The sequence below is a fragment of the Mus caroli genome, unplaced genomic scaffold (genome assembly GCF_978045245.1).
Source record: "Mus caroli unplaced genomic scaffold, Mus_caroli_1 scaffold_9, whole genome shotgun sequence".
Lineage (NCBI taxonomy): Eukaryota > Metazoa > Chordata > Mammalia > Rodentia > Muridae > Mus > Mus caroli.
In genome coordinates, this window is record NW_028227264.1 from 87,753,093 (window position 1) to 87,824,562 (window position 71,470).

General features: G+C 44.9%; 1 protein-coding gene across 3 annotated transcripts; it reads right to left on the reverse strand.

Annotated features, from left to right (window-relative positions):
* Positions 1-17,158: 17,158 nt before the first annotated feature.
* Dram1 (DNA damage regulated autophagy modulator 1) lies at positions 17,159-60,057 on the reverse strand. 3 transcript variants are annotated; one of them, XR_003837828.2, is made up of 8 exons: positions 52,429-52,749; positions 40,156-40,223; positions 36,270-36,412; positions 32,322-32,499; positions 23,958-24,016; positions 20,140-20,232; positions 19,405-19,607; positions 17,159-17,175 (listed from the first exon to the last, which is right to left on the reverse strand). XR_003837828.2 is itself a non-coding variant. In XM_029482949.2 (7 exons), the coding sequence occupies exons 1-7, from the start codon at positions 59,948-59,950 to the stop codon at positions 19,563-19,565; spliced, it is 609 nt and encodes a 202-aa protein (XP_029338809.1). In that variant the 5' UTR covers positions 59,951-60,057; the 3' UTR covers positions 17,641-19,562. The 3 variants fall into 3 exon arrangements, 2 of the variants coding, with proteins under 2 accessions (XP_029338809.1, XP_021029835.1); XM_029482949.2 differs by lacking the exons at positions 17,159-17,175; positions 52,429-52,749 and adding an exon at positions 59,928-60,057 and having other exon boundaries at positions 17,641-19,607; XM_021174176.3 differs by lacking the exon at positions 17,159-17,175 and having other exon boundaries at positions 17,641-19,607.
* Between the last annotated feature and the right edge of the window lie 11,413 nt (positions 60,058-71,470).

The window sequence follows — 71,470 nt, forward strand, 5'->3', positions numbered from 1 at the left end:
GAGACACAGTTCTGGTGGGTACTGGTTAGTTCATATTGTTGATCCAAAGATTTATTTATTGTATATGTATGAGTACACTGTAGTTGTCTTTAGACATATCAAATCCCATTACAGATGGTTGTGAGCCACCATGTGGTTGTTGGGAATTGAACTCAGGACCTCTGGGAGGGCAGTCGGGGCTCTTAACCACTGAGCCATCTCTCCAGTCCTCAACCCTTTCATATCAGCTATCCTGCATATCATATATTTGCATTATGCTTTGTAACAGTAGCATAATTACAGTTATGAAGTAGCAATGAGAATAATTTTATGGTTGGGGTCACCACAGCATGAGGAACTGTATTAAAGGATCACAGCATTGGGAAAGTGAGAGCCACTACTTTAATAAGGTAATACCCACAGAATGGCTAGCACAAGGCTAGCATATGAGGAAACTCAGTAACTATTTATTTACTTCAGTTATTGTTGTTGTTGTTGTTGTTGTTGTTGTTGAGATAATTCAGGCATGGCACCTGCCCTCAAGGACCTGATAGTCCCATGAGAGACAGATGACAAGGACACTTACATAGCAACATGAAGGAATGGGTCAGAGAGAGCAATGCCTCTTGCCCACACCAGCCTGCTCTTAGTGACTAGCTCAAGTGCCATTTAAATTTCATTCTTGTGGCTGCAGAGATGGCTCAGTGGTTAGGAGCACTGGCTTGCTCAATTCCCAGCAACCACATGGTGGCTCACAACCACCTGTAATAGGATCTGATACCCTCTACTGGCACACAAGTGTGCATGCAGATAGAGTGCTCATATACATAAAATAAATTAATTAAATAAATATTAAAAAGTAAACTGCATTCTTTTCTCAAATTTTATCAGCATATACTAGTAGCACATAATGGGTTTCGTCATAACATCTCATAATGCACATGACATAATCCACTCATATTCTTCCCCCATCACCTTCCTTCACCCCACTTCTGTTCCACTTATACCCTTTTCATCTTCTCCATCATCTTTCACTTTCTTTCTGCTTTCTCTTCCTTCTTCCATTATGCATTGGCTAGTTTTATGTCAAGTTGATATAAGCTGGAGTCGTCTAAGAGGGGGGAACCTCAACTGAACAATTACCTCCATCATACTGGACTCTAGGCAAGGCTGTAGAGCATGTTCTTAATTAGAGATTATGGGGGAGTGGGAGGAGCCATCCTTGGGCTGGTGGTCCTGGGTCTATAAGAAAGCAGGCTGAGCAAGCCATGGGAAGCAAGCCAGTAAGCAGCACCATTCCATGGTCTCTGCATCAGCTCCTGCCTCCAGGTTGCTGCCCTGCTGGAGTTCCTGTCCTGACTTCCTCCAATGATGAACAAATGATGCGAAGTGTAAGGCAAATAATCCCTTTCCCTGCCAACTTGCTTTTCAGTCATAGTGCTTCACTGCAGCAATAGAAACCCTAAGTAAAACACTTTCTTTCCATCTTTCCCTCCTTTCTTTCTTTTACCTGACAAGGTCCCCTGTGTAGCCCAAGCTGGCCTTGAACTCTTGAACTTCCTGCTTCAGCCTCTCAGATGGTACACACACCATGGTGCCTAGCATGATTTAAATCCTTATACCTATAATTCCAGCACTTGGGAGGCCAAAACAAAATGGTCACCAATTCAAGGCCACCCTAAATTGCAAATCAAGGCCTTGCCTAAAAACAAACAAACGCATGCAGTGGTGCACTCTTCAATCCCTACATTCAAGACACAGAAGCCAGCAGATCTCTGCCAGTTCCAGACTAGCAAGCCACAGCTACTTAGAGACACCCTGTACCAAAAACAAAGCAAAACACCCCATCCCCAACCCTCACGGATGTAGCTCAGTGGTAGAGAATTTATCTGGAATACATACAGCTTTAGATTCAATCCCCCAGCAAAACAGAGAGTCAGCAAAAGAACAAAGCTTTGCCAGTGGTAAAGAGAAAGAATGGCAAATATATAAATAAATGCATGCCAGTGACATTTGTCACGGGAGAGTGGGGTAGAGTTATGTGGTTATGTGGTATGTGTTTGCCGGTCTTAGAACAGTGATTAAATGATTAGATCAATAGATTCTGAAGGAGGGCAAACAGATGCTCCTGGAGGGTGAGCTGGTTTGAAGTAAAGCAGAAGACAATAACATAAAAGGATAAAATTTTGTGAGTAAAAGGATAAGACCCAACACAGCCTGTTCAGCCATAGCAGATCTAGAGGAGTTGATGCTAAAGATCTCCTTTTTAACTATGGTAACCAGAGAGACTACACGGCTCACCCACCATCAAATAGGCTACCTGTGGCTCTAATAAGCTCCTTCATATACATTGGGCCACAGGTCTAGAGCTGAGGGAAAATAATGCAGTTGCCAATCTGTCTCTAGCCACATCTTCTCTGCCACAAAGCTAGGGAAAAGTCTTTGTCGCAGCCCTTGTTCTCAAAGAAAATCCCTCCATGTTAAGTGCATATGCTATAGCCTCCTGTGTCCTTTGAAAAGTACTTATGAATGTTTCTCATCATCATTACAACCCTTGGAATCTAAGCTTCCCAATAAATACACATGCAGGAAAAAAAAAACTCACTGAAAATGAAAAATTAAGAAGCATCTCAGCAGAAACTGCAGTATTTCGGCCTGGGGTGCTTCTCTTCGGCATCCAACACTACACTCGCTTCAGGAGGATATTTTACAAAGGTAACTTGTTAAAAACACAAATAATAAGCATGGGAAGTTTTGAAGTTTTCCCGTTGCAGAACTTCCTAACCAATGGTAATGAGACCTTATCCCCCTCCCCCATTTGATTTCATGTGAGTGTCTCCCACATAGCAGGCCCCTCTGTGCTAAGACTTAGTTGGTTCCAAGAGGTGAGGATCCAAATCAAACTCGTCTAAGCTGAAGAGAGGGGGTAGAAAAGGATGTTTAACATTTTAGTCCCCCCTCTCCTAGAGGTTTCTCCTCTCCGACCCCTATTTTTGTGTCCCCCACGTAAACTGCTGAATTGTCCCGTGACTCTCCAGATTGGACTGACTCATGCTACTTCAAAGAGGTCTTTGCTGGGACATTTTGTCTTGGAAGCAGAGAAAATGTTTAGTCTCTTTGTGGGGGACTAGTAAATTTAGGAGCTGTTGGCCCCTATGTCTTTCACCACGTGGAGTGGAAAAATTGGATCTCTAGCAGGAGCAGAGATCAAGGGAGCCAAAGAAACAAGCAAAGAAAGAGAGCGCTCTGATGGTCTTCACCCCTCACTACCCGGTTATAGTTGTTTCAAGCCCCAGGTGCACTCCTATCCATGGGATTTGTGGTCACTCAAACACTGTGTCGTTTAGAGGTGAAGTGACTTCCATGGGTCTCCAGCTGGTAACTCCAGGATGTGTTAGAAACTTCAAGAAAAAGAGAGTTGCTAGGGTGACCTTGGAAAGTGATCTCCATGACTGGTTCCAGCCTGAGCTTTCTGCTTCCTGATCTAGCAAGATATCTTCATGCATCCACACAGGTCCCCATCAAGATGGTTAGGTACCACTGAAACCAGGTCTCAAAATAAACCCTTGCTCCTGGAAATTATTTCCATTTATGATTCTCTTCCAACAGTGAGAAAAGCAAACCACGCAGCAGTTCAACTGAGCTTTCAAGCGACAATTCTATTATTTTAGTGAACATCTACTCTCTGGCTCAATGTGTGCAATAGGTGAGGGTCAGCACTAGGTTTTAGGAATGTGTAAGCAAACTTTGGGTGCTTTTCTGTAAATAATGTGTTTCTGGGGGCAGGGGGTGGCTACGCATTCCGAGATACAAAGAAATATAAAACATGCTTGGCCTGGGACCTGTAGTAATTCATCCCTACAACTAGAGAAGAAAACTGTCCACGTAGCAAGCTGTCTTCCAGGATGGAGCAGAAGCTTCCAGGCTAGAGGGGCCAGCGGGGTCACTCAGGAAGAGCATCTTGGAGACATCCATGGTTTTGTGGGGTCTTTAGAGGGTAAGGGAGCTTTGTTTACGAGTGCATGTGTTTAGCATCCAGTATTTTCACAACATCACACCAAGTAAGACCATCTGCATCTGGAGCCATGCCTGGCCACAGCCTGCAGCCAGCAGCCTGGTCCTTGTTCAGAGACAGGACTGCCACCCACAGCTCTTCTGATAGTCTTGTTTTCAGTTGTTATGGCCCGTTGGATCAAAGCTGCTAAGTTTGAGGCAAGTTCAAAATCATTTCCTTCAAGGATTAACTCATCTTTCTGGGCTTGGGGAGATACACAAGCAACATCTGGTAGAGCCTTCAGAGGGCTTTTTCGCCCAAGGAGTTTCAGATTTCAATATGTGAGCCATCCCGCTGAATAACACCAACGGGAAACGGCTCTGGGCGGCTTTATCTCGTAATGAGAGCCCCACAGAGCACACCCCTCACGGCCGTGTTTTGCACACGACTGTAATAAATGGGTGCAAACCATAACAGGTTCCTTATCACTCTGTTTCTTGCCAGAGCAACTGAATTCCAGCTCTTATGAGTTTTCTCTGGGGCCAGTCCATAGCCCATCCTAGGACTATGACCCTCCCTGCGTGCTGACCAGCCCTTTGCTCACATTTTAATGTAGCCTCGGGGAATCTGTTGGACGGTTCCTATCGTCAGACTCCATCTACCACCTCCCTGTCTGCTTACATCTGCTTAGGACCATCTCCTTGCCTCTTGTTAATCCCTGGCTAGTTTTCTCCATGCACTGCATGTGATATTCCCAGCTCCTTCCCCTGACTCTCACGGTCTAGTCCAGCCATCCCTGGAGTTCTCCACCAGAGCAAGGTAGTACATGTTCTTAAAGATGGGACACTACAAAGCTGAGTCGGGTATTGTAGCAGGGATGCTCCGAATAGACAGAAAGATATGATGCTATGCCTGGAACTGGAGAGAGAGGGCTCAACGGTTAACAGTACATAGTGCTCTCTCAGAGGACCCAAGTTCTATTCCCACCACCCACATCAAACTCACAACCTCCTATAACCCCCATTTCCACAGGGATCCCAGGCGCCTGCACTTGCTATATATACCCGCCCAGAGACACATAATTGCAAATAAAATAAATTATTTTTTTTTAAAAAATCATGTCTGGGTCTTGGGAGATGGCTCAGTGGGTAAAGGGTTTGCTACACAGCATGGAAATCTAAGTTCTATCCCCAACACCTGCATCTAAAATATTTAGTTGTGGCAGGGCAGAGACTGGGAGATCCCTGGGATGTACTGGCCACTCCAGTCTAACTGGGTCATTAATCTTTAGGTTCAATGAGAGATTGAACCTCTCTCAATAAAATAAAATAAAATAAAATAAAATAAAATAAAATACGCCCAATGTAAACATCTGACATGCACACATACACATCCATGGATATACATGGACACACATGTGAACATATACACATAGGCAGACACACCCTCAAAATCAGGTCCTTCGCACACCTGAGCCTGCTCTTTTTAAAGAATAAATATAAAGATCTGGATATCAATGGTCATGGAAGTCTCTCCTTCTAAATGAGGTGGGGGGGAGAGAAAGGGGATTAAAACCCCAAGAGTCGTGTGGTGAATTCCAAGGAGACACTTGTAAGGGACGGTCAACCGTGTCTAAAGCATCGAGGTCTGACGACACAGAAGCCACTGGCACCAGGAAGGCTGCTGGCAAATGGCTTCTCCCCCGATTTCAGTTGTAGCTCTGGAAAAGGTTGTTAGGAAGAGGGCAGGAAGTTCAGACCACAAACAAACGGACAGCAGTTTGACCGGTGGTGGAGGAAAGCGGAGAGCTGTTTCCTTGCCACTCTATTGGAGAGTCCGGGCCTGGGGCTCAGGACTCAGGTCCCGCTGTGCCTTCCAGGTGATTCTGGCTCGCCCAGCTGGAACGGTGGGACTCTGCCATCACCATGTCTGCAGCCCAGGTCCCGTAATTCCACGGGAGCTGGCCTGGGCTTTGTCAGAGCTCTCCTGATGATTCTAATGTGCAACCATGGCTGAAAAACACTGCTGGAAGAGAAGAGACAGTTGCCGGGGTGGAGACGGGGAGGAGTGGGAGGATTTGTCTGTGACAGGAGCTCCAGCCAGGCCAGGCCCGGTGCTAAGGCTTGGCTCTGCAAGTGTCCGTGATAATGCGAACCGCAAGACACGCTCCTAGATGCTCAGGCTCCGTGAATGACTATGTCAAGGGGTTGTAAGGGCAGGGCTGTGATGCAGATGTCAACATACGTCCCTGCTTGCAGAGAGGAACACTGGGGCATGAAGGCAGCGAAGTAGATTGAGCTGGGACTTGAAAAATGAGGTTTTGTTTGGTTTGTTTGTTTGTTTGTTTGTTTTGGAGGTTGGTTGGGCTTTTTTGGTTTGGTTTGGTTTGATTTTTTTTTTTTTTTTGGTTTGGTTTAATTTGGTTTGGTTTTGGTCTCTCAAGATAGGGTTGGTTCTCTGTGTAGTTTTTAAATTTCCTGGAACTCTCTCTGTAAACCATGCTGGCCTCAAAACTCATAGAGATCTACCTGCCTCTGCCTCCCAAGTGCTGGGATTACAGGTGTGTGCCACCATCGCCTGACCAAAAATGAGGTCTTCTCCGACAGAATGGTATATTTTAAAGGAAAATGTAACAAAATCTTTTTACCTTTTTTTTTTTTTTTTTTTTAGAAAGATCCACTTAGGGCTGGTGAGATGGCTCAGTGGGTAAGAGCACCCGACTGCTCTTCCGAAGGTCCAGAGTTCAAATCCCAGCAACCACATGGTGGCTCACAACCATCTGTAAAGAGATCTGACTCCCTCTTCTGGAGTGTGTGAAGACAGCTACAGTGTACTTACATATAATAAATAAATCTTTAAAAAAAAAAAAAAAGAAAGAAAGATCCACTTACATCCCAGGCTGGCCTTGACCTCACTAGGCAGTGAGGATAACCGTGACCTTCTGGTCCTTCAGCCTCTACCTTCCAAGTGCGGGACCCTCACACTCGGTTGTATATGGTGCCTGCGACTGAACGGTGGCATCGAGCGTGCTAAGGAAGCTTTCTGCTAACCAGGCCACACCCCCAGCTCTGTAACTGTTTTTAGTGTATGGTCTGATCGTATTCAGAACACCATACAGCCACCATTACTGCCCATCTCCAGAAACGTCCCATTTTTACCAAGCAGTAACTCTCATCCATTCAGTGGTGATCTCCACCTCCCCATCCCCACCCCTGGTGACTTCCGTTCTGCTCTTTGTCTCTGTGAGTCAAGTACACGTTCTTCATCACTACTGCACCGTGGGTTCCAGAAGAGGTGAGAGTACTGAATTTGATTTGAGGGATTTATTTCCTCGAACTCATGGTATCTCTAAGTTAGCCACACCTTCCATTCCCAAAGGGTTTGTTACCTTACTCCCAAGCAGGTTCTCTCTTGCTCCTGTGCCTCTGCACTTCCCAAACCTTTTGGGAGTTGTAACTTTCTCCCTGGACCCCCGTTCACTTAGCAAACTTGCCCAGTCCGCCCCAGTCACTAGCCAAGCAGAACCGTCCTCAGAGATCTAAAATCAGATACTTCAACCAGTGTGTCCTCATGGACCAAGGTTTCAAACAGAAAAACAGCAACTGGATTTGCTTGTGAAAATGCAGGTGTAGATCCAGTGAGTCGGGTGCAGAGGCCTGAAATTTCTTTCGAGTGCTCAGGTGATGGAGATGATGGTGATAATAATGATGGTGATGGTGGTGAGATGATGGAGATGATGGTGATAATAGCAATGGTGAGGAGGAGGAAGAGCAGGAGGAAGAGGAGATGATGGAGATGAGGGTGAGGATGGTGATGAGGGTGATGGTGATGAGGAGGAGAGTAGGAGGAGATGATGGAGATGAGGGAGAGAATGAGGGGAGGATGATGAGGGTGATGATGATGATGATGCAGCAAAGTGTCATTGAAGCCTATGGTTGAACTCCTTCACCATGATACAGTTTACTAGTGTCCAGTCGGCTGATTCTCACTACTCCCTGATAAACATCTGGAGAACAGAACTCCATCTCTTTGTTCTGTTCCCAGACTCGAGAGTTGTGGCTGGTTCAGAGTGGCATTTAATGATTGCTGAGTGAATGGACAAATGAATGAGCTCAGAGGCTGGAAGAAGGATTACCGGGGATCTGCACAAAGGGCTTCATAAAGCTGTTCTTGGATACTTGACATCTGTCAACTTACAGGCAGCCACCGAAGGATTTTTTAAGTAAACACCCCGAATGCTAAATGTGTGCCCGTGTGTGCGATGTGTAAGACGCGCAGAAAAGGATTTCAACTGGAGATGACAGCAACTTGGGTCGCCAGTCAAATACTAGAAAGGCATGAGCTAAAGCCTTGAGGCCTGAGGAGGAAATGCAGGGTAGCCAGGCCTGGTGGCACACGCCTGCAATCCCCACCCTTGCGCAGCAGAGGCAAGAGCGTTCCAAGTTCGAGGCCAGCCTAAGCTACATAGAAAGAACTCCTCTCAAAACAAAGACAGACCAAATGGATGGGCTAACCACGACTCTCCAACAGCTTCGGACCATTTGTTCTGAGTATATTTAGTAGCACCATCTCCTTCATTCCCCAAAGTGCCCGCGTTAAATGATATTTACATGTCCGTCGTGTACGTGGAAGATAAAGTTAGCAGATCCTGGGGATATGGGGAAGTGTAGGAGAGTCTGGAATGATTCTCAACCTTTCCTTTCTTTCTTTCTCCCTTTCTTTCTTTCTTTCTTTCTTTCTTTCTTTCTTTCTTTCTTTCTTTCTTTCTTTCTTTCAAAGACTTGTTTATCTATTTAATATCTGTAGCTATCTTCAGACACACCAGAAGAGGGCATCAGCTCCTATTACAGATGGTTATGAGCCACCATGTGGTTGCTAGGAATTGAACTCAGGTCCTCTGGAAGAGTAGTCAGTGCTCTTAACCGCTGAGCCATCTCACCAGCCCCAGTTCTCAGTTTTCTACCCTGAGTAATCTGCTGGGCGCCAATATCATTGACTAAACCACACTGTCCAGGAAATGAAGGCCATTGCTTCTCTTTGAATGTATGTAAGCTGGAGAGTTATTGCACAGTGTTAAGTGCTTTGCAGTGTGGAGCATGGCAAGGAATTGTTTGGGAAGGAGACACACAGATCGCTGCTGTTTGGAACATAGGTTGGAAGGCATTACACAGTGAGAATATCTTCTGGGAAGCTCAGGGTTGAATTCATCCCAGAGATTTTATTACGGTGGAAAGCTGCCTTGTTGGCTCTCAAGACTGACTGAAGGAGGGGTGTCAAAAGCGTAATTCATCCTGGTTCCCATTTTATTCTCCTCCCTCCATGTCACCAGTGTGACTGCTGCTGGTGGTGTTCCATGCCTTCTGAGTGTCTTCGAAATGAACTGGACCAGCTAACCACGGCCATTTACACAGTCCGTGTTAACTGCTTACCACATTAAGGCCTGACTATTTGAGTTGGAAGAATGTATACCCTGGTTTGATGGTTCTAAGCCAAAACTCAGGGACACAAAAATGCCCTCCCTCATTTATAAGCCTCGTGACCCAAGTTCATTACTAATCCCCATCCATCCTTGCCAGCACAGCACTTTCCACTGTCCCTGCAATGTGTCAGCAACTAGGTAATGATTTAATAACATCAGGAGACGGCCTTGTGCTTCCTTGCTTGGCAGGTGATAAGGGATTTTCCTGATTTCAATTTCAAGGTGGCTCTGACTTAAAGGTTCTGAATGCAGTCAAATGGAAGAGCAAATCTACCTGCTGTGGCTGCTGAGGGAATGTTAAAACAATACTTGACTTTTCAAGTAGTAAGAAGACATGAAAGACAACTAAGTTCTCTGTTCATCTTGGTGCATGTATTAAGATTCTGTTAGCAACCTGTCCAAGGGCTGACCAGTTCTAAACATACCACTGTGCATCTTGAATCAGATGACTGGGGTGGTACCCGGAACTAGCTTCGCTAGATTACCCCAATTGAAGTATTATGGGAAAAGGTAAAAAGGCCTTTAATAGCCTAATAATATTAGAGTCATTGGTTCTATTATCCTGGTAAACAAGGTAGAGTAAGAGAACTGAAGTCCAAGAGTCTATGTCCTACTGAGCCGAGAGAAGACTAGAGTGTGTGTCAGGAATCAGGTGACAAACCTGGATGTTCGAAAATAAATGCTGAGTTAAACAGCCCAATTCTGTCGAGGTTTAGGCTGTTGCTATGTACTGTATTGGCCCCAAGATCTGGTTGCACCCGATGAGGAGATCCTCAGAGACAAGAAGATCTTCAGGTACCCCACATAATGCTATGTAACCTTGTCCCCCAAGCTATCCCTAATTAGAAAATAAAGATGCTTACAGCCTGTAGCTGGGCAGAAGAGAGGTAGGTAGGACTTCGGTTTCCCGGCTTGAGGTCTGAGGAGAAACCACAAGCAGAGAGGAGAGGAGAAGGAAGAATTCACCATGGGGTAGGTAGATCGTGAGCACATGGCCATGAGGAACGGCCCAGGAGGAACTTAGCGAGTGATGTCTTGGGGTTACTGACAGGGAAGCAGACAAACTAGCACAGAGGGCTGATATCTGCCCAGCTCTAGTACTTCAAGGCTTATTATAAATAGAAAGGTTTTGTGTCTTTTAACAAAATAATCGAAGGTGGGGTAAAACCCTCAATTAAGAATTACTACTACACAATTCCAAACTGAGCAAAGGACTTGACTAGACATTTTTCCAGAAATAATGCTCAGAAGGTCAGCATAGCACAAGAAAAGTTATGCTTAGTGCCTCTAATCACTCAGGGAATTTGAAATGAGAAAGATGAGATCCCCAGCCCACACCTGTTATGATGCCTCTACCAAAATCCACAGGGAAAGGCAAATCACTGTAGAGCACATAAAGAGAGACTGCAAATGTGTGCCCTGCTGCTGGGAACTGAAAACGATACAGCCATAGTGAAGAAAACTGTATGGAGGCTCCTACAAAAGTAGTAACTGGGAAAGAGAGGAGAGACAGACAGATAGACACAGACAGGCAGGCAGTCAGGCAGGCTGGCAGACAGACAGGCAGGCAGGCAGGCAGGCAGACAGGCAGGCAGGCAGGCAGGCAGATAAACAGACAGGGGGTAGATAAAAACCAAGCCTGGCAGTTCATACTTGCAACCCCAATACTTGGGAAGCTGAAGCAGAAGGATTACAGTGAGTTCCAGGCCAGCTTAGTCTGCAAAGTGAGACCCCGTTTCAAAAAGCCAAGGGAGGTAAAAATGAAGCATGAGTTACAAGCTAACATAACAATTCCACTTGTGAGTATATCCCAAAAGAACTGACGGCAGGGACTCAACGGCTGTCTGTACACCTGTGTTGACAGCTGCATTATACATGATAGCCAAAATGTGGAAGCAGCCAGCATCCTGTGGCTGATGACTGCGCAAGTCAGATTGTACAGCGAGGTATTGTCTGGCCATATTGATACTGTCACATAGCACAAGGCAGAAGAACCTGGAAGTCAAGAAGCCAAGTGAAACAAGCCAGCCACAACCAAAAGGTGAGGACTACCTGACTCCAAGTAAAATAGTAGTCTCTGGGACCTAAAGTAACTGAAGGATGGAGAATTCTTGAATGGCCTCATGTGTGTGTGTGTGTGTGTGTGTGTGTGTGTGTGTGTGTGTTTGTCTGTGTGTGTGTGTGTGTGTGTGTGTGTCTATTAGCTGAACCTAGTGGTATATACATGTAACCCCAGTAATTGGGAAGAAGAGGATCAGAAATTCAAGGCTGACCTCAGCTACATAGTGAGTTTGGTGCCAGTCTGATTTATATAAGACCCCATTTGAGAATTTCTTTGAGGGTGCTAGCCCAGGAATGGAATAAGCACTCTTCGCTTTTGGGAGACCATGGCTTTTCCCTTAGGAATTCTAAAAGAACACACTTCTTTCCAAACACAGACAGCTCTCAACCCAGCCTGCTGTGCTGCCCAGAAGCAGGAAGTGGAGACTCTCGAGGCGCCTCCAGGGCCTGGGAAACACAGAAAGCCCCAACTCCATCCATCAAACTCCTTGATTAGCTCAGAGTGCTTCCCAAAGTCGAGGGGCTCTGGAGAACTGCTATAACCCCTGCAGACAACAGGCCTACCATTCAAGCTCTCTGCTTCCTTTCTCCATAGTCTAAGATACCCACAAGCCAGCCAGGAGATCTACCCTGTTAAAACAGCAAACAGTGAGACATTTCACCTGTTTTCCCAGATTTCTATCTCTCATTAATAGAACTAGGAGGATGGCTCAGGGGTTAAGAGCACTGGCTGCTCTTGAAGAGGACCTACCTGAGTTTGGTTCCTAGAACATGGTGGCTCACAACTATCTTTAATTCTAGTAGCAGGGGACCTGACACTCCCTTCTGACTCTATGGGCAACAGGCAAGCTCATGATAGACAGACACACACACTCACACACACACACGCACACACACACATGCATGCATTCACACACAGAGACACACACAGATACACACGCGGAAAGACACACATAGACACACACACACAAACAAACAAGCAAAACATTCACACACATAAAATGACATTGTTAAAAGGAATATCTTAGCGATCTTATTTATTATATAATCCCAGGAAAACTGACAAACCGATTCAGACCCCAGTCAGTTTTAAGATTCTCAGTAGTAGTGTTCCCTAATTCTCTCCCCCTGGTACCTCCTGAGTTCCCCTGTTCCTTGGGTCATTTTGCACCAAGCCCAGGACCAGGAGGTTCACAAAAGCTATTGGCTCCCCTTGGGTCTCTGTTGTCAGTCTTTTGTCCAGAAGGAAGAAAGGGTAGGTTTTAAGTGATTGTTGATGTCTACCAAAGTGCAAGTCTCAACAAGAGTAATGATGGGTGTCCCTGATGCCAGCACCAGAGGACAACAAGGCCAACCTGGGCGATTGTGATGGTTCATGTTGTCAACTTGGCTGGACTAAGATTAGTGTTTCCCCCAGACAGATGCTGGAGGCTCTGAGCTAATGGACAGATGATGCCGTGGATGGATTTATGGTGTGATGACATCACTGAAAGGAGGTGCAGGGTAGGGGAGGTAGTAGTGGGTCACTGAGCACATGGCTAGGGCTATAGCTCAATCTCTCTCTCTCTCTCTCTCTCTCTCTCTCTCTCTCTCTCTATCTATCTATCTATCTATCTATCTCACACACACACACACACACGTGTGTGTGCTTGCTCGCTCTTGCTCGCTCTTGCTCGCTCTTTCTTTCAATCTTGCTCTCTCACTCTTGCTTGCTCTCTCCTTCTCTCCCTCTCTTGCTCTCCCCTTCCACTAGTCCCCCTTTCTGTCTGCTTACCCATGCATGATGAGCAAGGACCCCACCTTGCTCCTGCCATCAGGATGTGGTGACACTTCTGAGCAGAATAAACTCTTCCCTCAGAGGCCCCATCAGGCATCTTGATGCTATCGATAAAATTGACAATGATATCTTGATTTTAAAAGGAGCACAATGAGAGAGAGAGAGAGAGAGAGAGAGAGAGAGAGAGAGAGAGAGAGAGAGAGAGAGAGAGAGAAACTCACATCTCCCAGCCTCAGTTCGGCCACTCGGATCAGTCCACACTTGTCCTTTATCTCCCCACACGTGTCCTTTCCTACATCCTCTGAGAGGATTTATTCAAGTGAATCTACAAATGTTTTGTGGAGGCTGTGATTAAGAGAGCAAAGATAGGAGTGGGGATGTGTACACATATGTCTTTAACATCATACTACCATTCTGGGGTGCTGGGGTCAAGTTTAGAAACTTGCACATAGTAAGCAAGTGCTCTATACTGCGCTACAGTCCCCAGCTCACGTCTCTGTAGTTCAGGCTGGCTCAGCTTAGCTGTGTAACTCAGGCTGACTTCAAACGGCAGATCCTCCTGCCTCATCCTGCCTGGTGCTTCTAGGCAGGCATGCTCTGCAGTGCTCTACTCCTGGGATATAATATTTTCTCGGTTGGTTTTGTCATACAGATATTAACTATTCCAACAGAATTATTAAATCTTTATTTTACGTGAGTGACATTGACAGGATTGAGAGTCACCTTCAGAACCATTCTGGGTACATCTGGGAGGAAGTTTGTTGATGCTGATTGTGATTGTGTTCCATGGGTTCAGACCTCAGACATTATAAGGGCAAAGCCAGCTATGCACAGTGCTCCTTCTTCTTCCTTCTTCTTCCTCTTCTTCTTCTTCTTCTTCTTCTTCTTCTTCTTCTTCTTCTTCTTCTTCTTCTTCTTCTTCTTCTTCTTCTCTTCTTCTTTTCTTCTTTTCTTCTCTTCTTCTTCTCTTCTTCTTTTCTTCTTCTCTTCTTCTTCTTTTTCTTCTTCTTCTTCTTCTTCTTCTTCTTCTTCTTCTTCTTCTTCTTCTTCTTCTTCTTCTTCTTCTTCTTCTTCTTCTTCTTCTCCTCCTCCTCCTCCTCCTCCTCCTCCTCCTCCTCTCTCTCTCTCTCTCTCTCTCTCTCTCTCTCTCTCTCTCTCTCTCACTCTCTCTCTCTCTGCTTCTTTACTGCAGATGCTGTGTGACTAGCTGCCACAGGCTCCAATCACCATAAATTCACTGCCACAACCTCCCCTCAAACTGTGAGCCGAAAGCAACCCTTCCTTTTTATGAAGTTGCTTCTGTCAATATTCTGCCCCCACAATATGTAAAGTAACTAATGCTGGGGTGGGGACCCTTTAACCACAAGATTTTCTGTTTGGAGAATCCAATCTCCCTCGCTATTTGCTTACATTAGCCATCTGAAGTACCTAAGGCATAATTACTTATCTATAGGTTAGAAGTACTGCTATGCTATTCTGATTTGTTTTAACAGGGTCTCATTACATACCCAGCCTAGAACTCACTATCACACGAGCAGGCTAACCACAAACGCATGGTCCCCCTAACTCAGCCTCCCAAGGACTAGGATTACTGTAACCGTCATTCCTGTTTTGTTTTGTTTTTTAATTAAGTTCCAGCCTTCCTCCTCCCCTTGTCTTTTTCCTAATATTTACGAGTGCTTGATATTCACCCTCTCCCCACCCCCTCATGATCCACCCCTCCCCCACTCATCCAATTATTATTATTTACCCATCAAGCCCAACTTACACAGCATATATTCTTGGGTGTGTGGCCTTCCAGTGAGGTTGCTTGACTCACCAGGGGAGCCACTCTTAAAGAAAAATGACTCTCCTTCTCCCTGCACAGATCAATTGCCAATAGCTCCCCAGCTATGGGTGGGATTTCACATCTGCTTCCCCTCCTTTCCTTCTCTGGGCTGAGACTTAATTCTGAAGTCTTACCTTTAGGGAAAGGGGTAAAGTGAATAGATGGAGACATTGCAGAGTAAGTTGGCTTCCCAGGGCATACATAGATGCTATTGCGAGGCTTACACTGGTAATAGATTATTGATACAAAACGTTTAAGAGCAAATGGTTCAAAGAACTAGGAGTATACACGACCAAATCCCACCTACCTTGAAATTTTTTTTCTGACCATATAGGGAGCAACAGAAGATCACAGAACTGTCATTGGCAGGACCCCAGCTTACAGCTACAATGTCAGAACTGTATCTTGAACTGGGTATAAATGGCTCACATCTGTAACCTCAGCGTTTGGAAGAAATAGGATTGCTGCAAGTTCAAGGCTAGAAAGTTAGGTTCAGGCCAGCCTGGGTTCCAGAATTAGATCCTATTTCCTTAATGGATCTTTCCTATCAGAGAGCAGCAATCCACTTCTAATGAAAAAGTACAGAGGTGGGACCTGCTCCGGGTTGGAGGAGCACACCAAATGCTTGCTGAGAGGGAGTGCCTATGTCACAGGCTTCCCAAGGCACCTCTGGGCAAGCACCCTGGCCTCAGCCTCATAGAGTGCCAGTATCTGCTTCCAGCCTTTGCAAGCATCGACCTTGGAGGTCGCTGCCATCTCCAATACAAGCTTGGGGCTCTGTTGCCCTTCGTTTTAGAACATGAATCTGCTGGGGGTGACCAAGGGGAGCCAGCAGCTTCCCCTCCGGGGCCCCAGTGCGGTTGCTCTCTTGTGCAACCGACATGAGGCAGATGCATGACATTCTGGACTTGAGAATGTGGGGTATTCAGAGCCAGACCAAGCGTATGTGTGTGGGTAGACAGCTGGCTTTACCAGCTTGCCAGAATTAGGGAGAGGGAGGGGACGGGAGACCACTTATCTCCCTCCCACCCCACCCCCCTCATTCCAAGCTTAAACACCAGACCAGTATGTCTCCAAGCAAGACAGAAAAGAAGAGGGGAGGGGGGAGAACACGGGACAACGCCACATGTAAGGGATGTTAGGAAACCCAAACACAGTTCGGCACTGATGTACTTAATTTGGTTTATAAAATGCAATTTGCAATTTCTGTGGAATCCTCTGTTAGTGTTAAAAGGGAAAACAAAGGGGGTCAGTTGAATAGGATCGGGAAAACAGAGTCGGGGCTGGAAGCTGTCGCCATCATCTGACTGGAGTCTGTCACCATCAGGCTGGAGACTGCTCGCAGGTCGCTGGACAGCTCTGTTAGTTTCCTCATCTGAAAAACGTGATCACTGCCTAGTCAACTTTACAGAGGTTGGATAGAAACGTAGGAGCCTCAGCTTACATGTTAACAAAAGGCATATGTGTTACTGAAATGACTTAATTTTGATCTGAAAGATTACTACTGAGTATAGCTTGGTTTGCTCTCAAAACAACTTGGGCCTTCGTTTACCTGTCCACAGCCTGCTTGTTACAACCTTTCTTCAGAGGAGACCTTTACCCAGCATCAACCCACCGATTTTGGATGATGCTGACTGAGCCTTCTTTTAGACATGTAACCAATCAGAGCAGACCCGACAGCCACATGACCTGAGCCAACCAATCAGGGAGCGAAGTTTCAAGCCTGACCATTTTGGTGGAACTACTGTTTATTAGAAGTTGTTATTCTCTCTCCTCTCTGGAACAGGCTGCGGACTTAAGAGTTCTAGAAGCCTCCTCACTCCTCCAGAGGAAAGGCTGCCTAAAAACAGTAATCAGGAAGAAAACAGGGCAGCAGATGAAGTCTCCGTAGCACCCTTTGGTCCTGCAGTCCCTAACATCAGTTCTGCACTGGAGATCTGATGCTCTGGTCGTTGGGCAGCCTGTACCCCCAGGAGTCTTGACTGATACAAAGTTCTGAAACAGTCTGAAAATCCACAAAGATGAGCCGATCCTGCCCACATACAACACTGCGGGAACTAAGAAAAGACAAGGATTAAGCCACATCTTTATTTGTATGCGTCTATCTCTGTGTATCTGGGGTGTACACATGTGTGTGCATGCAAAAGCCAGAGGGTATCAGGTGTCGGCTTCTTATGAGACTGTCTTATTTCCCGGGGACAGGACCTCTCCCTGAACCCAATGCTCTCTTGTTTTTCTGCAAGGCTGCCTGACCAGCTGGTCACAGGGATCCTCCCGACTCCCGGTCCCCTCTCAGCACTGGGGTAGCAGGGTCCATTGACACATTCGGCTTTTATATGAGTGCTAGAGAGCCAAACTCAAGCCTTTACGCTTGAGCAGTGAGCGCTCTCAACCACTGAGTCATCTCCCCAGGTCAAGCCATACCCTTACAACAAACATCCCGCAATCCAGAACCAGCCCAGATAACTATACTTCACAACAGCCCCCAGGTGACGGCTTATAATGCAACCGAGACAAATTACTAAAATAAAGAAATATTTTATTTTACTTTCTCAGGTACGAAGTCCAAGGAAATACATATTTGTAGAAATTAAAAATAACACCAAAAAAGGGAATCTGCAGAGTGTGACTTCGGGTGATTTGGGGGCCTTCTCGGTTTGCCAAGACAGGTTTAGCCCATGTAACAATTTCTGTGCTATCTGTCCAGGAGAGAGTTGTCACACAATCATGAAGCTCACACAGCTGGAACAGGTGTGTTCACAAAGCAAAACAGACAACATTACTAATTGGCACAGACTAGCTGTTGACCTTAGAATACCCGTGAACTAGAGTAAATAAACCCCTTAGCACCTCAAACATCCCTAGTCACTACTTGTTCATTCATTTATGCGTGCATACATTCAATGAGTATTTATTAAGCACCTATTGTATGCCACAAGGCACTGTGTCCCACTATGGGTAAAGGCACGTGGTCGGGTCTCCAGTGGAAGCGAAGAGAGCCAAGTGCATTCTGGGAAGGCATCAACCAATGATCCTGCTCAAAGCAAAGAACAGCATGCATCCAGTCCACCCAGCTTCCACAGGGAATGTATCGGCTCCTCTCTCGCTCATCAGAATGACAGCCACTGTCTTTCTGTTCCAGTGTTACAATGGGCATGTTCGGTACTGTGAAAAGTTACAGGGGACTCAGAAATGGACGTTGGCTGCCACCACTGCACACTGAGGAAGAAGACACAGGATGTCATGGCGGAAGTGGCTGCTGAGCGGCACCCTTCACTCAGCAGCCAAAGGAGGCACTGCTGCATGCCCCTCCATCGCCAGGTACCCTTTCACCAAGGCTGTCCAAATGGGCTCTGTCCTCGGAACGTGCCCTCGGGGCAGCTCCTACTGGCCCAGACTTAGATATGGAACTGGGGATCTTGTTATCCACTTCTTCCTCCACAACAGCTGGCGTTTCTTTGCCATTGCTGAACTGCATGAAAGGCAGAGTCTCCAGGCCTTGCTTCGGAAAGAGCCTGACTCCCTGATAGTGGCCCACAGGCATTGATAGGAGCAGATAAAAGCAGCCCACATCTGGAAGTTTCTATGAGCGCTCTCCTTTCTCCCTGACTTGGATCTGCGTTCTCTTTGGCTTACAGGGAAACTGAGAAGTGAATTTAACTTGCGCTGCCGGGTCACAGAGAAGGGCAGTTTGATCATTTCTAAGCTGCCTGATGAGCCCATCCTACCTGGAATTAGCTCCCGGGCCCACCATTAACAGTGGCAGTAAAGCTGTGGGTCCTTCGGAGAAGTAAATGAGGGGGCTGAATTTTCAAACCGAGGTCTTCCACATTCGCTGGTTAATGTGCACTGTAAATGGTTTTGAGGCCTTCACTATAAAAGCATTTGTTTAATGCACTGAAAATTCAGAGCGCTTTAAGTGTTCGTTTATTACTCAAATCTATACCATTAGGGTATATAATCACTCTGAATTGAATTGTATAAGTGCTCTTGTGATGAAAATGTATGCAGGTCACTGTATTTAAAAAATGACATTTTAAAGTGAATATGCCCTGATTTGGCTTCTTTAATAAAAAGTACTAAACTTAACATTTTTTTTCTCTTAGTGTATTTTCATAAATCATTATTACATAAAAAGTCTAAAGAATCTATACAAAAATAATCCTCCCCTCTCTGTAATGCCTCATCTTCCTTGCATATGAATTTGTTCATAAAAGATTGTTTTAGAAAATATAAAAATATTGCTACAGTGTCGTTGGTGCTATCCATCCTCCAGGGAAACATACCTTTGTAAATTGAACTACTAGGAACTCTTAATGAAATTCAAGTCCCGGATGTGCCACAGATAAGTCCCGATCAGGGTGACATCCAAGCCCGTCCGTCCTCTGTCCACTTCCAGAAACTGTCTGCGACACTCCCTGAATGAGACAGGATTCTCGATCTTTCAAAAGTCATCATTGATTTCTGTGGATATCCTTAGAGTGACACTCTACAGAGGCAGTGGGAAGAGGAACATCAAAGATGGAAACAATGCCAGCGTTAAGTATGCCATTCTCAGACACTTTCTCCCACCTAACAGGGGACTCCCACTATCGTGCCTTGCTTGGACTGAGTCCTGAAGGATTCTCTTGGCTTTATCATTTTAGCCAGTAACTCACTTGTTCTAGGAGGTGAGAATCTCTCTGAGGTTGAATATCCTGTCTTACCTTCCCTGGGTCTTAGGAATGTTTTTCAACAACATAATTTTTTTTTTCATGATCATATTTTCTGGTCTTTGGAACTAGTGAGGGCTACCTGAACACAGCCTGGACTTTGAGCATTGAATGGCAAATAGCATGAAAGTTTCATTGGTGAAGTGACCTGTGTGTCTAATAAGCTAATAATGTTATGTAGCACACGACACCCAAACACATTATAAGGGTAAAAAAGGAATGTTTCTCAAAAATCAAGAACTTCTCTAAATTTCCACTAATCCTAATCATCAGGGATTCATACAACATTTGAGTTGATTAAGTCCTTACCTGGAAATCTTGGATGAATGTTAGGAAATAGAAAATAAAACCAAAAGCCACGGTCCACTCGCAGATGGCGCTCACCACGTGATATATATAATCCTAATAGCAACAGTAAAGATGCAGGAGTTAGTCAAAACGACGTCACCGGAACAACATCACCTGACATACGAGATAACCAGACCAGAAGACAAAACTGTCCAGCGAACACAAACTGTGACCTTGAGGAAATTTCAGATGCAAATCCTTGCAGCCCAGAGGTCAGAGACTAGTCAGCGGTTGATAGGAATTCAAGCAGTGCCAAAGTTCTCTATAGCTCTCACTTCTAGGTTGAAGACTTGAGCTACAGGGAACTTCAAAAGGGAAATTAAGGACCACACAATGACTGAGACCACAAGGTAAATTTGGACCCCAGTGAAGAAAGGGTTTGGTTTTGTTGCCCTGCCCTGGGAACTCCATAGTTGAAGGAGTCGCTGAAGTGTCTAGAGGGTACTCCCTCCCAGGGATCGTCCCAGAATGAATGTGTGCACACCCATAAGACCAGCTTGGCACCCTGATAGGTTTTTATGTCTCTCTGTTACTGTGGGTATTGATTCTGCAGAGTGCTGCTTTGCACAATAAGGCAAATACAGCAGCAGAGCAAATGCCAGAAGCAAGAGACCCATCATGCATTGGATGGCTCTGGAGACAAAAGATGCCATGAGCCAGCCGCATCTGGAGTTGAGAAATGATGAAGCAGGTGGAGGTTGAGCTAGACAAGGTCAAAGCCCATGTTTCATCAGCTCATTCCATTTCTCTTGATTTTATTTAATTTGAACATTTATGTATGTATGTATGTATGTATGTATGTATGTATTTATTTATTTATTTACTTCTGTGGTGTTGGGGATTGAACCCAGGGCCTTGCGTAAGCTAGGAAAGTGTTCTAGCACTGAACTACACTGCTAGCCGACATACTTCATCTTCACAAAATAGGAAAATATGTCAATGCTGTTTCAGAAGTAAAAAAGGCCTCCATATATGCATGAGTATCCCTCTGTCTGTCCGCCTGTCTGTCTGTGTGTGTGTGTGTGTGTGTGTGTCCCCTCCCCTCCCATCTCCCTTTCTGCATGTGTGCATGCATGTATGTATGTATGTATGTTCATCTGCTTTTTAAAACACTATAATTCACTTAAAAGCACTCTCTAAATATTTCTTTACCCTCATCTGCGTTCTGATCTGCTTATATGCCAAGTCTGTAGACACTTGGTCTGAGGTCCGTGCTGTCAAGTAAACAAGTCAGTTCTAGGATGATGGCCCTTCTCTTCGACCTTCTGCTCGTCCACAGATTTAATGGATGACGTCAGACTCTGCTCTACAGATGTTCACCTCCAACCATTGTTCTCACCCAGGGTCACAACTGAGGAGAGCCCAGCCAGTCCGATCCAGGATAGAGACCAGCGCCCACTAATTGTTGGTGCCAGCAGCAGAAGTCATACCCTACCCCGCCCAGATCATTCCTGGACAATGAGGATGGCTTACAAAAACAAGCAATAGAGCCGGTTCAGAGGTTAAGAGCACCTTCTGCCCTTGCAGAGGACAGGGCTTGTTTCCCAGGACCCACATGGTGGCTCACAAGTGTCTGCCATCTCCCATTCCAGGGGATCCCAACCCTCTTCTGCCTCCAAGAGAGAGCACCAAGCAAGCACATGGTGTGAATGCTTACATGAAGGCAACACACACTCACACACACATAACACACATAACACAAATATTTAAAGACTATGTAAGGGTAAGCCTGGCAGATGGCTCATTATGTTTAAGGCCCCGCGGCCAAGCCTGATAGCCTGAGCCACATGATACAGAGAGGGCATGGAATCAGAGCCCCAACTTCTCTACTCTGTGTATAAATGCAGAATTAGCTATATGAATGGCAATGAGTTACAATCCTCACCCTCCTCTTCAGGCATGCTGATACAATATAAGGAAAGCGTAATATACTGCATGGAATTCAGGTCAGTGCCTAACTATTACTCTACCCAGACAACTGGTTTAAGGGTCCACACTGCAGCCATTGATACTGGAAACAGAAGGCAGCATCGGAGGGCTTCAGTAAAGAGAAAATCAGACACTAGATATTTTGATGCTCTTTTTGTTAAGGCCAAGGTCTCTACATGGCCCAGGCTGGTCCTAAAGTCATGCTCCTTCTGCCTTGGCCTTTGGAGTTCTGGGGTTGCAAGCATGAGATACCCGCCCTACCCTGCTCCTTTTTACAATTTCAGATAGAAAATGGAAGAAGCTAACCGATTTTCAGCATGCTGAACCCTGGATTGCACTTGATTTGTGGTAAAACACTGTCACCTAGTGGCTGAGAATTGAAGTACACACAGACTCTATATCAGTCTCCTTGGCCTGAGGAGAGAGCATCCTTCAGTCAGGGCTACCTCCTACCACTGTGACCTTTTGACAAGCTAGTTAAAACACTTTTTTAGAAATCCTAGCCGGAGCATTCTTTCCTTCAGCATTATCCCCGTAGCTGTCTTGATGTCTTCCATTGAGAACCCTGGGTGCTTTTGGAAAACTCCTGCACTAATCACACTGTTCCTCTGCCCATCACTGCACCCACGCCCTTCCTCTCACCTCTTACCGTTAGCCTATCACCCAACGTTTTTCTGAAACTGCTTTTTTTGAAAAAAAACACTTTCTTTCTGCTTAAATCCAGGGCCCTTGTTCCTCGAACTGCTCAGCATGTCCGCCAAGAACAACTATTTCCCTTCTTTAAAAATGTCCTTCTCTTGGTCTCTGGGATAGATACCATGCCCTAGCCTGAGGTGAGAATTAACTATTGCTTCTGTGGTTCTACAACACACTATCAGACTTCAACTCATAATCGTTCTTACTTTCAAAGTGATATGTTTGGCAGAAGACGGCCACTGTTTGCCCATTGAACTCCAGGCCTCCTTGGGGACCCACTTCCCCACAGCTATCCTTGCTCCTGGACATTCCCATAGACTCAGTTCATGAGAACTGTCTGAGGGCAGCCCAGCACAGTTCTGGCTCTTCCATTGGCCCAGTTGTCTTCCTGTTTGTTTCGGTTGAAGACATTCTTCTTGCCCCTTGAAAAGCCCCGTTACTCTCTCTCATCTGTCTTGTGTCCCGAGCATCATTTATCCACTCTGGCCACACTGACACATACTAAGGCAGAAGGTGGCTCCCCAAACTGACCAGTTTCCCTGAACACGAGAGATTCAAGAGTCAGGGAAAAAGAAAGAGTTAAAAAAAAAAAAAAAACTTTTGCTTTTAAGAGAACCCAAACACCAGGCAGTGGTGGCACACATGCTCAGGTGGTAGAGGCCAGTGGATTGTTGTGAGTTCAAGGTCAACCTGGCTTATACAGTGAGTTCCAGGATAGCCAGGGCTACACAGAGAAGCCCTGTCTGGAAAAGAAACCCAAAGCAACAACAAATCCCATGTTCCTGCCATTGCACAACTGTCTTGATCATGTCCCTCACCGTGTGCTAGTGTGTGGACCAGCAGCTGCCTTGGATTCATGAAATGCTAATAATGGCCAATTGCACCTGTAACTTTGCTTCCCTGCTGCCTTTTGGAGCTAATTATCACACACACACACACACACACACACAACACACACACACAACACACACACACACACAACACACACACAACACACACACACAACACACACACACAACACACACCCCCAGCAGTAAGCTGAGTCCATATCACAGTGAGTCCACACTTTCCCACCCATTCTAGGAAAGGCCAGTGATCCTTCTTAGGATTCGCCAGCCACAGTCTCACAGACTCTACTGAGGACAAACAGTTACCTTTTCTTTTGGATTCCATTCCAGCTTGGTTATAGAAATAAGTGAAGCACAGGCAATCACTTTTAAATACAAGAGGAGTGCGTTAAGGAAAGGGCAGGAGAAATTGGAGCCTTTGTAATTATTAAAATGATTCTATTAACATAATTATTACACAATCTCTAAGCATTACATTTCTACAATCAGACCAGTGATATGAACATCTTGGACTAATCTCAGACCTTCGGTCACGACGGTAGCTAATTTACAACACAGGTACAGAACATTGCCCGGCATTGCCTAGGGCCTTAGGTTCAGTTCCCCGTACCATATAGAAAGTGCATAAATCAATAAATTATAATATGTAGATGCAGTTATTCCTTAGCAATACTTTTTGAATGTTTTGGCAGTTTGAATGAGAACGGTCCCCTAGGCTCATATATTTGAATGCTTAGTCACCAGGGAGTGGCACTCCTTGATAGAATTAAAAGGATTGCGAGATGTGGCCTGGTTGGAAGTCAAAACCACACACCCAGCCTGGTATCTTCTTCCTCCCTTTCAGCCATTGAATCAGGATGTAGCTCTTAGTTACTTCTCTGGCACCATGCCTGCCTGCCGCTGTGTTCCCTGCTGCCACCATGATAATGAACCTTATAAGCCCCTGGAACTGAAAGCAAGCCCACAATTAAATGCTTCCCTTTATAAGCGCCGTCACGGTGCCTCCCAGCAGTGGAACACTAAAACAGGTTTGTATGGTAAATCTTAACCTGTGTCTACATTTCATTCAACCTGAGCATTTCCGGTTGTTCCACTCAAGTAAGTAATATAGAAAAATAAGCTATTTTTCAAATTCAAACTACTACCTTGTAGAAATAGACTTTTGATGGGTAGTTGGATAGAAGCGCAGCCCCCTTCCCCCTGACCCAGAATTATAGAGCCAAAAGGGATGCCAGTCACGGAGACCTCTGCCTTCCCTGGGCGCTACAGCCTCAACAAGGGCAAGGTTGAACTTAGAAAGTTTTTTAAAAGGGGGAGTGGGAGAGACAGCTTAGTTGTTAAGAGCACTGGCTGCTCTTCCAGAGGACCTGGGTTCAATTCCCAGCATCCACATGACAGCTCACAACTGTCTGTAACACCAGCTCCAGAAGATAAGACATCCTCACACAGATATATATACATGCAGGCAAAACACCAGTGGACGTAAGTGAATTTAAAAAAAAAAAAAAAAAAAACTATGGGGAAATAAAAAGGTCTGGAAGGACTTAAAAAAAAAAAAACAAAAAAAAACAAAAAACCACAAGGTATCAGTCTAACATGCTGAGCCAAAGCCATGTTTTGAGCCTTCTCTGCTGAAATCAATCAGCTCCTCCTGCCCCTGCCCCTCCCCCTTCATATTTTGCAAAGCTCAGCACTTCTCCCTTTCTCAGAATAAAAGCAGCGGAGAGCACAGACGATCCCTTGGTCATCTAATGACCACCCTCCTGCTTCTACTAGTTTCAAAGTCTATTGATTCATCTATTTACCCTTAGCGCCCTCTTGAGGGCACCTGGTGTAGATGTTCAGTTAAACAGACTCAGCCTCAGCACTCGGGAATATTAAAGTCCCATTAGATGAAGCCAGAGAACAGGTTATGCTAGGCAGAAGAGAGCCGGGAACAGCAACAGCTCAGGTGAAAAGACACTCATTCATCGGCACTGTCATCTGGGGAGCCAGGGAATACATCACAGGTTAGCTTCATCTGAGTCTTGAAGTTTGAAGACCTCTCTATAGGAGCCCCAAGCCCACAGAACTACAATGCATTAAGTTTAAATTTGCTGGTAGCCACATTTTTAAAACTAAAAGGAAGGCAGGAGATGGTGGCATATGCCTTTAATCCCAGTACTTGGGAGTCAGAAGCAGTCAGATCTCTTGAGAGCTCCAGGCCAGCCTGATCTACAAAGCAAGTTCCAGGATAGCCAGGGCTGTTACACAGAGAAACTCTGTCTCAAAAACAAACAAACAAACACATGCAACAACAACATGATGATGAAGCTGGCAGATGGTGGCTCACATCTTTAATCCCAACACTTTGGAGGCAGAGGCAGGAGGATCTCTGAGAGTTTGAGGTCAGCCTAGTCTACAGAGCAAGTTCTAGGACAGCCAGGGCTACACAGATGAGAAACCTCACCTCCAAAAGCAAATGAAAAAATGTACATCTAATTTAACCCAACTATACTGTGCCTATAGTAATATTGATGTATTATTGATGTTATTTTATATAGTGATAGGTAACATATATCCTATTTACCCTAATATGTCAAATGATATTAATTGTGATGACACAGGAGACATGTCTCATTGATAAGAGTGTGTGTTGTTCCTCCAGAGGACATGAACTTGGTCCCCAGCACACATGGCAAGCAGCTAACAACCTCCTATAAGTCACAGTTTCAGGGGATCTGATGCCTCTTCTGGCGTCTGTGGGCACCTGTATACACACACACACACACACACACACACACACACCTGTATACACACACACACCTGTATACACACACACCTGTATACACACATACACCTGTATACACACACACACCTGTATACACACACACACAGAGTAAGTGAGAGAGAGGGAATTTTTAAAATAATAATAAATCAAATACTGGAGATATTTTAATGTGTAAGAATATAGAGTTATTAGTATAAGAAGCTAGCCTGGCTACACAATGAGTTTAAGTGTTTAAGTCCACTCCTCACCACCCACCAAAAAGAGAAAAATGAGGTCAGAGGTCATCTACTCAACAACATTCCTTTTCTCCTATCAAGTCTTTGAAATGAGTGTGTTTATTTCACATTTAGGAAAGATCTCAATTTGGGCTAGCCATATTTCAAGTATGTCAAAAAGTTCCATAGCTTCTATGATGAAGCCAGAGCCTGGCTCTAGGATAGCTCCTGGGGTGAGCGCAGCACCACTGGAGAGGAAACCACGCCCACAGGGAAAAACAGGAAGTCTCAGGTCACGTGGGGGAGGGGGAGGGGAGAGGGAGGGGGAGGGGAGAGGAGACCCATCATTACTCTTGTTGAGACTTGCACTTTGGTAGACATCAACAATCACTTAAAACCTACCCTTTCTTCCTTCTGGACAAAAGACTGACAACAGAGACCCAAGGGGAGCCAATAGCTTTTGTGAACCTCCTGGTCCTGGGCTTGGTGCAAAATGACCCTGAAGAAGTATTAAAAAAGTATAGCAAAGTAAAAACAAAATTCGAGGCTTTTGGGCCCAGGCTTGGGAGTGTAGCCTTTGTGGCTTAGTGCTCCAGGTACTGGTCATAAAACAGATAGCGACATTCCTCCACCTACCCGCTTCCTGGGTTCAATTCAAAGAATGGCACCCTGACCATTACTGGAACCTGCAATGCAAATGTGCTATCTTTAGGGGCTCTTAGATTGTTAGGGGCTCTTAGAAACTGTCTTGAGAGATAACCTGACACTTGTGACTTTATACTTCCTTGTGACTCTTAACTGGTATTTTTGGTATTTTCCAACAACGCCCTCCTCCATGAATTGTGGTTTCTTCCTTTAAATATCCCCTTACTCAGCTACTCAGGGCGCCATGGTCCTCTACCCCTGCGTGGTGTATGACCATGGGCCCGAGAACGCTCTCGAATAAAAATCCTCTTGCAGTTGCAGCAAGATCGTTTCTTGTGGGTGATTTTGGGGTGTCGCCTCTCCTGAGTCAGAACGTGAGGGAGTCCTCACGTTGTGGGTCTTTCAACCCAAGGAACAGGGGAACTCAGGAGGTACCAGGGGGAGAGAATTAGGGAACACTACTACTGAGAATCTTAAAACTGACTGGGGTCTGAATCGGTTTGTCAGTTTTCCTGGGATCACATAATAAATAAGATCAATAAGATATTCCTTTTAATATTGTCATTTTATAGCCAGGTGTGGTGGTGCACGCGTTTAATCCCAGCACTCAGGAGGCAGAGGCAGGCGAATCTCTGAGTTCAAGGCCAGCCTGATCTACAAAGTGAGTTCCAGGACAGCCAGGGCTATACAGAGAAACCCTGTCTTGAAAAACCAAAAAAACAAAACAAAACAAAACAAAAACAATGTCATTTTATGTGTATGAATGTTTTGCTTGTTTGTTTGTGTGTGTGTGTCTATGTGTGTCTTTCCGCGTGTGTATCTGTGTGTGTCTCTGTGTGTGAATGCATGCATGTGTGTGTGTGCGTGTGTGTGTGAGTGTGTGTCTGTCTATCATGAGCTTGCCTGTTGCCCATAGAGTCAGAAGGGAGTGTCAGGTCCCCTGCTACTAGAATTAAAGATAGTTGTGAGCCACCATGTTCTAGGAACCAAACTCAGGTAGGTCCTCTTCAAGAGCAGCCAGTGCTCTTAACCCCTGAGCTATCCTCCTAGTTCTATTAAAGAGAGATAGAAATCTGGGAAAACAGGTGAAATGTCTCACAGTTTGCTGTTTTAACAGGGTAGATCTCCTGGCTGGCTTGTGGGTATCTTAGACTATGGAGAAAGGAAGCAGAGAGCTTGAATGGTAGGCCTGTTGTCTGCAGGGGTTATAGGAGGGGAGGGGAGGGGAGGGGGGACAGGAGGGGAGAGGAGGGGGAGGGGAGGGGAGAGGAGGAGAGAGGAGAGGAGAAGGAAGGAAGGACTGGCCTCGTTCAGTGGCCCAATTTCTTCAGTTGTCAATGAGGCTGTTTTGTGTCATAAAAATATTAAGAAGCACGGGCATTTTAAGGAGCCTTTAAGGTCTTTCCAGAGAAGCATCACTAACATAGAAAAGCTTGAGGCCAGAGACTGTTTCACAAGGAAGTGTGTTGACCTCACTCAGGTCAGACTGTTGCGGGACATATAGAAGCTGCCTTTGGTCTCTGACCTATGGGCTTGGCTAAGAGTGTGAGCCTCCTGGAAATGGAAATGATGGAAGGGAAACTGAGGCTGAAATGTCCCTGTGTGCTGTGAATCCCTGGTTTTAGGGTGGAGAGATTTGCCTCAGAGCTGGAAGCAAAGGAAGAGAAACTTTATAGCGTGACAGATGCCACTTATTCATACCCTCGGCATAGAACATGAGCTGAAGATTTAAGGAACTCTATTTTGAGAAAAGTATGAACATCTTTCAAACTATTAATGGAACAAGGAAACGGGGAAGGGATGGTCTTAGGAGAAAGGCATGCCATTTGGTAGTAAATTTCTCAGTGTCAGGGCTCAGTTCCTCACTGACGGTAAACTTTATAATTAAAAATGTCCCCAAGACTGGGAGGAGGGTGCCAGCTAGGTGGCATAGGCCTGTGATGCCAGCACTCAGGAGACTGAGATAGAAAGGTTTGCCACACGTTTGAGGCTAGCCTGGGCTACAAATAAGATTCTATGTCAAAACAGTAAGAAAGAAAAACAAAAGCAAAATTGCACACTTAGTCTATCTGGTATCACTTTTTATTTTAGGAGAAAAACAGAGGTCAGAGTTTGGAAGGACATGACATACTCTGAAGTTTGACCACTACATACCATGACCTGGCCTACATTGCTTACAAAACACCATCTTCTTCTTTTTTTGTTTTCTTCCCGAAATCTGACATAAGATCAAAAGATGGAGAATTTTCCACCCTTGAAATACTAGACCAGTTTCATTTTCTTGGTTTAAATACTCCATTAAAGACATAAAGGGCCGGGCGTGGTGTCCCACACCTTTAATCCCAGCACTTGGCAGAGGCAGGCAGATTTCTGAGTTCAAGGCCAGCCTGGTCTACAAAGTGAATTCCAGGACTGCCAGGGCTATACAGAGAAGCCCTGCCTCAAAAAACAAAACAAACAAACAACAAAAAAAAAGACATAAAGGGAGGCAGGTGTGATCACACACACCAGCAGTCACAGCACTTGACAGGCTGAAACAGGCTGGCCGGAGGCCAGCCTGACTTATATAACAAGACCCTGTCTCAAACAAACAAACCAGAAGAAACTAATACACACACACACACACACACACACACACACACACACACACACACACACAAATGGGGGAGGGGATATTTAGCTTTCTTTTCTTTATTGAAAATAGATTCTTCTCTCATATAATGCATCCCCAACTGCAGTTTCTCCTCCCTCCCCTCCCAGATCCCACCTCCCCACATCCACTCCCCATCCCCATTTCCCTTCAGAAAAGAGCAGGCCTCCAAGAGACAACAAACAGGATAAAACAAGATAGAATAAGACAAGGCAGAAGCCCTCCTATCAATGCTGGACAAGGCAACCCAATAGAGGAAAAAGGTCTTTGGTTTCGTTTGGTTTGGTTTTCCAAGACAGAGTTTCTCTCTGTAGCCCTGGCTGTCCTGGAACTCTCTGCAGACCAGGCTGGCCTCGAACTCAGAGATCCTCCTGTCTCTGCCTCCCAGTGCTGGAATTGAAGGACAAAGGTCTTTCTTAGGATGTCAGTCCCACAGGTCCAGGCTGGTCCTCCTGCCTACACATATCAAGCACTGGAATTACAGGCATGTGCCACTATGTCTGGACATGTTTCGTTTCCTTTAGGTGGAAATCCATAAACATGATTAAATGCTCATTTCCTTCTTCAGTGCAAAATTAGAAAATGAAGTGAATTTCAGACTGAAAACAAGATCCGAGACCACAAAAAGGCTAAACGTATTTTGGGTCGAAGTAGGTCACAAGCAATAGAAATTTAAAATGAAATCCCTTAGTAGAGGTCAGTAAGTCAAACTCTCCCATCCCCAGCAGGCACCGAGTCTGGCTCTTGGGCTGCCGCAAAGCTCATTTCTTTAATTACAATGCCAATATTTGATGTCTTTAACCAAGCACTACAAAAAGTTACATATTTTCATATGTCTTGTGAAACAGACCTCAGGGAGGAAAGCAAACAGCCTCAAGTGCTCCTGGCTTTTTTTTTTTCCTCTTCCCCCATTCACTCCTTCCCCCCACCCTCACCCCCGAGAGGATGTTTGAATTTAATAGTGTCCACTTTTCTCCTATCTGATCTCCTAAAGCGAATGGACACTTGGTATGGCTTCAGGAGCAGGACTGAAGAGGGAATATCAAACTTGCTGGCAAAGATTTCTTTGCATAGCTGGACTATGCAGCCGGGATCTTAAACCTTCTCCTGGGCCCACTTCAACGTAAAGAACAATTTATTTAGAATATAAATATAAGAAAAATGAAATCCCTTTAACTAGACCCTGGTGAAGGTTACTGTGGTCTGAGGAAGAATGGCCTCCATAGGCGCACGGTTTTGAATGGTTGACTCTCATTGGTGGATGGGCACACGGTTTTGAATGGTTGACTCTCAGTGGTGGAACTGCTGCTTGGGGAGGATTGGGAGGTGTGGCCTTGCCGAAAGTGTGTCACTGGGGGCAGGCTTTGAAGTTTCAAAAGCCCATGCCATTCCCAGTTAGCTCCCTCTGCCTCATCATTGTGGGCCAAGGCACAAATTCTCAGCTACTGCCCCTGGGTTGCTGCCTGCCTGCCTGTCTGCCTGCCTGCCAAGGTCCCCACACCACGAAAATTATCGACTCTAACTCTCTGAAACTGTAAGGCCCCATTAAACTCTTCTACAAGTTGTGTCTTCTCACAGCAGTAGAAAAGTTGCTAAGACAGGTAACTCTAAAGTGTCTCCATTCCACCCCCAAAGGTTCATGTGTTAGCTGGGGGACTTGTCCCAAAATGGAAACACTATTGGGGGAGAGCTGGGACTTACCTGGAAGAAGCAGTTCTCTAGGGGTAAGCCCTTGAGCCAAGGCTGGGGGCATCATGTGCCTGACTCCTCCCCCCACCTCCTCCTCCTGTTCCTGTTTCTTTCCCTTCCCTTAGCCCCTTCCTCCCCTCTCTCTATCTTTTGCTTTCTCTTTCCTGTTCACAATGAGGTGAAGAAATTCTGCCCCCACACACTCTGGTTGCCATAATATTCTGCCTGAGCACGTGGATCAATCGACCATGGACTGTAGACTCTGAAACAGTAAACCAAAACAAAGCCTTCTCCCCTTCGGTTATTTGTGTCAGGAATATTGTCACAGTGACACCAACTGCCCAAGTAGCCCAACTGCCTCACCATTGGTGTGATCTCTCTGGTTATCTGAGTCTGCCCCCCTCCTTCACTACCCCTCCACCCCCAAGGCTGCCTGATTTCCCTAAAGTGTCTTGTGCAAGAATCCCATCAGGGAAGTTTAGCCACTTCATGTTTCTTCCTAGTTCTCTTCTACCCAGTGACCCCAAGCTGCTCCCTGGATATAAACCCCCACTTATCCATGCCATACTCCGTGAGTCGCTGTCCACACTGCAAAGACCCCACTTAAGTTTAGCTACTGCTGTGGCCGGAAGTTAGAACAATCTTCCCTCTCCCTCGCCGCATTTCTGTTTACAACAGACACGTGAAAAGGAAAAGGATACTGGGGACGACAGCTGCGCACGAAACGGCGGAGATGGCCATCCTGACGTGGCACGTGGTGAGACTGTTCCACTGGGGACAGGATTTGTAGGAGATGATCGATTGCAGGAGCGTGTACACCACCCCGCAGACAAAAGCCAGAAGTGCACCGCCGTCGTGGACCACAGGCACGGCCAACTCCTGCAGAGAGCACAGAGCACTCTGTGGTAAAGTGCTAACCAACCGCAGCCACCAACACTCATTCACTCTCTCACTCAGGCAACTCATGTTGTAGTGGCGCCCAACCATAACCCCCACCCCCCAACCGTAAAATTATTTTCACTGCTACTTCATAATTATAATTTTGCTACTGTTATTTATGAACTGTAACCTAACTGTGTTTTCTGATGGTCTTAGGTGACCCCTATGAACGGTCTTGTTCAAACCCCAAAGGAATCAAGTCCCATAGGCTGAGAATCTCCACAAGCCATTGGGCCTCAGGGACCAATGAGGGACCATCCAAGAGTAGCAAGAGAAAACCCTCCAGCTTCTGAATAACGCTAACTGCTCAAACTGTTCCACCATTTCCCTGGAATCCTAACTCCACCATGAGATTGTGACCCTACAGTAATTACAGCCTCTCTCTTCATCTATCATCAGTTCTGTCAAGACCATAGAGAAACTTTTCCCATAAACTTGCACTTAGAAGCCAAGGTGAGGCAGTTTATAGCCTATAATCCCAGCACTCAGGAGAATGAGGCAGGAGAATCACTGTGAGTATAAGCACAATGGCAGCCACAGTCTACAATGCATCATGCTACTTTCTATACCTAGGATGGCTAACATGAGCATATGGATATAGTTATATGTGAAAAAGTAGGGGACTTTCTATGTCTTAAAATACTTGTGCCCCCTTTTAAGTACTTGCAGAATTTAGGAATATAATCACTGGATGATATAGGGAAAAGTGTTTAAGATGAAAATTCTACATTATGTATGTCTTCCCAGAATTTAAAAATATTTTTAAACAATGAAAAGAAACAAATCCTTGTTTGATCCTTGGATGTGAGCCATATTTGGATGAGGTCAAAATAGAAACTAAGGCATCTTCTGCTCACTGGTCACTTTCAGGAATATTCAGAATTTTGGTACTTTCCACTTTTTTTTTTATATGAATAGACATCCTGAATTTGATGAGAAAATTTCCTTCCTCTGCCCAGACCATCTTGACACACCCTTCTGGAGCTAAATTCCAAAGCTTTGTAGTCTCCCTGGGAACATTTACCCTACCATGATCATACTAAAAGTCCCCTGCACGTCTGATGTGTCGGCTTCACAATGACATATGTGCTCTATCATTAACACACAGGAAAACAAGGAGAGAGGAATCAAGGGTTCAAGACTAGCCTGGGCTACATAGTAAGATCTCTCAAAAATCACACACACACACACACACACCTTTTTTAAAAAACAGCTTCATGTAGTCCATGCTGGCCTCAAACTCTCTCTGTAGCTGTGGACCTTGAAATTTGTATCCCCTGACTCTACCTTCAAAGTGCCATAGGCAGGCTTACATCATGCCCAGAACTTAGGGTGCCGGGACTTTGCACATGCCAAGCAAACTGTCTACCCACTGAGCTACATACATCTCCAGCACCTATCTTTTAAAGGGGGAAAAGTTCTTAGGTCAGACGTGAATTTTGGGTGGATGAGATAGAAATTTAGCATATTCTCTGGACTTGTTATTAGGAACTTTTTGCAAGTTTCAAGACAAAAAAAAAAAAAAGCACAGAAAACACTACAGTACTAGGCGCAATGGCAGCCACAGTCTACAATGCATCATGTTACTTTCTATACCTAGGTGGGATGGGGGGTGGGGTGGCAATGATGAACGTCTCACACATGCGTGCCTCCGTGCATGGCCAGAGGAACTTTGGAAATCAGTTTCCTCCTGCATGAAAGGCCTTTCATCTGATGAGACATCTCACTGCCCTGGCTTACAAGGGTTTACAGTTTTGTTTTGTTAATGCTTGCTTGCTTGCTTTCCTCGTTTACTGATTTTTGTGTTTTTCAAGACAGGATGGCCCAGTGGTTAGGAGCAATGACTGCTCTTCCAGAGGTCCTGAGTTCAATTCCCAACAACCACACAATAGCTCACAACCATCTGTAATGGGATCTGATGCCCTCTTCTGGTGTGCCTGAAGACAAGGTAGACAGTTGACTCCCACACAATTTGTAACAGCCCTAGTTATCCTGAACTTGCTTTATAGACCAGGCAGGTCTTGAACTCAAAGAAATCTGCATGTCTCTGGCCTCCCCAAATCCTGGGATTAAAGGCGTGTGTCACAAGGTCAGTAGTTTACAGTTTTGTTTTTAAAGATTTACTTTTTGTATATGAATGAGTACACTGTAGCTGTCTTCAGAACACCAAAAGAGGGCACTGGATCCCAGTTAGAGATGTTGTGAGCCACCACGTGGTTAAGAATTCAACTCAAGACCTCTGGGAGAGCAGTCAGTGCTCTTGACCTCTGAGCCATCTCTCCAGCTTGGTCCTAGAGATTTTAACTCAGCCCTCATGCTTACACAGAGACACTTACTCGGTAGTCAGAGCAATCTCCTGATTGCTAAGCTTGTTCTACTTAACATGTCATCATGCTATGTTATCATCTCAAAGGACAATTTCACAAAGAAAACCTCTGGAGAGACGATGAAGCACTGGCAGAAGAGATAACAATGAGGCAAACGACAGGACGGAGACCTGCCCACCCCGTCGGGGAAGCGAGTTATGGACATCTCGTCCGTGGGATTTGTATGATCAAGAACTACCAGGGCCTCCTCTCTCTCTCTCTCCTGGCCTCATAGCTCAGATTCTTGTCTGGGTCCACAGCTTAATGCATGGTAAAAACTGAACCACAGGACCCCAAACAAGAAGGCTGTGAGGGAACATTTCTGGCAGCATTGACAGGGTAGACAGTAGGACCAGAGCGGTGGCTCAGTGGTTAGGAGCACTGACTGCTCTTCCAGAGGTCCTGAGTTCAATTCCCAACAACCACACAACAGCTCACAACCATCTGTAATGGGATCTGATGCCCTCTTCTGGTGTGCCTGAAGACACAATTTATAAAAATCGTACATCTGGATTTTGTAAAGACTTACCTCATGGAAGCCTTAAAGGAGAGTGAAAAAGAAAATTCATTATGTAAACACCTATATTTTCTATTATGTAAACATCTATATTTTCCTTATAAAGTCTGTCCTTTATTATTTAAAAGGAACACATGTCTCATGATGTTTTTCAAGGGATAAAGTGATTTATAAAATGTTTACAAAGCTATAGTAAATATGCTACATAAATATGAACTGTGAAGCCAGCCATGGTACTTCATGCCTGCAGTCTGCACTTAGAAGGCTGAGGCAGAAAAATTCAGCATTAGTAGTTTTAAGGTTAAAATATGCATGTGAGTGTGTTCGTGTCTGCGTGCATATGTGCATACATGTGTGCGTGAGAGTTCCGAGCCAAGTTGGGCCAGATACGGGGTAAAATATCTCTTTAAAAAAAAACAATGAGCCGGGCGTGGTGGCGCACGCCTTTGATCCCAGCACTCGGGAAGCAGAGGCAGGTGGATTTCTGAGTTCGAGGCCAGCCTGGTCTACAAAGTGAGTTCCAGGTCAGCCAGGGCTATCAGAGAAACCCTGTCTCAAAAAACCAAAAAAATAAAAATAAAAAAATAAAAATAAAAAAACAATGAAGAGGGGGCAGCGTTGAGCCTATCTCACCCTCTCAGGCATGCGCTCTCATCTTGCAAATCTAAACCCCTTCTCTCGCAACTCCCAAGCAACATTGGCAATCATGCTAAAAATCCATCAAATCCTAATCCACTGGCTATCTCATGGCTCTCTCGGCACAAGCTTCTCTGCTCACACGTGGACTCTTTCTTCCCCCTCGCACACCCAGCACACTCAGGCCGTACCTGGAAGTTGGCTACGATGCCCATTCCGATGCATCCCACCAATCCAAGCACCAGCGACACCAAGTTAAAAACGGGAGTGCTGAAGTAGCAGGTCTCATTCTGCTTCTCCACTATCTTGTATCTTGTGTACATCGTAGCTGCGCCTGAAAAACAGGAGCACGGTCTGATGACTTGACTCTTTTAATGAGCCACAAGAACACATTCGAGACCTTCTTTTACACAGAATTTCTTGATTATGGCTGGAAGTGTAGCATGAGCCGGGAGGGGGGGGGGTGTCGGGCGGGGCACGTCCTGATTGCAACACATTTTGCTCTTCCCATTATTCTCTGCCCCATGCATCGGACACAGACAGACAGACAGGCAGACACGCACGCGCACACACACACACACACACACACAGAGTCTTGGCTATTTCCACTCCATGAGTCACACCATGTCTTGCTTTTCTCACTTAACAGTGTACAGTGAAGATTCGGCCCAGTCACTGCGAAGTCACAGTCTCCACTGTGATTTTTTTGGGAGGTTCTCCACAGGTTTGTGAGGTTCTAACTCTGTTTCACCCTTTTCTTATAGACGGATTTCCACGTTGTTCCCTGGGTTTTCCAACCAGAAACAATGTTTGATTAGCATCCCTGATGTGTAGGTTTGGGGCATGTTTTCAGAGTAGTAATCTAAGATTTTTTTTTTTTTAAGGAGTCATCAAAATACTGAGGTCATTTAGCAAATGAGCTGGGGGAGTAACCATATGCATACTTTTTAAATAACCAGCCCTCTAACAAGTGAGTGAAAACTAGAATCTTTCATTGGTGTCCCACCAAAAACGGCTAACAACTTCAGTCTTTCGTCAATTTGTATGTCCTCTGAGACGTGCTCGGCCTTATTGCTCTCAGTTATCTCCTTGGGTTTAAACTGTTATGGCTTTGACACATTCGGGCACTCCAGAATCAGGTCTACTGTAAATATTACAAATTTTCTTCTGGTCAGCCTTTAAAATATACAACACACATGTCCCTCGTTATGATAAGGTGGACTTTATATGTATTGACACAGTTAAGGCCATTCTGGGCCTTATCTCAAAATTTTAAAAAAGTAAAAACCTTAAGTAAATAAAAAGGAGGCCAGCAAGTTGTGGTGGCACATGGCTATATTCCCAGCCTCTAAAAGGCTCAGGAGGGGGAACTGAACACTCAACCATTGATTATAGTAAAACAATTACTTGCGCCTCTAAGTCTGGTTTCAAAGACTCATAAACAGGCCCTGGGCCTAGACCACCTTGTATTTCCTTCTCCTCACCTTTCTTACCTCCAAACCCGAGTACCTGAGCAAGTGAAACATTCTATCAAGTTGTACAAACCAGGGCTGGAAAGATGATGGCTCAGTGGTTAAGAGCACTGACTGCTCTTCCAGAGGTCCTGACAACCACATGGTGGCTCACAACCATCTGTAATAGGATCTAATGCCCTCTTCTGGTGTGTCTGAAGTGTACTTACATGTAACAATAAATAAATCTTTGGGCTGGAGCGAGCGGGACCAGAATGTGGCTCACAATCATCTGTACATCTCATAATAAATCTATTTTTTAAAGGAGGGGGGCGTTGGGGGAGGTCTCTCCCTCAATGGGATTCCCAGAGAGTGTTGGTTATACAATAGGCCATGATGGTTCACCAGAGAGGATAAAGGAAGGACTGAGCCCCACATCTGACACCTGTATTCTCAGATTCTCTGGTTTTGAATCAGTGGCAAAGCAACTGGAATCAGTGTGTATTACACTAATTAGCTCATGTCGGGGATTGCATCCAGTCAACTGCTTCTACAGTGCGTCTGAATTATTGAAAACAAACAAACAAACAAATCATACCAGATACAAGCTGGCTTGGTTTTTCCATTTTCCATTTCTCCTAACAGATCAGCAATTCTCAATATATAAAAAGCATCCAAGTCTCCTAAACTGGTTTGGTTTGGTTTGGTTTGAATTTACCGTTCTGAGGATCAAACCTAGTACTGCCCACATGCCAAGCAAGTATTCTACCACTGAGCTACACCCTGGCTCCAAGTGCATATTCACACCATGTATTCCCTGAGTAGATCTGTAGGGTAGCTCAGGGGCATGCTTCTGACCCCAGATGAGGCCACACAAGCTGCCCCTCAAAACACATTTTCCGACACTGCCTTCTGCATTGGATTACACAAGTGCCTTGGCTAGAAATAGTTTTTGAAAAACTAAATTACTCGGAAAATCCATTTCAGGGCTAGAGAGATGGTTCAGTGGTTAAGAATGCTTGTTGCAGGTCAAAGGTTTTGTGGCTGAGTTGGTGTCCCAATCCCAACACTCAAAGCCTTTCCTGGCTATGGAAGACAGCCAGTTCAGGCTCCACTACTAGGAATATCATCCACTACTAGGAATCCTCACTAGGGTCACCCTCATAGATTCAGGGAAATTTCCACTGCAGTAGGTTTTCCCATAGCCCTCCAAGTCCCCCCTATTAAAGTTGTCTCCCCCCATATTATGTCCCTTCTGTTCCCATTCCCACGTGTCCCCATCTCTACCCGTCCCCAGTCCACCCACAAAATCTGTCCTATTTCCCCTTCTCAGGGAAATCCATGCATGCCCCGACCCCCCTGCCAGAGCCCTCCTTGTTCCTTATGCGCTCTGGGTCTGTGGATTGTAGCATGATTATCCTTTATATAACAGCTAAGTGAGTTTATAAGTGAGTGCATAGCATGTTTGTCTTTCTCAGTCTGGGTTACCTCATTCAGGATGATTGGTTTTTTTCTAGTTCCATCCATTTGCCTGCAAATTTCCTTATTTTTTTTTTTTGACAGCTGAATAATACTCCATTGCATTGTCTTCATCCATTCTCCAGTTGAGGGACATCTAGGTTGTTTATAGTTTCTGGCTATTAATTTTGTTATACCATGCTCAGTTGATATCCCTGGGGTGCCTGCTCTTTTTCTGAAGGTTGGGGTGGTGACTGGCAGGGCTGGAGGGAGGAAAAAACTGTGGCCAGGATGTATTGTATGAGAAAAGAATAAATACATTTTTCTATCAAATGCCCGGAGTTCAGATCCCAGCATCCACACTGAGTGACTCACAAGGGATTGTAACTCCAACTCCAAGAGGGCTTGACTCCCTCTTCTAGCTCCTGAAGGCACCGACACACACATGTTTGTGTATGTACACAAATAGTTAAAAAAAAAAAGTATCATAACACGTGCACATTGGTGCATGCACACAGACACAAGTAATAAAAATAAATCTTTTTGTTTGGGGGAGTTTTTATGTTTGGGGAGGTTTTTTGGTTGGTTGGTTGGTTGGTTGGTTGGTTTGGGTTTTTGTTTGATTGTTTTGTTTTGTGTTTTGTTTTTTGTTTTTGATTTTGATTTTGTTTGAGACTGGGTTTGTCTGTGTAACTCTGGATGTCCCAGAACTCATTCTGTAGACCAGGCTGGCCTTGAGATCAGAGATCTGCCTGTCTCTTCCCCCGAAGTAATAGGATTAAAAGTGTGTACCACCACCGCCTGGTATAAAAATAAACATTAGATAGAATAAAAATTTTGACTCCATTTCAGAAATTTGTAATTTAAAAGTACCTCTTAAAATTCTGCCTCAGATTACCAGGTGTGTAGCCTCATTGTAGAAGTATAGCAAAAGCAGGGCGTGGTGGCACACGCCTTTAATCACAGCACTCGGGAGGCAGAGGCAGGCGGATTTCTGAGTTCGAGGCCAGCCTGGTCTACAAAGTGAGTTTCCAGGACAGCCAGGGCTACACAGAGAAACCCTGTCTCGAAAAACCAACGAAAAAAAAGTATAACAAAGCTATATATAATTTTGTTTTTTAAAAAATATATATCTTAGCTTCTCAAAGTAGTGCATAATTCTACTTACCAAGAAACGCAGAGAAGTTTATCATGAATCCAAAAATACCACTCTCTGGAGGAGTTGTTCCTGTGTCACTGAAAAAGAAAATAATAAAATATTTGAATTATTTCAAAAGGAATCTCAATGCCAACCCCTGGGCAGATAATTGGTTCGTTTTAAATTGATCTTTCAAGGTGTTCAGACACTTGAATTGCAAAGATACAAACTGAGTTCATCCTAGGGAATTTTTGTTTGGGCTCTAGAGAAACCTAAAAATTTCTTTTCTACCATAAAAAGATTAAATATAGGGCTAGAGAGCTCAACCTGTTAGCGAAGTGCTTCCTGGACAAGCACGAGGCTGAGTTCAATCATCAGCACCCACGTAAAATACCCAAATGTGGTTTCTCACATTCGTAATCCTAAGGGACGCACTGGCTGTCCAGCCAGCCAGGCTGAATCAGCAAGGAATGAATCGGCCCCCATAGGCTCATAGTAGGGAGTGGTGCTATTTAGGAGGTGTGGCTTTGTATCACTGTGGGGTGGGCTTTGAGGTCAGAGATGCTCAAGCTATGTCCAGCAACACAGTCTCCTTCTGCTGACTGCAGGTCAAACACCACGTTTCTCCAGCACCAGTGCCTGCCTGGATGCTGCCGTGCTTCCTGCCATGATGATAATGGACTGAACCTCTAAACCTGTAAGCCAGCCCTAATTAAATGTTTGCCTTTATAAGAGTTGTCTTGGTCATGCCTTGCCGTGGTGTCTCTTCCCAGCAATGAAACCCTAACTAAGACAGAGATCTGGTCTTGAAGACAGATGTGTGTGCACACACAAGCATCCACACCTGCACCTGCCCATATGCATGCTAGGTGTTTAAAATAACCAGAATAACTGTTTCTCGAACAACCCCACTTGGCAAGCTGCATGTATGTTGCTTCTCGATGAAGAACTGAGTATGAATATTTTGAAAATCAAAGTAACTGGAAAATGTACTTTAAAAAAAATCCCATGATTGAAACAATTAGTTCACATAAAGGCACTACTTTAATCTTTAATGACTGGATTTATGCACAATAGAGTAACAGAAACTAAGCAATACTAGGGAGCCCTGCTAAGTACTTATGGAAACCCCACCACAAGGAAGGCTCCTTCATAGCTGGGCTCAACTGCAAGCAGCCTTTAAGCCAAGAGTTGAACATACCTGCTTGTCTAATCAATTACCTTAAGAGAGGTTCCCATAGAAAAAAATAAGTCTTGGGTGCGGTCTACCAGTCCGTGAGGTGACTCAGAAAGTAGTGTTGAAGACCTGGGAGCATGGCTCAGTATTAAAGTGCCTAGTGTGTACAAGTACCCAGTTCCAGTCCGAGAAAGTGTTGGGCACATCCTATATTTCCTTTTCACTGCTATCAGGTTACAACAGGTCAAGCTGCTTACAAGCCACCTTCCCAGTTTAAAACTGTTGGAACAATGGTGCTCCAGGCATGAAGCAACTTGTGCTGGTCCCGGGTACTTCCACTTTTAAAAATAGCTCTGAAATGTATGTGTTGAAAACGGATCGCGTTGAAAAGGCACACTTCCCAGCATGTGGAAAATTCCACCCGAAAGCCTGTCCAAAGAGAAAGCAGGAACCTCCTGGGTTTTGCAGACGAAGAACTTTAAAAGAGAAGACAGAGAGTCTTAGCAAGCCCCTTGACTCCTTGCTGTTTCCATTGTAATGTCAGAGCTTGGTTAGAAGGAAATACCCCCTCTTCTCCAGCTTCCTACACTGAAGGAGGGCTGGAGAAGGCTACCCACGAGCAGGGTGCCCTTTTGAGCCCAGGGCTTAGCCGGCTAGGGGAAGGGATGAGAGCCAGGAACAGAGTAAGGGCAGGGAGAGCCTGACCCTCAGGCAGCACTTTTGCCAGACGATTAAGTCTGTGAAGAACATCTAGCCTTCCTGTCTCCACCTTAGGGAGTAGAAAAGTAACCGCCAGGGAGGTGGGGCAGAGCACTTGCCAACCATCTACCACCTCACACAGACACGCAGGCAGGGACAGGAGCTAGGACATCTACATGTTTGGAAAGGAAAGGAAATGACATAATGGGTTGGTATTCAAGAAAGTATGTGGTTGGGGTGTAAAGACATTCTGAAAAGTTGCTAGAAAACAACTACGCTGTTACTATTGGTAATTTCACCTTCACGAGGCTAGTTGAATGTGTATGGGTGTGTCTTCTACAAACTCCATTTTATTCAGGAAGAGATCGTGTATCTGAGAGATCTCACAACTTGTTCAAGTTGCAGAGGAATCTTATACCCAACATCCTCCTTGATTCATTCCATGGCTGCCAACGGCAGTCAAGCAAAGCCATCAGAATGAGTGGGCGGAGGAACCAGTGCTGTGCAGACAGAGGTTGAACAGCCAGCTCCAGAAACTGCTTAATTTGCTAGCATCTGCCAAGTCCTTGGGGCAACTGTACCCACAACATGTGAAACAAAGACTAGCAATGTTCCAGACACTGAACATGGAGTTGGAAAGAGGAATCCACGGATGGCTTTCTGATATGATACCTGCTGGCCCCAGCACAACAAGGGAATGCACAGCCATGTACGTGAAAAGGGACCCCTGTGTCTTTGCTGTGTTCCAGGAAGAGATTAAGTAGGTGAGGGCGCAAGCCTCTCAGGAATTAAACTGTAAAGTCTCTATGACAAGCAATGGCATGCACCCTCTATCCGATTTCTCTCCAGAATTCTGAGTGCACAGCAGCTAACATCAATGTGTTAGCTCATACCCCGTAGGCTCACGTCCCCCATCTTTTCATCACCGTAGGTAGTTGTCAGCACCACAACTACTTAAAAAAAAAAAAAACAAAAAACTTTGCCATGACTCTACAAACAGCATTATGATTTATTATTCACTTATCAATGAAACATACTCAAAACAATCAGAATTCATCAACAAAAAGTGGGAGTGGTATGGTTGGTCAATGTTTTCCCAGCAGTGAGGGGCTGAGGCAAGAGGATTACCTCAAGTTCAAGGCCCACCTAGGCTTATGGACTTATGATATAAAACTCTCCCTCTCCCTCCCTCTCTTTCTCTCTCTCTCTCTCTCTCTCTCTCTCTCTCTCTCTCTCACACACACACACACACACACACACACACACACACGCACGTGCGCACACAAATAGAAAGAAAGAAAGAGAGAGAGAAAGAAAGAAAGAAAGAAAGAAAGAAAGAAAGAAAGAAAGAAAGAAAGAAAGGATAGAAGATAGATAGATGGATAGATAGATGGATGGATGGATAGAGATAGATAGATAGATAGATAGATAGATAGATAGATAGATAGATAGATAGATAGGTAGATAAAACTTGAGCATAAAGAACTCAAAACCCACCTACCCAATGATGCACTTCCTCAAACAAGGCCACATCTCTTCCAATAAGGCCACAGCTCTTAATAGTGCCACTCCTGTGGCCAAGTGTTCAAACACATGAATCTATGGGGGTCAATGTGTGTGGTGGTTTGAGTAGGTTTGTGTGTGTGTGTGTGTGTGTGTGTGTGTGTGTGTGTGTGTGTGTGATATCCATAACTGAACTTGTCACTTAGTATGCTAACTATAAAATAATAGTAATAAATGATAAGCAATAGTATTGCGTGTACATTATCATTAGTAAAAGTGAAAGCATTCTTACTATCAAGGAAAGCTGTCTTCACGCTGGGTGTGGTTATGCATGTCCTTAACCCTGGCACTCAGGAGGCAGAGGCAGAGGCAGGCAGATCTCTGTGAGTTCAAGGGCCATCTGATCCTCATATTGAGTTCCATGACAGCCAGGGCTACATAGTGATACCCTGTCTTAAGAAAAGAAAAGTGAAAAAGAAAAGAAAAGAACTTCGTAAATCTGTCAGGTCTCTGATATTATATATTATATGGCAAGTGAATGTTGAGAAACGCATTCCACTTTTTGTGCAAGGGGAAGTCAAGAAAACAAGTGTTTTTTTTTTTATCTTCCTGTTCAAACTCAAATCTAATGATACCATCACACAAGGTCGGAGGGAGAGAAGCTGACCATCCATAGCTATCGCCATATATACTGAATCCGGGGATTCAACCAAGCAAGAATCCAAAACACATTTTGAAATGCATGTGTACTGAATACCCTTGTCACTATCCCCTAAACAATATTGTTCACGGGCTTTTTTCATAGTGTTTACCTTGTATCCTAAGTAATGTAGAGATGACTTAAAGTATACAGGATGCTGTGCGGGGTTGTAGGCAAACCCCAACACATTGAGCAGCCACTGACTTCAGTATCCCCAGATTCCTGTAACCAGAGGCTGTCTAGGAACCAGTCCTTCACAGGTACTGAGGGATGTATTTGGGCAACATAGGTATATCTGGGTGCCTGATTCGAGAAACTGGGAACATGAGAAGGCAGACCAGTTGCTTTCCAATCTAGCTGAGACCCACCTTTCTTATTCCCAAGCACTTCATTCTTTCATCTCATGGCTTCCCAGAGTGCTTGGTCCTGCCCTGGCCTCATCCACTTTACTGGTCTTCTTAAGGAGATACTTATGGTAGGCAGCTGCATGAGAGGAAGTAATGTTTCCTTTGCCCATGGTTTAGAAGCTGTTGAAGCCAGCATACACACAGTAATTCCCAAACAAGGTGTACCTGGGAAATCAATTATGAGCACATTTCCTGTGTTTACATTTATATAAGTTTACATTTATATATGTTAAGCCAACTTTGGATGATTCCAAGAAATCTGAGGAACATACTCCAAACTAAATTTTTGCTAAGGCGGTGAAGAATCACTTAATGCTGGAACAATACAAAGAACACATGCATGACTTTCCCAAGCATGGCCAAATGACATTCTTTATCAGCAGATACATGTGATTTCCCATTATCTAAAGCCAGGGCTGACGGCTCAGTTGGGAGTGTAGACGCCTAGCACAGGGTGTAACATCATTCGTGTTCAGACTGAGGCTTATAAGTAAGTCTAAGGCCAGGTTCAGTGAGAGACTGTGTCTCTATGGAATAAGGTCTCTGGGTACATACACTGGCATTCACTGGCATAGGCACCATATATGATAAATAACTAAATAAATATAAAATTAAAGGCAGTGGAGGAGTGGCGAAGAAAGACAGCGTGTGCCCGTAAATCCCAACACGGAGGCGCTAGAGCAGGAGGATCAGGAGTTAGAGGCCAGCCTAGGGAATTCTGTCTGCTTCCAAAAAGGCAAAAACTCCTGCCTATTTCCAGGACTGGGTTGGCTGTTAACGTTTAACCTTTCCTCTCAACTTGAAAACAGGAGAGCTACACTTTAAAGACCTCTTGACATTTCAGTCTATCGAGAGCACACTAAAGAGCTATCGTAAACCGAACTCCTCAACAATGGCTCCAGAAGAGCCCGGAAAAACCCTAACCGCAGCATGTAAGGCTGTGCTTGCAGGACAATGGGGAAATGCTTAAGGAGGCAGCAGGGAAGAGTTCCTAACCTTGTCCATTGAAATTAGTTTTAGATAGTTGTAAATGTTCAGCCTGTCTTCCTACTTTTTTTTTTTTTTTTGGTTTTTCGAGACAGGGTTTCTCTGTATAGCCCTGGCTGTCCTGGAACTCACTTTGTAGACCAGGCTGGCCCCAAACTCAGAAATCCGCCTGCCTCTGCCTCCCGAGTGCTGGGATTAAAGGCGTGCGCCACCACGCCCCGGCTTCTGTGTCCCTACTTATAAAGCCTTGGGCAAGTCACTTTTTAAAGAATTCATTCTCTCTCTCTCTTTCTCTCTGTCTCTCTCTCTCTTTCTCTCTCTCTCTCTCAAGTAACAATACTAACTACTTTGTGTTGGGCCTTTTGTTTTTATTTTGAAAGCTGTGTCTCATTCCCTAACCCTGTCTCAATAGGCTTTCACTATGGAGACTAGACTGGCCTTGAACTGACAGTATTCCACCTCCCCCTGCCTCTCAAGTGCTGAGATGATAAGTACAAGCCACCACGCTCAATTTTTCCTTCAGACAGGCTCGTGCTATGTAGCCCAAGCAGGCCTCAGATTCACAGAGATTCACCTGCCTGTGCCTCCCCAGCGCTGTGATTAAAGGCATTAAGCCGCATCCTGCCTGTGTTTTTGATTTTGAAATGAAAAACCGGATCAACTTTTTTTGTCATTTACTCTGCAACTCTGGATCCCACTTTAAAGTGTCTGAATTCTACAGGTAGCCCAGTTTTCTGCCACTTGTTTATTGAGCAGGAATTAGGGTCATGAGGAACAACATAGGTGGTTAAATGCTGAGCAAAATCAGACTCCTCGTAAACAGTACAAAAGTCCAGGCTGGGACCCAGAACCAACAAAACGGTGGGGTTTTGGAGTGGAGGATCACGTTTGAGATACAAGCACACTTTCAAGGTAGGGCACCCTTTAAGAAGGTAGCCTAGATGTTATGGATGGAAGCCCATATGGATAAACTGATACCCAAGAACCTAGAGAAGGAAAAGACACACTCCAAATTAAGCGTGGTTGGCTGTGCTTGATAATGTGGGTGTGGCCTAATCCCATGAGGGTGGCTTTTATTTATTCTTGGTTTTGATGTGTTTGCATTAAATGGGCTCATAATGCACACACACAAATGTTATATTACTCCAACGTTCTACATGTAGCTGGTGTCTGATTTTATGTTGTAAATTTAAGAGTAGGGTAGAGAGCCAATTTGTTTAAAATATTAAAAACACGGGGGGGTGGGGAATATGCCAGTAATATTTTTATAATGTCTTACTGACCTCAGTGGCCCTCTGCAACAAACATTTTTTATTAGTCTCTTTATTTGAGAGGCTGGTGATTACTCTAGGACCTGATGCATGCTAACATTTCCTTTTTTGTTTTCTTTTCTTGAGACAGTGTCTCAAGTATGTTGTCCTGTCAGTCCTGCGGCTTGCTATGTAAACCAGGCTGGCCTTGAACTCACCAGCTGAAGTCTTCCTATCTATCTCAGCCCCCCCCCCACCCCCCACCCCCAGACCTCAATCAGTATCTTGACTCTGCCCCTGGACTGCGGAGATTAAGTACCAAGCTAGCATACCCAGCTTCCGATTAATCTTCAGGCAAGCTGATACAAGTGTGTATTCTTTCTCTCCATTGTTGCTAACTAAAAATAGCAAGCTTTGTTGCACATCTTGCTTTTAGCCCACGTAATAAAGTATCCTGGAGATTTAAGAGCCTGGGGATACAGGGCTTCAAAGAGAAGACGTCATGTAGCTCTTGCTGGAAGCACCACTTTCTCTGGCTAATCTATGTATTTAGCAAGTTCTTTGTTATGGCTACTTAGCCGGCTTCCAAGCTTCCTGAAAACAAGCTTGTGGCTCAATAGGAGAGACCTTGCCACACACCCTAAGCTAGAGATTGCTCCCTACCACACATAATGTGTAACTAAATGAGTGACTGGAAACACTGTGAGCTACCTCACAGGTATGCATTTCTTTCAGACAGGTGGGCAAACCTGTAGGATACTTGTCAAAAAAAAAAAAAAAAAAAAAAAACTGTACAACTGTTACACACATGATGTGTTTCTCATTTTCATAGTTTTTGGTTTGGTTTGGTTTGTGTCTGTTTGTTTGCTTGCTTGTTCTTTTTACTAAAGCCCTCCCATACAATTTAAAATCAGGGGCTGGAAAGAAAGTTCAGTGGTTAGGAACACTGTCTGCTCTTCCAGAAGACCTGGGTTTGATTCTCAGCACCTCCATGACTGCTGACAACCAGTCCGAGGGGATCTGACACTCTCTAGTCTCCCAGAGCATCCAGCATGCACATGGTGCACAGACATACATACGTGCAGGCAAAATACCCATTCACATAAAAAAAGAACATATTTAAAAAATTTTTTTTTTTTTTTTTTTTTTTTTTTTTGGTTTTTCGAGACAGGGTTTCTCTATATAGCCCTGGCTGTCCTGGAACTCACTTTGTAGACCAGGCAGGCCTCGAACTCAGAAATCCTCCTGCCTCTGCCTCCCGAGTGCTGGGATTAAAGGCATGCACCACCACGCCCAGCATATTTAAAATTTTTAAATCAATTTGGATTCCCAGGAAAAAGTCTGTGTCCCCATCCCCATTCTCCCGCCCCCATCCTCACTGCCCCGCACACACACCCACTATGTTGCCAATAGTGTGTTATCAAATGAAAAACAGCATCAGTGAATTCCAACTGGAATCATTTTTATGGCTGGGTTTGAGTATCTTTCCTTGTCTCAGAATCATCTGACCATTTATGCAACACATTAAAGAATAGCAAGGCCTATTATCTAAGCACTTGAGAGATGGAAGCAGGAAGACCAAAAATTCAAGGTAATCTTGGCTTCTTATCAAGTCTGAGACTAGCCGGGGCTACTCGAGACTTGATGTCAAAAGACAAACAAAACCAAAAAGGAAAAAAAAAAAGGAAAAAAAAAAATCCAACAGTGTTGTCTGATAAGGAAGCTAGACTTTAAGGTCATCCTGGGTAGTGGTTTCCCTCTTATTTCATAAATGCGCTAAAAATACCAGACCACCACAATGGCCAAACAGTGAAGGAACTCACACTGAGGAACCAAGTCCCCAATTGACTGGTCTTATCCTACTGAGATCCACCATGACCTTGGCTAAACAGATGGGGGAGGGGTATTTGTTTTTGACCAAGCAAAGGGCCTGGAAGGTACTAGGCAAAGACACTTGCCACTGGGCTCCACCCACTGTCTAAGCTTTTGGGGTTCGTATATTTCAGATTTGTTAGGAGGCAATGGGTGCTGCAGTGAATAAGGGACTGGGAATAACGCCTGTGGTTCGCCTCTGCTGCCTTCAAGCAGTTGGACCATCGATGTGGTTGCCCCTCGGGAGCTGAGGAAACACCTTGGAGATCCATAGACGAGTGAACCACACCGTGAAACAGGCAGGTTAAAATTGCAAGCACGTGGCCTCAAAGACCGGTCAGTGGGCAAAACGCACTTGCTGCCAAGCCTGAGATCCAGAGTTTGAGCCCTGGAAACCACATTAAGTAGAGAATGGAGTTCAACAAATAATTGTCCTCTGGTCTCCACTTGTATATCATGGACTTGGCGCGCGCGCACAAGGATTGGTTATAGGAGTCCAAAGTGGTCGAATGCAATTTTAAATCTTGAGCTACCCTGCCAAACATTAGAACGGGCTTTGCTGACATGATGTTTAAAGAAAGGAGAAGATCTGGAGATAGCTAGACAGCCAGTGCCGTGGCTCTGAAGAGATGTGCACGTGTCTACAACACAGGGAGCAGGCCGCTAGACATTGCTCCATCCTCAGCACCAGAAGCAACAACAAAAGCAAAGAAAGCTCCAGGACTTGGGAGCCAGTGGTTTTTAATCCCAGCTGCTTGGGTGGCTGAGGCAGGAGGATGGAGACCCCCAGCATGGACTACAGGGGGATGCCCAGTTTCAAAAAGGAAAAAAGGTGAGGGAGGAGGAGACATGGCTAGAAGTAGTGACCCAAGCCTGGAATCTCAACACTCAGGAAGCTAAGGCCAGAGGAATGTCACACGTACGAGGCTAGTCTGGGCTACATAGCAAGAACCTGCCTCACAAAAACAGACTCAAGGCAGACACAGAAAGGAATATTGGTGGGTCAGAGGAAGTACAGAGTGGGAAGGAGAGAAGAGAGGAGTGGAGAAGAGGGAAGGGAGGGGAGAGGAAGAGCCGGAAGACCCACCGAGATAAATAGTAAGCAGAGGACTTTTTTTGAAACAGGGTCCATCTTGTCGCCCTGCATATCCTGGAACTCACTATGTGCATACTAGGCTGTACACAGAGATGGGTCTGCAGAGGGCTTTTGTTTGTTTGTTTGTTTGTTTGTTTATTGGTTTTTCGAGACAGGGTTTCTCTGTATAGCCCTGGCTGTCCTGGAACTCACTTTGTAGACCAGGCTGGCCTCGAACTCAGAAATCCCCCTGCTTCCCTAGTGCTGGGATTAAAGGCGTGCACCACCACGCCCGGCTGCAAAGGGCTTTTGTAACTTTTGTTCTTTGTCTTCCTGTTCTGCCATGCTGGGGATTAATCCCACAGTTTTGTACATGTTTGGTAAGTGCTCCTATCTACTGATATAGCCCTGGATGTCCTGGAACTCACTGTGTAGACCAGGCTGGCCTCGAACTCACAGAAATCCTGCCTCTGTCTTCCAAGTGCTGGAATTAAAAGCCTGTATGACCTTTCCTACTTTAGTTCTTGATGTCTGCTTCAAGATGTCTAGCTCTTGCCTGTATCTGGCCATTATATCAAAGGCTTAGAGACAGCCCAGTGCCCACCCCTGCTGCTAAAGAGGTAATAATCAATCCCACATCCCCAGGCACACTTGGGCAATCATGTTTGTTTTGGATTATAGTTCCTACCGATGTGAGGTCATTGCTCCACTCTGGTTATCTCCCATAGATAACCAGATTCACTTTAAGGGAATGCCACTCATAACCGCATCCGACACAATGGTTCCAGCCTTGCCTCTGACAGCCTGGCTGGATCCATATCACATAGTAGCTGGGAGTGAACTTCAGATCTAGGCAAAGCATAGCTATTACGTCCTCAGGAGGAGAGCAAGGACGAGAAGAGCTCAATCTTATACACGGCCAAGCAAGTGGATCGTGGTTTATTAATGAGAGAAGGGACAAAGGTGCTGGCACCCAGGACTGAGATGTGTTCTGAGGAACCATTCCAAGGGTTTTTCAGGGACACAAGGCCAACTACTAAAGTCTTCTTCAGGGCTGGAGAGATGGCTCAGGGGTTAAAAGCACTGACTGCTCTTCCAGAGGTTCTCAGTTCAATTCCCAACACCCACACAGTGGCTCACAACATCTGTAACGGGATCTGATGCCCTCTTCTGGTGTGTCTGAAGACAGCTACAGTTCTCTCTCTCTCTCTCTCTCTCTCTATATATATATATATATATACATATATATATATACAGATATGTATATATATATCTGTATATATATACATATACATATACAGATAGATAGATAGATAGATAGATAGATAGATAGATAGATATAGATAATCTTTAAAGTCTTCCTTAAAGGACACAGATATCCAGATACCCCATCACAAAATTCGGAGATGTTAAAGAGGATCAAGCTGTTGTGAGGCTATGCCAGTACCTGGCAAATACAGAAGTGGATGCTCACAGTCATCTATTCTATGGAACACAGGGCCCCTAATGAAGGAGCTAGAGAAAGAACCCAAGGAGCTGAAGGGGTCTGCAACCCTATAGGTGGAACAACAATATGAACTAATCAGTATCTCCCCCACCAGAGCTGTGTCTCTAGTTGCATATGTAGCAGAGGATGGCCTAGTCGGCCATCAATGGGAGGAGAGGCCCTTGGTCTTGCGAAGATCATATGCCCCAGTACAGGGGAATGCCAGGGCTAAGAAGCAGGAGTGGGTGGGTTGGGGAGTAGGGTGGGGGGAGGGTATAGGGAACTTTGGGGATAGGATTTGAAATGTAAATGAAGAAAATATCTAATAAAAAAAAAAAAAAAGGAGGATCAAGCTGTTGCCCCAGCTGTGGATAAAGGATCTTCAGGAAAGATGGAGACTAAGTAGGAAACAAAGGAAACTTCACAGGTTTTGACAACTTGAGGGTTCTGACTTTAGATGCACCAGGTCCAGAGGAGTATGAGGCAGGTCCATCCTAAAGGTACTGCTGTTGGCACAAGGGGACCAGGGTAGCTCTCACACCAATGACCTACTGGTGTATCTCCACCAGTTTAAACCTCCATTTTCTTTCATGGAAAAGAAATTTTAGCTGTTAGAAATGAACCCCCTGTGGTGGTGAAGACTTTTAAATCCCAGCACTAGAGAAGCAGAAGGTAGACTTGTGAATACCACCCTAGACTTCGGGCCAACCTGGGCTACATAGGGAGATCCAGTCTCAGAGACAGAGAGGGGAAGAGGGAGGGAGGGGAGGAGCCAGGAGTTGTTGGGAAGAGAAATCAGTGAGCAGTTTGCCACATGCCTGGATCTTCTTACAATAAATGGTATCTTAGGAACTCTCCTTGTCTGAGTGTCACCAAAGAAGGCTCTCCCCAAGATTTTACCCCATACCCCACGTCTAAAGGTGCCACCAGCTGTCTAGCTGTCCGCTAGATGCGGCTCTGAGCACTGTTTCTCATTAAAGGCAGAACCCACACGTGCTTCCTGACTCTCTAAACTTGCCCGGGGATCCCAGAGATTATCTTGTCACACCTTTCCACTACCTCAAGAATTTCCACTACTCATGCCTGGCTTGGACGCCTTCCCTCCCTCTCAGCTCCCCTGGTCCCTCACGCTCCTCTTGCCCCTCACCTGATATAGGGGAGAAAGGGGTTGACGTGCCCAGAGAGCACCGCGACCACGTAGGAGATGATGAAGGCTGCGGACGACCAAGTCACCAAGAGGAAGGGGACGAAAGCCATTCCCCTGAGGAAGCACAGCATCGCGGTGAGAGGGCGCTGAGCTCGTCGGACCAAGAAGCTGGCTTGCTGCGGACTGCCTGGAGGCGGTGGCCAAGACACAGACAGCTAACGGCGCGGCGGGACAGAGGCTCCGCGACGGCCCGGGCAGGCCCAGCCCCGGAGGGAGGGAAGCGCTCAGAGACCCGAGGGCGGAGAGCGGACGGGCAGCCGGGTGGGTGGGGCGCGGGCGGTCTTGGCTTGTTGCGAAACCGGTGAAGTCATAAAGCGGCAGCCTGGTCCCGCGGAGCTAGAGCGCGCAGCCACCTCCCCGCCCACGCCACGCCACGCGGGACCGCTCGGCTTCCTTTCGCTTTTGCTTGAGACAGCGACGGGTGGGTGCGGCGGGAGACGCGGGACCCCGCGAGGCTGGCCAGCTCTTGGGCAAGTCCCGCCAAACTGGCTGGATTCCCAACTCCTCCTTCCCTTGGGGGTTTTTCCTCTGAGCCTCTCTCTCCAGCACCCACTGAACTTCCTTCCAGAGCCTGGCCACCAGTGATGCGCACCCCATCGGGTCGCGCTATGGGTTCTGGAGTTCAGGCAAAGGGGCTCAATGATGTTTGGGTCACTGGGCATGGACGTCACACACACCTTTGTGATAAGCACCGGGAAAGCCAAATCGCGTAGTAGCCAGGCCTGATAGCACAAGTCTGTCATCCCTGCTGCCTGACTACTAAGGAGGCTGAAGCAAGAGGATCACAAGTTCAAGGTCTGAATGCGCAGCTTAGTGAGCCGCCCTCTAAAGAGCTGGAAATGTAGCCCAATGGTAGAGCACTTGCCTAGAATGGACAAAGGATCTAATTCAGGCAAGTGACAGAAAGGGTTGGATTCAGCCCTGGCCCACCCACCAAAAGCTACTTGGAGTATATATCTGTTCCCACCAATTCTACTTCGAGTATTTATTTCCTAGCAGCAAGACAAGATGACTTGATCCATTTCAGATCCACCCAACCAGGCACCAAACCAATCGGTGTTCCTGAAGCACTGGCTAGCTCTGCGGGTCTGAGCTATAGTTTGGGAATTCTGAGCACCACTTTTGGCCATAGATGACCTAATACAGGTTCATCTCAGCCACATAAATGTGCCTTGTGTGCCATACCATGCTAGGGAATAGCCTACAGGGATTAAACACCATCAGAACTAGAAAACGGATCTACTGGCTATGTAGAACAGGATTTTAAAAAAACGAAATAGACCAGATCAGAGCTGGGGACCCAAGAGAATAACAGAGCTTTCAAGGGGACATCTGGGGCTGAGCACATGACCTCGGGCTAGCACCCTACTACATCCCTGACTCCAAAAGGAAATAATTAACCAGACCCAAACAAGACTGCTTTGGCACGCCAAGGAGACAGCAAAACTGCACAGACTGTAAATGCTTGCTTCTTTAAGATATTTAAATACCCATGAGGCAAGGGGTGACTTGGTTTTAGCCAGATGTGGAGCTCACACCTGCAATCTCGACACTTGGAAAGGCTGAGCAGGACAACCAAGAGCTCAGAGCCAGACTGGGCTACACAGTGAGTCCTAGACACACATGGGCTACAGAGATCCTGTCTCAAATATCACTCAATCATGACTGTGGGGGGAGGGGGGGACTCTTTGGACCCATTTAAAAATCTTCAGCCGGGGTCTACAGAGTAAGTTCCAGGACAGTCAGGGCTATTCAGAGAAACCCTGTCTCAAAAAAACCGAAAAACAACAACAACAAAAAACCACCGTTCAGCCAGAACGTCTCCTTACAGCATCTGGAGAGCCAGTCCCTCAGTCACTTCAAGCTTATAGAAACCTGGGCCTAAGAGAGGGCTCCGTGGCTGCAGGGGCTTGCTGCCAAGCCTGATGACCTGAATTCCATTTCATGGGCCCACATAATAGAAGGAGAAAACTGACTGCCTTGAGCTATCTTAGACTTCCACACACATGCTACAATACCCTCAAACACACACGTGTACACATGCACACACCACCTTAGATATCACAAAAGCTGTCATTCACAGTATTCATCATACATCTTTACCTGGTTTCCTGTGTTTTGAAAACCCACTCTCAGTCTTCTGCCCCATCTCCACTCCCCACCCTATGTCTCCTTTTTTACCATTAGTAAAATTTAGATCAAAATGAAATTCTCCCTTAGACAGAGGACTAATGACCCCACAAAAGCACTCCATTTGATCACCTTATATCTTTGTTGATTGTATAATGCTCTACAAACCCCAATTTGACAATTATTGTTTTTGCTGTTTAGGCTCTCTCTCTCTCTCTCTCTCTCTCTCTCTCTCTCTCTCTCTCTCTCTCTCTCTCTCTCTCTCTCATTTTTGTTTTGTTTTTTAGAATCTCTCTGTGTGACCTAGGCTAGTCTCCAGCTCACCTTGAAATCTCACTGCTGTGAACAGACACCGTGACCAAGGCAAGTCTTATAGAGACAACATTTAATTGGGGCTGGCTTACAGGTTCAGAGGTTCAGTCCATTATTGTCAAGGCAAGAGCTCAGCACCATCCAGGCAGGCATGGTTCAGGAGGACCTGAGAGTTCTGCATCTTCATCTGAAGGCTGCTAGTGGAAGACTCACCTCCAGGAAGCTAGGGTGAGGGTCTTAGAGACTACACCCACAGAGACACACCTACTCCAACAAGGCCACACCTCTGAATAATGTCACTCCCTGGGCCGAGCATATACAAGCCATCACAGGCATTTTCTCAATTAATGAACAAGGTGGGGGGGGGGGCAGCCCATTGTGTGTAGTGCCATCCCTGGCCTGGTAGTCCTGGGCTCTATAAGAAGCCAAGCTGAGCAAGCCAGGGGAAGCAACCCAGTAAGCATCATCCCTCCATGGCCTCTGCATCAGCTCCAGCCTCCAGGTTCCTGCCCTGTGTGAGTTCCTGTCCGGACTTCCTCTGGTGATGAACAGCAATGTGGAAGTGTAAGCTGAGTAAACCCTTTCCTCCCCAACCTGCTTCTTTGTCATGATGTTTGTGCAGGAATACAAACCCTGCCTAAGATACAAGGTAAAGCTGTATACCCAAAGACAAATGCAGACTACTTAAGGCATTTTTGTTAATTACAACGAATAGGCTAATTTTGAGGAAAGCCAGCATAATGATGATTCATTTCAATTGTCAACTTAATGATATTAGGAGATAGCTAGAATATTAATGTAACACACCGTGGATGTGTCTCTGAAGGCATTTCCAAAAAAGGCTTAACTTCAAGCAAGCAGCACCATCCCATGGGCTCTGAGTGAATAAAAAGGAGAGGAAGAAAAGGCCAGGGGAACATTTTCCCCCTCCCTCAGGGCTACAGATCAAGCTGGTCTACTGTGTGACTTGCCTGCCATGGTGGGCTGAATTCCTGTGAACTGTGAGCCAAAATAAGCCCTTCCACGTTTAAGCAGCCTTTTCTTAGGTAATTAGTCACAGCAAGGACAGTAATGACTGCAAGTGGGTATGGGGACTGACAACCAAAGGCTGCTGGCGCCAGAAAGCAAAGAGGCAATTAAATCCAAGGCAACACCAAACTCAATCTATTTAGACCTGCCAACAAAAGCATGTCTTGGGTTTCAGGAAATTAGATCGTATCGGTCACAATGGAAGACAGAAGGGTTGAACTGCTATGCTATGCAAAAGCCTGCAGCCAACTTTAGGTACCTGGGCTTTCTCTTTCTCCCACTTCTCTATACGTTTACATATTTATGTTGTGTGTGCACACATGATAGCTTGTGCTCAGGCCATGGAATGTGCGTGAAGGTCAGGACTACTTAGAAAAGCCAAGTCTCTCCTTCTACCATGTGGGTATGTGGATTCTGGGGAATCCAACTTAGAGCATCAGGCTTAGCCACAGAGCTCTCTTGCTGGTCCCCAACCAGGACTGTCTCAAAATCTATCCACATGTCAAACATTAGCTAAGAGACACAGGTCTGTCTTCATCAGCCTTTGTAGAGACTTAGTTCTTAAAGAATTTGGAATAAGCTTATTAGGGTTTTTTGTGGGTTTTGTTGTTGTTGTTGTTGTTTTGTTTTGTTTTGTTTTTGTAATCTTGTCACAAGCTATGGTCATCTGAAAAGAGAGAACATCAACTGAGAAAATGCCTCCTGCAGACTAACTCGTAGGCTAGCCTGAGGGGCATTTTCTTGATAAATGGTTGGTACAGGAAGGTCCAGTCTACAGTGGATCATGCCACTACTTACCAGGCAGTCCCAGGTCATATAAAAAGAAAATTGAGCGCATGGAGAGACAGCTAAGTAAGCAACGTTCCTCCATGGTCTGCTTCGGGTCCTGCCTTAAGTTCCTGTCATGACTTCCCTCTGTGATCAAGCCTTTTCTTCTTTGTGGAGAAAGGTTTTGGTTGGTATTTTATCACAGCAAGAGAAACCAAACTAAATAGGATGCATGCCAGGACCACCTGGCAGGCAGGACAGCAGCTATGACCCATGTAATGATAGTCATTCATAGCAAGCTGGATCCCTACAGGTATACAACTATAACTAACCGTGTGCGTGTGCGAGCGTGCGTGTGTGTGTGTGTGTGTGTGTGTGTGTATGCGTGCATGTGTGTGTGTGTGTGTGTGTGTGTGTGTGTGTGTGTGTGTACAGCACATGGTGTCAAACAGCCCTGAGAGGACACTGTTCTCTTTCACATAATTGCCATACAGCCGATCTTCCCAACTCCTAGTTTTACTTTGTGCACCACTACGCCCCCCCCCCTTTTTTTTTTTTTTTTTGGTTTTTTGAGACAAGGTTTCTCTGTGTAGTCCTGGCTGTCCCAGAACTCACTCTGTAGACCAGGCTGACCTTGAATTCAGAATTCCGCCTGCCTCTGGCTCCCAAGTGCTAGGATTAAAGGCGTGTGCCACCACTGCCTGCCTGACAGTTCAAACAGCTGTAAGCCATTAAGTACTTTCTTGGGATTTGAACCCGGGGTCCTTTGGAACAGCAGTCATTGCACTTAACCATTGAGCCACTGCTCCAGCACCATGTCCAACTCTTACTTCTGTATTTAAAATAACAGGGAATACTTTGACTTTGCACACTTCAGTTATTTTCCCCCGGAGAGACATTGCCCTGCCAAAAGAGCGAGTAAATGTCTTAACCTATGAGAGCATCCTAACTCACCTGAGGATGGCATGGTTTTCTTTGCCATCCACTAACATGGGTGTGTCTGTCAAACATTACTTCCATCTTCATGGGAGCTATAAACTACTGAATTTAAGTTGTTTTTTTTTAAGATTTATTTATTTTATTTATATGAATACACTGTAGCTATCTTCAGAGGGCATCAGACCACATTATAGATGGTTGTGAGCCACCATGTGTTTGCTGGGAATTGAACTCAGGACCTCTGGAAGAGCAGTCAGTGCTTTTAACCTCTGAGCCATCTTGCCAGCCCTGATTTTATTTTTTATTTATTTTTATTTATTTATTTATTTATTTATTTATTTATTTGTGCTTTTAACCTCTGAGCCATCTCGCCAGCCCTGATTTTATTTTTTATATTTATTTATTTATTTATTTATTTATTTATTTATTTATTTATTTATTTATTTTGGTTTTTCGAGACCCGGTTTCTCTGTATAGACCTGGCTGTCCTGGAACTCACTCTGTAGACCAGGCTGGCCTCGAACTGGGAAATCCACCTGCCTCTGCTTTCCAACTGCTGGGATTAAAGGCATGTGCCACCACTGCCCGGCGCCAGCCCTGATTTTAAATTTTAACCTATACTCCCTTTTAAAGTCCATGATTGCTTATTCCTTACTAGTTACTACCTCCAGCTTCTAATTTTCCCTTCTCACTGGCAGAATCCCATTTATTCTGCCTCTCCCCAGAGGATTATTAGATCGTAGCCTCCTGGGCAGTTATGGGTGCTATTTGAGTTGATTCGGACCCATTTGTGAAATATGTATCTTCTGGTATCTATAGAAATGCTGTTTGGGGGAAGCTGTCTTAAAATCTGATGAGATGATTGAACTCCATCAGCTGTATTGGAATATGGAGTCACTGACCTTAGGAAAAGAGACTTTGATAGGGGTTGAGGTTGGTGAGAACCGGTGTTTCCAGGTTCTTGGTTTTATTCAAAAAAAAGTAAAGGCTCATGAAGGTTTCCTAAAGAAACAGATAACTTTATTTGGAACTGAGCAATAGCACAAATTAAACAGGGCTGTACTGTCTGTGCATAGGCATAAATGATAGAGTGTTACTAAGGGTGAGGAAAAATGTCTGTCCTCAATGAGCGCTCATGCACAGACGTTAATTTCTTTTGATGATGTACAATGGTTATGTAACATATCAATAGGCGGGCTGGAGAGATGGCTCAGCAGTTAAGAGCACTGACTGCTCTTCTAGAGGACCTGAGTTCAAGTCCCAGCAACCACATGGTGACTCACAACTACCTGTAGTGAGATCTGATGCCTTCTTCTGGTGTGTCTAAAGACAGCTACAGTGTACTCATACACATAAAATAAATAAATCTTTTTTAAAAATATAAAAATATCAATAGGCAAAAATGGGAAAAATATATACAACTCTCTAATCATAATTTTTCTATAAATTTAAGATTATCGCCAAGAAAATATTTCTTCTAAAAAAAGCTATAATAGTTTATGTGCAATGAACTCAATGTAAAGTTCTTCAAATATAACATACACATACACACACATACACACACACACAGAACACACAGACACACACACAGACACACACACACACACAGACGCACACACACACACAATTTGTTCTAGAGATTGAAGCTAGAGCTTTGTAAACGCCAACCACAAACTCTTCCACTGAATGGCAACCCCTGTGCTGAGCTTCTCATAGTCCTAATTTTACACTTCAGGCCAGGAGTGTCAGTCTTTGTAATCCCAGCACTTAGCATGTGAAAGCAGAAGGGTCTGAAGTTCAAGGTTAGCCTCTGATATCTAGGGAGTCTGAGGACATCCTGGGCCACATGAGACCCCATTTCAAACAAAACAAAAATTTTCATATATTTTAAGTCTCTTAGTTTATAGTGGGAGAGCTGTCTATCACACATCCAAGATCCTAGTACTGGCAGATCCAGTGTCTGGTAAGCACCTATTTCCTAGAGTTCACCCTCATGTGTCTTTTTATATCAGGAACCTTGCTCTTGTGCTGTTTTCTTCTAAAAAGCATGTGTGCTGAGTAGTATTGTCATCAACAAGGAACTTGAGCCAGCTAGGCGACAAGACACTCAGGCAGGTGTATAAAAGCATCTCCAAATGGAATTAGGTAAGGTGAGAAGACCCTCCCTGAAAGTGACCTGCCCCTTCCAAGTGAGACCCCCATAGAGGAGGTAGGAAGAAGGAAGCCGTCTTGCTTGCCTGCTGTCTTGCTTGCCTGCTCACCTTTGCTCCTCGTTGGTGAGCATGCTTGCATGGATTCCTGTTGGCCCTTCTGCAGTCCCTTTGGCCCATCAGACTCCAGCGTCCTCAGCTCTCTGGCAATCTTCAAGGCCTGTACCTCCATTCCAATGGCTCTCTGGCAATCTCCAAGACCTTTAGCCCCAAACCAGAGCTGCTGACACCCTCCTCCCCCAGCTTCATAGATTGAGCAACTGTTGTGTTCTCTGCCTTTACACTTTGTAAGCAGCTATTGTTGGATCATTTGCTTAACCCTCAGCTTTTATCATACACATGCATTTTATCTGTTCTGTTCCTTTTGAGAACCCTGTACAATACAGGGCACTAATTCCATCAGGAGGGCTCTATTCCCATGACCTAACTTGCTCCCAAAGATTTTTCCATCTAAGACCACCCCACTGAAGTTTCAGGTTAGGACACAGTGATGGTTTGTATATCCTTGGCCCAGGGAGTGGCACTATTAGAAGGTATGGCCTTGTTGGAGTAAATGTGGCTTTGTTAGAGTAGGTGTGTCACAGTAGATGTGGGCTTTAAGACCCTCATCCTAGCTGTCTGGAAGTCAGTCTTCCACTAGCAGCCTTCAGATGAAGATGTAGAACTCTCAGCTCCTCCTGCACCATGCCTGCCTGGATGCTGCCATGCTCCTGCCTTGATAATAATAGGCTGAATCTCTCTGGTCCTGTAAACCAATCTCAATTAAATGCTGTCCTTATAAGAGTTGCCATGGTTGAGGGTTGGAGAGATGTCTCAGCAGTTAAGAGCCCTGACTGCTTTTCCAGAGGTCCTGAGTTCAATTCCCAGCAACCACATGGTGGCTCACAACCATCTGTAATGGGATCTGATAAACTTTTCTGGTGTGTGTCTGAAAACAACTACAGCGTACTTAGATAAAATACTTTATAAAATAAATAAATCTTAAAAAAAAAAAAGAGTTGCCATGGTCATGGTGTCTGTTTACAGCAATAAAATGCTAACTAAGACAGGCACAAACACAGAGTACATAATGTAGGCATGTTACTGTGCATTGGGTAAAGATTATCCTTGTATTATTCAAATGCTGGTTTCTGTGCCCCCATATTTGGTTGCAATCTTTATTCTAAGAATCTCCGGTCTCAATGTTGTGTAAACATGGGGTTAGAGAGATGACTTAGAGGTTAAGAGCACTGGCTGCTCTTCCAGAGGTCCTGAGTTTGATTCCCAGCAATCACATGGTGGCCCATAACCACCTATAATGAGATCTGGTGCCCTCTACTGGTGTGCAGGCATACACACAGGCAGAACACTGTATACATAATAAATAAATATATCGTTTTGAAAGAACTGTTGTGTAAACATTGCTCTCCAGTTATTCCCTGATTGGTCAATAAATTTAGCTGATTGGCCTATGACTGAGCAGGGGAGGGAATAGGGTTGGACTTCCTCCTATGAGGGAGGGAAGAAGAAGCCTTGGGGAGAGAGTCCAGGAGAGACCACAAGAAAACAGAGAGCCAGATCAGCACTAAAATGCCCGTATCTCAGATATTTTGGCTGGGAGGTAGCCAGATTAGTTTAGGGGATTAAAATAGAGCAATACTGCTCAGTTGTTCTACCCTTAAAGCTGTAAAATAAATATAGAAGTCCAGTCTCAATTATTTTGGAGCTAGCTGGGTTAAGAGAGAAACTGAAGCACAAGTGACACTAGCAACATCAGGGTCCCTTTATGACCACCATAACGTGGTCACTTACTTTTTGTAAGTATGTGATGGAGGCAGAAAATACCAGCTACCCAAGTGGTGACATGAAGACCTTTGTTAATTATGAAAGCTTGGCCTTCACTTAGGCTTGTTCCCAACTAACTCTGACGCTTAAATTGACCCATCTATCCTAATCAATGTCCTGCCACGTGGCTCATTGCCTCCTGAGTAAGGCATCTCAGCACAGGAGTCATGTCTACTCCTGTTTTGCTATGGGCCATCAGCTCTTTATTAAACCAATCAGAAGATGATGGAGAAGATGTGTACAAAACACTGAGACAGGTGATGTGCTGGGGACAGCATATCATGACAGAGACTGCCCACAGCAGGCCGGGATGGAGACATCTCAGTAGTCCAAGGCAGCTCTAAAAAAAAAAAAAAAAAAACTTGTTCCCATTTCTCCTGACCTTAGCCCTGGACAACAGCTGTATAGATTTCATTTGTGCGTGGCTGCTTTTCAGTTGGCCTTGGTGTGCATAGTTATTCCATGCTATCTGACTTTCCTACTCCCTTCTCCTCTGCTCTGGTGAGCTCTGTGAAACTAGATGGTCCTTGATGTAATGATTCCTAAACAATTAAGAATTGAGGCATAGGGGCACAGCACAGCACAGTCCTAATGGTCCAGATACATGCTGTGTGCTCTCATCTTGGAAACAATGCAATAACAGCACAATGGTAGCTTCGGGTTAGTGTTTGACTTGCAAAGAAATTTTGAAAAAATTGTTAGAAAATGAAACAGAACCAACATTGGGACCCCGAGAAAGGAAAAGGCTATTGAAGTTATGAAATAAGTCTCTTTTCTTTTTTTATTAGATATTTTCTTTATTTACATTTCAAATGTTATTCCTTTTCCTGGTTTCCCCACCAAAACCCCCTACCCCCCCTCCACCCCCCGAGCTCCCCAACCCACCCACACCGGTTTCCTGGCCCTGGCATTCCCCTATACTGGGGCATGGAATCTTCACAGGACCAAGGGCCTCTCCTCCCATTGATGACTGACTAGGCCATTCTCAGGCCATGAGTCCCACTATGTGTTTTCTTTGATTGGTGGTTTAGTCCCAGAGAGCTCTGAGGGTACTGGTTAGTTCATATTGTTGTTCCTTCTATGGGGCTGCAAATCCCTTCAGCTCCTTGGGTACTTTCTCTAGCTCCTTCATTGGGGACCCTGTGCTCTATCCAATGGATTGCTATGAGCATCTACTTCTGTATTTGTCAGGCACTGGCAGAGCCTCTCAGGAGACAGCTATAACAGGCTCCTGTCAGCAAAATATTGTTGGCATCCACAATAGTGTCTGGCTTTGGTGATTGTATATGGGATGGATTCCCCAGGTAAGGCAGTCTCTGGATGGTCATTCCTTCAGTCTCTGCTCCAAACTTTGTAACTCCTTCCATGGGTATTTTGTTCTCCCTTCTAAGAAGGAGCGAAGTATCCATACTTTGGTCTTCCTTCTTGAGTTTCATGTGTTTTGCAAATTGTATCTTGGGTATTCTGAGCTTCTGGGCTAATATCCACTTATCAGTGAGTGCATACCATGTGTGTTCTTTTGTGATTGGGTTACCTCACTCAGGATGATATTTTCTAGTTCCATACATTTGTCTAAGAATTTCATGAATTCATTGTTTTTAATGGCTGAGTAGTACTTCACTGTATAAATGTACCACATTTTCTGTATCCATTCCTCTGTTGAGGGACATCTGGGTTCTTTCCAGCTTCTGGCTATTATAAATAAGGCCGCTATGAACATAGTGGAGCATGTGTCCTTATTACATGTTGGAGCATCTTCTGGGTATATGCCCAGGAGTGGTATTGCTGGGTCCTCAGGTAGTTCTATGAAGTAAATTTTGCACAACATTTGAGAGTGGTTTCTGAATAAGCAAGTATAGACTGCATAAAATTATATATTTATAATACATATAATATGTACACATATGTGTATTACACACACACACACACACACACACATATATATATATATATATATATATGACTTTTAGGAGTGTCATTGTGTGCAACATGCAGAAGCAGAAGGCTAGTGGAACTACGGAGTTAAGGGTTAACCTGACTCTCTGGCCACTGCCTGGCAGCTTTGCCCATGTCATTTATCATTAGAGCTTCACAGGAAAATTCGAGTAGCTGATCTTGAGGCTCTGAAGTATAATAAATCAAAAGTTAAAGTTTAAATGATGATAAGTTTGCAATTATTATTATTTTGGCCACAGGCCTGGGAATAGGGAAAGCTTGAGACTTTGGGGAACAACTGTAATTCCTGGTTCTCTGTGGGATGTGGTTATTTTTTTTAATTTGATTTGGCAATGATTATACAAGTCCTTTTCTTTTTCTACCTGCGTTTGAGACAATAAAAGACTGGGGCAAGAGAAAGGTGAGAGAATGAGTGGAGAGAGTGAGGTGCACATGAGGCCTGCATGAGGTGAGTGAAAGGAGAATGTGTGGAGAATCTTGGAGAGGGATTGTGGAGTGTGAGGAGAGAGAATGTGAGGTGTGTATGGAGAGAGAGTGAGAGTGAGTGGGAGAGTGTGTTAGGAGAGAGGGTGTGTGGAATTTGTGTATGGAAGAAGAAGAAGAAGAAGAAGAAGAAGAAGAAGAAGAAGAAGAAGAAGAAGAAGAAGAAGAAGAAGAAGAAGAAGAGGAGGAGGAGGAGGAGGAGGAGGAGGAGGAGAAGAAGAAGAAGAAGAAGAAGAAGAAGAAGAAGAAGAAGAAGAAGAAGAAGAAGAAGAAGAAGAAGAAGGAGGAGGAGGAGGAGGAGGAGGAGGAGGAGGAGGAGGAGGAGGAGGAGGGAGAGGGGGAGGGGAGGGAGAGGGGAGGGGGAGGGGGAAGAGTAGGACACAGAATGAGTGTGTGAGAGTGAGAAAGGGAGTGAATGAGATAGCACAACCCCCAGCTGAGAGAGAGAGAGAGAGAGAGAGAGAGAGAGAGAGAGAGAGAAACTTTAAACCTTAAAAATTTGCCTGTTAGTTTGTCCCGAAAAGTTGTCTGTGTCTTTTTATTATGCACCTTCCAGATATCCCTGCTTCCAGTTGAGAACTCTGATCCTGTGTCGAGGCTGGACCCTGACAGTGATGCCTCAAACAAAGACAACCTTTACACAGTGCACATGAGATCACCCCAACACTGGGCCTTTGAGCCCATGTTTTACACAGTGCACATGAGATCACCCCAACACTGGGCCTTTGAGCCCATGTTTTCACAGGCTCACTCAGTTTCCTGGTCGACTACTGTATGAATGTCAGCTTACCTTCCCACAAGTCCTGACTGAGCTACCCCACCCTGCCTTCCCTGCCAAGATGCCTTTCCCAAGAACCAGGAGCCTAAAACACCTTTGCTCACTCAGGGAGCTTCTATCTGGTATTTAGGCACAACATGAACAGAGTGACTAATGCATGACAAAGTCTGGTGTATGTGAGGACATTCTCATCAGGACCATTCTCATCAGGACGGCAACCAGATCCCAGGGTTCAGAATTTAGCATCTGAGTACATAGCATCACCTGACCAAACCCCAACAGTCTGAAGCCAACTGTGATGGTTTGTATATCACTGGACCAGGGAGTGGCACCATCTGAAGGTGTGGCCTTGTTGGAATAGGCATGGCCTGGTTGGAATGGGTGTGTCACTGTGGGTGTAGGTATAAAATCCTCACCCTAGTTGCCTGGAAGTCAGTCTTCCACTAACAGCATTTGGATGAAGACATAGAACTCTCAGCTCCTCCTGCACCATGCCTGCCTGGATATTGCCATGCTCCCACCTTGATGATAATAGACTGAACCTCTAAACCTGTAAGCCAGCCCCAATTAAATGTTGCTTTTTATAAGACTTGCCTTGGTCCTGGTGTTTGTTCACAGCAGTAAAACCCTACCTAAGACACCAACCTAAACTGGATTATAAAACCCTGTCTCAGAAAGAAAAGAGGAGCGGGGGGAGGAGGTGGAAGAGGAGAAGGAGAAGAGGAAGAGAAGGGAAGAAGGTAGAGGAAAGAATGGAGGAAGGAAGGAATGAAAGAGAAACTAATCTAAGAAGAAATGGAGGAAGAAAATGTCAATTACATCTACAGTTTTATATATCTATACAGTTGATTTTGAAAAAAATCAAAATGGTCTTTTGCAAGTAGAGCCAATACCGTTCTTCATGGAGTCCTTTGAAGGACATTTATTTGCATGTATATGCACCGCTGCTTGGAAGTGAGTACCTTTACATGGTTGCGTGAGTCACCTCCTTAGAGAGTATCATGGTAGTGGCTTCTTTTCCTGTCTCTGAAATACAATGTGTTGATTAAAAAGCAACTTAGGGGGGAGTTTCTTTTGGCTCACAGTTTGAGGGTACAGTCCAGCAAGGCTGGGAAGTCAAGGTGGCAGGAGCCTGAGACAATTGGCGCCATCTCATCCACAAAGAGCAAGAAAGTGCTTGTGTTCAGGCAGTTTTCTCCTGTATACACAGCCCAGAACCCTGGCCCAGAGCGTGATGCTCCCCACATTCAGGGCAGTGCTCCCCACATTCAGGCCAGGTCCTTCCCACTTCAGTTAACCCCAATCTAGGCAGTCCCTCACAGGTGTGTCAGAGGCTTGTCTCCCCTCTGATTCTGAATTTTGTCAAGCTGACAGTATTATCCATCAAGATCATGTATGTAAGAGCACTGTCTGCTCTTCCAAAGGTCCTGAGTTCAATTCCCAGCAACCACATGGTGGCTCACAACCATCTGTAATGAGATCTGGTATCCTCTTCTGGTGTGTCTGAAGATAACTACAATGTACTCACATACATAAATTAAAAAAAAGAAAAAGATCATGTATGTTGTTAACTCTAGTCTCCTATGTGGTATGTGGTATTGGGGCTCCAACCCAGGTCCTCATGCATGCTTTCTTTTTATGATCAGGAGAAATTTTAAGTGTGTTCTTGAAGATAGAATAGAATCCTTTACATGCATTGTAATTCCCAGGAATGGATCCTTTCAAAATAGGGAGTCAAGACTGGGACCAGAGAAGGCTATCAACAATCACTATGTGAGTGACTGATGCTGTGTGTGTGTGTGTGTGTGTGTGTGTGTGTGTGTGTGTGTGTGTGTGTGTGTGATGCATGCCTGCTCATGCATGCACACACTTATATATATTTTTCATGGTGTCTTAGTTAGGGTTTTATTGCTGTGAACAGACACCATGATCAAGACAAGTCTTATACATGACAATATTTGATTGGAGCTGGCTTACAGGTTCAGAGGTTCAGTCCATTATCATCAGGGTGAGAGCATGGCAGAATCCAGGCAGGCATGGTACAAGCAGAGCTGAGAGTTCTACATCTTCATCTGAAAGATGCTAGCAGAATACTGACTTCCAGGCTGCTAGGATGAGGATCTTAAAGCACATGCCCACAGTGACACACCTACTCCAACAAGACCACACCTGCTCCAAAAGGGCTACACCTCCAAAGAGTGTCATTCCCTGGGCCAAACGTATACAAACCATCACACAGTGAGGTCCCTGAGCTGTGAATGAGTTCTGAGTTTTGTTCCCAGGTATGTAGGGAAGTCACTCCTCGGTATAGAAAATCAGGAAATTTCAATAAGTCACATGTTTTAGAGCAAGGTAGAGATTACACAGTGAGATTGATTCCTCTGGCCTCTACATTACCTGTGCTCACTTATTTTATATATCTACTTCCCCCTCCCCGCCCCCATGTGGACTTGTTTCTTTTTAGAATGTCCCTCTGCTTCCCTCTGTTCTTTCTCCTCTGTATAGACTCATTCATGGCTGTGATCCCAGATGTGGAGCCACGCTGGATACAGGTGTTTCTTGATCTTTTACCTCCGAAATAGCCTTCTTCAGGAACTCTTCCCTACCAACCCAGATGTTTGACCTTTGAGCCACTTCTTTGCATCCCAGGGCTACTTTATTTCTATTTCATACTCCCCAGCGTTGACATGTTACCCTAACAACTGGGTTCTAAAGACTTTGAGAGTCGGAATTGAATTTGCTAAATTTCTGTTTCCAGTGCTAATAACTGACCCACATTGATTAATAAATGTTTGTTGAAATATAAGAAAGTGAATGCTTGGTATTAGTTTAATTCTTTTATCTAGACAACCTGACTTTATACATCTGTATATGCCAGCTGCCCATTAGTATCTGATAAGAGGCACCACACCATTGAGCATTGAAATCAGAATTATGCCTAACAGGTATCACCCTAGTTCAGAGGATGCCACGCCCTCTTCTGGCCTCCCCAGGCACTGCATGCATGTTTGCAGAGTTATACATGCAAGCAAAATGCCCATACACATACAATAAAATGAAAAATAAACCTTCAGGGCTGAAGAGATGGCTCAGTGGATAAGAGCACTGGCTGGCTGCCCTTCCTGGGTTCTATTTCCAGCATTTACTTGGCAGTTTACAACTCCAGTTCCAAGAGATCTGGTACCCTGTTCTGCCCTGGATAAACACCAGGTATGAATGTGGTACACAGACATGCATGCAGTAAACACACACATTATATATCATATATCCTATTATATAGTATATATTACACATTAAACATTACATATTATATATTTATTATATATTACATATTACATGTTATATATTTATTGTGTTATATTTATTATATATTATACATTTATTATATTGCATTATATTACATATTATTTATTATACATTATATATTATATATTTATTATATATATTAACAACAAATAAATTTGAAGGAAACATAGGAGGTTTAGAAATGTCAGTTTCTCAAAGAGACAGAGAATCAAAGTCCTTAGTGACCATTGTAATGACAACCCAGTTGTTCAAGGCATTGCAATTTAGGGCAATTGCATCTGAGACTTCCTCGATTTCATAATAGTCTCTGGCAAGTGTTTTTTATTAAAGTTATGAAAAAGTACTTCTGAGAAATCTGGGGATTTCCATTATGACAATGACTATGAGAATTTCTCGTAAATTTTAAGAGTTCAGTTTTTTCTTCTTCTTCCCTTACACACAGTTTCTAAGTTAAGTCCCAAATATAGGAACTTATATGATCTGAGTTTCTCGAATTGGCTAACCTCAAACCTTTACTGACTTCAACATATATAGGACTTTTCATTAGGTGAAATTCATGTTCAGTTGTCATTATCTATTGAAATCCATATATCTGCCTATTAGTGCCCCATAAGAGGTTTTTACTTTTAATATTTTATTTATTTTATGTATTTGAGCACACTGTAGCTGTCTTCAGATACACCACAAAAGGGCATCAGATCGGATCCCATTGCAGATGGTTGTGAGCTCAGGACCTTTGGAAGAACAGTCAGTGCTCTTAACTGCTAAGCCATCTCTCCAACCTCTACCCCTACCCCCTTTTTACATTTATTTACTTATTTATTTAGCGTTTTGCCTGCATGTATGCCTGACTCCTCTAGAAGAGGCATCAGATCCCATTATAGATGGTTGTGAGCCACCATGTGGTTGCTGGGATTTGAACTCAGGACGTCTGGGAGAGCAGTCGGTGCTCTTAACCTCTGAGCCATCTCTCCAGCCCTGCCATGAGAGGTTTTATGTGGTACAGACTTCACAGAGAGGAAGGAAAGGCCTCTGCTAGGTGTCTCATCTCTTGATAGCAAGATACTGCATGCACTGAGCAGGACTTGGAAAGAAGCCCGGGAGGTGGCTCTCTGGGCAAAGGTATTCACCACCAAGCCCAAGTGAGACCTGTTTGACCCCAGAGACCCATATGGAAAATGGAGCAAACTGATTCCCACAAATTTTCCATGTGTGCTTGGGTACACACACACACACACACACACACACACACACACTTAAAAAGAAACTTGAAAAGTTGAGGAAGCTGGGCGTGGTGGCACACGCTTTTAATCCCAGCACTTGGGAGGCAGAGGCAGGTGGATTTCTGAGTTTGAGGCCAGCCTGGTCTACAGAGTGAGTTCCAGGACAGCCAGGGCTACACAGAGAAACCCTGCCTCAAAAAAAAAAAAAACCAAAAAAACAAAAACAAAAAAAAAAGTTGAAAAGGGCCAAGAAAATGACAGGAACATCAGGGCAGCAGCAACCGCTTGACTGCAAGTTTTGGGGGAGGGGGCTGGAGAAATGGCTCAGAAGGTAAGAGCTCCTGAAGAGGGCCAGAGTTCAACAACCAGTGCCTGTATCAGGCAGCTTATAACTGCCCAGAACTCCAGTTCCAGCTGATTCAATGCTCGCCCTTTCCTGACCTCCACGGGTATTTGCACACCTGTGTGCATATATGCCAAAAAGACACATACACAAATAAGAATCCAAAATGTTTAAAACAAACTTTTGGAGGGAGAGATTTCTTAGCTGGTGTACTTTATTTTACTTTATGATTAATGTTTTATTGAGTACGAAATAACCCAGAATGTAAGATTAGTTCATTTAAAAACACAATGATTAGCCGGGTGTGGTGCCGCACGCCTTTGATCCCAGCACTTGGGAGGCAGAGGAAGGTGAATTTCTGAGTTCGAGGTCAGCCTGGTCTACAGAGTGAGTTCCAGGACAGCCAGGGCTACACAGAGAAACCCTGTCTCAAACAACAACAACAATAACAACAAAAACCCCACAATGATTGAGGATTTCTTTTTTGTTTGTTTGTTTGTTTTGTTTTTTGTTTTTTGTTTTTTCGAGACAGGGTTTCTCTGTATGTATAGCCCTGGCTGTCCTGGAACTCACTTTGTAGACCAGGCTGGCCTTGAACTCAGAAATCCGCCTGCCTCTGCCTCCCGAGTGCTGGGATTAAAGGCGTGCGCCACCACGCCCGGCTGAGGATTTCTTTTCATTTGTGACTGAGGATACACAAAGGGAATTCCTGAGAACAAGGTCTCGGTGCTCAGATTAACCTTATTTGTCTAGGAGAAGCTACTAGGTCCTAAGTGACTCCAAGTCCTATTTGTTTAGGAGTAGCTAGGTGGCTGGAAGGAACACACAAGGCTGAGAGAGAAGAAGGTTGGGTATTTACCAAGAAAAACAGTAAGGAGAGTTAGGTCATAGGGTGGTATCATTTGATTCGTTGATTTTTGTGGTGGTAACTACAACAACTCACAAGGGACAGAGACAGCACTATCTCACTGGAGATAGCACTGGGGGTTAAAGGTGAATAGCCTGATGTGGAGGGTGCCTGAGTCCCAGTACTTGGAGAACAAAGGCAGGAAAATCAGGAATCAGCATCAGCGTTTAGCTACACAGCTAGTCCACGGCCAGCCTGGACTGTATGAGACCCTGTTTAAAAACAGAAAAGAACCACTAAACATGTAAGTCAAGATTCTAGATTGTAGAGGGAGGAAAAGGCTTTGGTGTCAACTTTTTTGAGAGGGAATAGAAAAATAATTGAGGAACCAGAGCTCATTTCTTGCCTCAAAGGCTCGGGAATTTTAATCATTGATAAGGCTAGAGAAGACAAATGTGGCAGGGTTGGGAGTTTGGTATCTGAGGGCTATTTACGTGAAGACAAGAGCTGGGCACTTAGGAAATGGAGGTGCCCTTTGAAGTAGCCAGATCACTGGAGCAAACACAGCCAAAGCATCCCGAGGAAGGAGAAGGGGGAGATGAGCTGGGGCAGATTAGTGGACACTGGCAATCTTCACCCAGAATTCTGGCGTGCTGAACTAAAGAGTGAATACGTTAGAGTGGCTAGCTCTGCCGGCATAGTGGAAGTGGGTATCCAAAAGTCAGAGAAATCCGAAATGCCCTCTGCTGGCTTTTGTCTTGAAAACTCTTGTTTCCAACTGGTGCCTGCTTCGAATGCTGAAGAGTGATAGGAATTAAGGCCTGCCTGCCTAAG

Excerpts from the sequence above, each read along its gene's own strand:
- Dram1 (XM_021174176.3), bottom strand. The coding sequence starts at position 52,559 with ATGCTGTGCTTCCTCAGGGGAATGGCTTTCGTCCCCTTCCTCTTGGTG. Across the intron at positions 40,224-52,428 it reads CCCTTTCTCCCCTATATCAG|TGACACAGGAACAACTCCTC; the intron begins GTGAGGGGCAAG and ends TTTCTTTTTCAG. Across the intron at positions 36,413-40,155 it reads AAACTTCTCTGCGTTTCTTG|GCGCAGCTACGATGTACACA; the intron begins GTAAGTAGAATT and ends CCTGTTTTTCAG.